The sequence below is a fragment of the Macrotis lagotis genome, chromosome 1 (genome assembly GCF_037893015.1).
Source record: "Macrotis lagotis isolate mMagLag1 chromosome 1, bilby.v1.9.chrom.fasta, whole genome shotgun sequence".
In the NCBI taxonomy this organism is placed as follows: domain Eukaryota; kingdom Metazoa; phylum Chordata; class Mammalia; order Peramelemorphia; family Peramelidae; genus Macrotis; species Macrotis lagotis.
This window is the reverse complement of record NC_133658.1, coordinates 336,930,566-337,002,654: the sequence shown is the minus strand read 5'-3', so window position 1 is coordinate 337,002,654 and position 72,089 is coordinate 336,930,566.

Below are 72,089 nucleotides of genomic sequence, written 5' to 3'. Positions count from 1 at the left end.
CTGGACACTAAACAAGAAAATGAATTGGGATATTTTCAAGAAAAATTAACAAGTTTCAAAATAATTTTAATTACTATACATAAAAAAAGAAAATCCAATTAAATAATTACCCAAGCTTTCCAGGTAAATGAAATCTTACTATTTTTGAATAACTAAACTCAAGATAATAAATAAGATAGAAGAAATGATTTCTAAGCAATTCCCAACTTAAAATACAATTATCTCATTTTGTATAACATTTATATCATGGACAAGTCGAAGCAATTGGGGCATTATGATCAAGCACCAAGTTAAGAAGTTTTTTAAAAAACTGTCCAGAGCTTTCTATGATTTATTTATTAATAGCCCTAGTATATAAATAGCACATGTTTTCCCTGTGTATTTTCTTTGCTTGTTGACTATTGATCCCCATTAACTTTTTGAGGACATGCCCATATTAGAGCTTATGACTATATGTAAAAGAAGAAAAATAACTTTCCTGAATTTTTCCTGCTGGGGAATCCCAAACACACTGGTGACATCTGATGGGAAAGTTATAGGTAGGTTATTCCAATTCATGTAATCACCATTATCAGAACTCAAGTGAATAAATGTGCAGTTCAGAAAATTGATGTGGCATTTCTAAAAGTTTGCCAACTTCTGGTATGGAACTTAATCACCATTAATAAAAGTTTCATGAAAATAGGTCCTGCATCCTACCAATACTTGTGCCCCCAACTTCAATTGCAGTATTTTCTTTGATAGTTTGATACTTAAAAATATGTTGAATTGTATCTATTGAATTGATATTGAATTGAAGATTTCATTCATTCATTCATTTGTTTATTCATTCATAGATTACTCCCTTTAAAGCTCTGGTATCTTTCTCTGCAATATGTAATGAAAAATTAGAACAAATACAGTTCAGTCAACAGAATGTCTTTGAAATTAATGAGCCCTTTCACCTTCAACACCTGGTAATTATATCCTTCAATTAAACAAACTCTCTAGATGTCTGAGGATCTTATAAATTAACCAGCAGTCATGAAATCTTGCAGGCTGCCAGATATTTTTATATTCAAACCTGAGAGGTCAATAATGTCTTATGAGTTCAGGAATGACCAAAAAAAAAGCAAAATCACATACTTCTGTACAGAAAAATTTAATTATTTTCCTCTTTGAGTATGGATAAGTGGGTATGGGGGAAGGTATGGTGAAATGTTGAGTGGGTCAGGTGATGAAAACACACTCTGGGCTGTGGACAGGCCTTTTCTCAACTTTGGTCTCTTTTCTCCTTCTTTCCCACTCAAGCACAGGGATATATACATATATATATATATATATATATATATATATATATATATATATATATGTATATGTATATATATATATTATATATATATGAAATACGATGAATAATCATTGCATGATTGAAAAAAATAAATGTGTTAATGAATATCACCCTGGAACTTCAAATGAGAAGAGGAATGTGGTTTCATGAGTGTCATATTTGTTTCATATAAGGTCTAAGTACATTCATGTTGGAATAAAGAAAAAGAAACTCATAGGATGATAGACCTTCAAAGAAGGTTTGATATTGAGGTTATTTGAGTAGGAAAACTAAAATCATCCTTTCCTTGGTACATTACATTAAACATAAAATATACATTACACATAAAAAATTAGAAGAGATTTCAAGAGAATATACCTTCATTATTCTTCTTTCATGAAAGAAGAGCTACCTAGAAACAAAAGTTCATCTTACATTCTTCAATCAGCAAATTAACAGGAATTCATCAAATATTACTTGTGGGCCCCAGAACCATTCAGGGAAATATAGAAAATGAAAATCAAAGAGAACCAATAGCATGGAAACATCAGCAGCCATTTAAGAAGATTGACATAGTTCACTCCATTTCCTTCTGAGATGTTTTCAAATACATTTTGCAGTATTGTCTAATGTCTAACACTCATTAATTTTCCCCAATGGATGAGTACCTTAAACTGGTTGACATTCCTGAGATATGGTAATTGCTTAATAGATATTCATTGATGTTTTTTCTATAAAAATGGGGCAGTATACATGAAATACCATTCTACAGTAATATTTTGATGAGGATAAAGATGTTTGTCCTTCAATATCAAAGAAGAACATGACACCAAGACCATGACAAGCATGTGAATTGGATTTCAGTGAGGGGGTACTGCAATAAGTCAGCAGCCTCATTTTCTCCTCTGAAGCTATCAGTGTCTAGTGGTCAGATATGAATCAGTATGACTGAAGATATCCCTGGATGGAAGGCAATCAGGATTATGTGACTTGCCCAAGGTCATACAGTTAGTAAGTGTCAAGTATCTGAAACCAGTTTTGACCTTAGGCCCTACTGACTGCAGGGCTAGTGTTCCAAGCACTGAACCACCTAAATGCCTACAATATTATTGCACAAATGAAATCAAATAATATATCTAAAAGGTCTTACTAACTTTATTGTATAATATAAATGTCAGGTTTGTTTTGTTTTTGTTTTTATTTTAAATGGAGTAAGAGGGTAGTATCCTCTAGAGATAAAGAATACCAAGTGGACATAGGAGAATGTTGGCTATAGTATTTTCTAACTATATTTCTAACTATAGAAAGTTACCTAATTTCACTAAGCTTAAGTTTCCTTATATATAACATAGAGAATGTTGTTACTTGGATTGGCAGAAGTTAAAGCTGTTAAAACAAATGTATTTTCTAATCTTAAAAAATCATTAATAATGTAAAGTATTATTGCTTCCATCATTAATAGTTGGATTACAGATGCAGAATCAAGATGACAAAGTAAAGGCAGAGACTCACTTGAGTTCTCCCCCAAACCCCAAAAAAATAGCTTTAAGTAATGACTTTAAACAAATTCTAGAGTGGCAGAACCCACAACACAACTGAATGAAACAAACTTTCAGCCCAAGAGAATGGAAGATTCATAGGAAGGGTCTGTTGACATGGGGTTATAAAGGACCCACAAATGTAGACCAGGCCAGGTTGGAATTAACCAGTCCCGTCCCAACCATCAAGAAACACTGCAATGCACTCTCTCAGCATAGGGATTATCCAAGACAACTTGTAAAAATGTTACTACAGCAATAAAACTCTACTGCACTGGGGTGCCAGTGAAACACAGTCTAGTGCAGGTCTCAGCAATGCAGTCCTGGTCCCAGCAGCCCAGGAGCAGGCCTTGGGAGACCCTTTTGGAGCTCTCAGTCCACAACTGGTAGGTGAAGTCAAGGGTGATTGAATGAACTTCCTTGCCATCACTGGGTCAGGATCTGTTGCTTAGTCCATACTCAGAGCTGAATTGCAGTATGGGGCTCCAGTGCAAAGAAGAGGAGCAGAAGCACAACAGAGCTTGCTGCTTTAGCTGAGCAGGGAATCTCCTTACAGTTCCAGAGTAAAGGGGTATGCTTCTGGTCACCTACAGTCCAGAGCACAGGCCAATGAGAGTAATCATTTATTCTCAGAAGACATTGGAGGAACTGAAAACTTGCAGATCCCTTGTAGGATCTTTGGAAACATTTGCAAAATCATCAAAAATTTGTACCTTTTGTCCTCCACCCTGGAAGCAGAGCCCCATCTTAACAAATAGTTAAAATCAAGTCATAGGATGGGGGAAAATGAACAAACTGCAGAAGAAAAACATGACCACAGAAAATTATCTTGGCCATAAGAAAGATCAAAATACATATCCAGAAGAAGATAACAAAGTCAAAGATTCTACATCTAAATCCTCCAAGAATAAAAATGTGAATTTGTCTCACAGCATGGAGGAGCTCAGAAAAAAATTTGAAATTCAAGTAGGGGAGATGGAGAAATTGGGAATAAAAATAAGAGCAATGTGAGAAAATCATGAAAACTGAGTTGGAAGCTTGGTGAATGAGATACTAAAAAATAAAATCGAAGGAAATAACTTTTTAAAAACTGGAAAAATGGAAAAGTAGTCCAAAAGGCCAATGTGGAAAAGAAAGCATTAAAAAAGCAAAATTAGTCAAATGGAAAAGGAGATAGATACAAAACTCACTGATCAAAATCCTTAAAATACAGAATAGAGTGAAGGGAAACTGATAACTATGAGAAGTCAAGAAACAATGAAATCAAACCAAAAAAATGAAAAACTGGAAGAAAATGTGAAATGTCTCACTGGAGAAACTACTGGCCTGAAAATAGATTTAGGATTGATAGTTTAAAAGTTATTGGATTAAGCAGTTTTTGACCAAGGAACAGATGGAGAACATCATTAAAAACAAACTAGATAATTATGATTGCATTAAATTAAAAAAAATTTCACAGATGAAAACACTGTAAATAAGATTAAAAGGAATGTAGTAAATTGGGGAAAAAATTTACAATTAGTGTTTCTGACAAAGGACTCATTTCTAAAATATACAGAGAAATGAGTCAAATTTTCAAAAAAACAAGCCATTCCCCAATTGACAAATGGTCAAAGGATATGCAAAGGCAATTTACAGCTGAGGGAATGCAAGTGATCCATACTCATATGAAAAATTGCTCTAAATCACTACTTGTTAGAGAATTGCAAATTAAAGCACCTCACGCCTTTTAGATTGGCCAATATGACTGGAAAGTACAATGATCAATGTTGGAAGGGGTTGTAGGAAATCTGGGATACTAATATATTGTTGGTGGAGCTGTGAACTCATCCAACCTTTCTGGAGAGGAATTTGGAATTATGCCCAAAGGACAACAAAAATGTTCATATTCTTTGATCCAGCAATACTACTACTGGGTCTGTACCCTGAAGAGATTATAAAAGAGGTTAAAAACATCATTTGAACAAAAATATTCATGCAGCCCTGTTTGTGCTGGCAAAGAATTGAAAATTAATTGAAAGTCCTTCAATTGGGGAATGGCTTAACAAAATGTGGTATATGTATATCATGGAACACTATTGTTCTATTAGAAACCAGGAGGGATGGGAATTCAGGGAAGCCTCAAAGGATTTGCATGAAATGATGCTGAGCAAGATGAGCTGATGCTAAGTGAGATGAGCTGAACCAGAGAAATATTTTATACCCTAACAGCAACATTGGGATGATGATCAAACTTGATGGACTTGCTCATTCCATCAGTGCAGCAATCAGGGACAATTTTAGTCTATCTGTAATGGAAAATGCCATCTGTATCCAGAGAGAGAATTGTAGAGTGAATGAAGACCAAAGACTATTACCTCCGATTTAGGGGAAAAAAAACACGCTTATCTTACTATGTAATTTTGCTATCTCTTATACTTTATTTTTCCTCTTTCAGGATCTGATTTCTCTCTCTTCACATTCAACTTAGATCACTGTATACCATGGAAACAATACAAAGACTAACAGACTGCATTCTGTGGGGGGTGGATGGAGGAAAGCAAGATTAGGGGAAAATGTAAGACTTAAAACAATAAAATCTTTCTTTAAACAAAACCTGTTGGGGGCAGAGCCAAGATGGCGACAAGAGAAGATTGTGTCTTAGGCGCTCTCTCATAAATCTCTGAAACTAAGAACTTGAACTAAATTTTCAAGAAACAGAACCCACAAAGGGACTCAGTGAGGCAGTTCTCCTACTCAAGGTAACCTGGAAAAGAGCAGAAAGGCTCTGCTTCCCGAGGTTGGAGGGGCAGCTTGCCAAAGGGGTGGCCCACCAGAGTAAAAGAACTTCAGCCTCGCAGAAGCAGCCCCAAGATGTTGGGAGCCATGGACCTCAGCAGCCTGGGAGTTTCCTGACTAACGCCTTGGAGAGCAACAGGCACAAATTGGGGGAAACAGCGGGGGACCTCTGCCAGAGGGAGCATGTGAAGTCCGGCCCTCAGTGCACACAGAAAGCATCATGGGCACTGCATTCCAGATACAGGAAATATAAGCAGGTGGAGCCAGCAAGGAGGAGCCCCAAGGGCATGAGCCCATTGAGCTGAGAGAGTGGAGTGAAGAGAGACTGCTGAGCTCTGTCCTCTTCCCCTGGAAAAGGACTCTGGGGCTGTGAGCACATTCAGGTCCTGATCACAGTCTAGGCCCCCCGACAGAACAGCAGGCGCCCCCTCCACCTCAGCTCAGTAGTAGAGGGGGGCACATATGGTCATTCACAGAACAGGATGGAGGACAGACCCTCACACACTGAGACCCTTGTGGGAGTGTCCCAAAAGCTCAGGAAGCACCTCCAAAACAGGCTTAGGCTGGGAAAATGAGCAAGCAGAGGAACAAGAGGAACATCATTGAGAAATACATTATCTATGATCCCAAGAAGGATCAATATACTCAGTCTGAAGATGAGGAAACACAAGCTCATTCATCTAAAGACTCCTAGAAAAAAGAAATTGGGATCAGGCTATGCCAGAGCTCAAAAAAGTCTTTGAAAATCAAATGAGGGAGTTAGAAGAAAAACTGGGAAAATAAATGAGAAGGTGCAGGAAAAACACGAAAATGATGTCAGCAGCCTAGTCAAGGAAATCCAAAAAAATGCTGAAGAAAATAGCATGCTAAAAACCAGCTTAAGTCAAATGGATAAAACGGTTCAAAAAGTTATTGAGGAGAAGAATGCTTTAGAAAGCAAAATTGTCCAAATGGAAAACGAGATTAAAAAAAAAAAAACTCTGAGGAAAACAAATCCTTAAGACAAAGAATAGAACTCAGGGAGTTTGATGAATTAACGAGAATCAGGACTCATTATTTCAAAACAAAACAAAATGAAAAATTAGAAGAAAACATGAAACATTTCATTGAAAATACAAGAAAATGTATTACATCTGATGACTCTTCCCCCATGGTCCATCCTCTCCTCCATCACTCACATCCCCCCTTTCCCCTGTCCCCCCTTCTTACTCCAGATGCCTATACCCCATTGAGTATATTATGCTGTTTCCTCTCCTAGCCACCTCTGATGAGAGCAAAGATTCCCTTCTTCCCCCTTGTCTTTCCCCTTCCATATCATTGCAATAGCTCATTGTAATAAAGAAAAATCCTATTATATGAAATATCTTGGCCTAGTCCCCCTCTCCTTTTTCTTTCTCCCATTACATTTCCCTTTTTTCTACTGACTCCATTTTTACACCATATTTTATCTTAAAATTCAGCTTTCTCCTTTGCTTCAACTATAAAATCCTTTCTTTCAGAAAGGATAATTTAAAAATTGTTGGGATACCTCAATGTCATGATCAGGAAAAGAGCCTTGACATCATTTTCAAAGAATTACTACAGGAAAATTACCCTGATATCCTAGAAGCAGAGGGCAAAATAGAAATGGAGGGAATCCACTGATCCCTCTGATAAAGAGATCACAAAAAACCAAATCCTAGGAATATTATAGCCAAGTTCCAGAACTCCCAAGTCAAAGAGAAAATATTACAAGCAGCCAGAAGGACACAGTTCAAATATCATGGAGCTGCAGTCAGGATCACACAGGACTAAGCAGCAACTACATTGGAAGCTCGTAGGGCTTGGAATATAATATACCGGAAGGCAAAAGAGCTTAGAATGCAGCCAAGAATGCAAGGCTGAATGTCCTCTTCCAGGGAAAAAGATGGATTTTCAATGAACCAGGGGAATTTCAAATGTTCCTTTTGGAATGGCCAGAGCTGAACAGAAGGTTTGATCTTCAAATAAAGGACTCAGGTGAAGCCTAGAGATTGGAGGAGAAGGGGAAAATATGAGGGACTTAATGATGATGAAGTGCATGTATTCCTGCAAAGAAAAATGAAACTGATAATACTCATATCAACCTTCTCAGTTAATAGAGTAGGTAGAAGGAGCTTTTATAGTTGAAGCAAAGGAGAAAGCTGAATTTTAAGATAAAATATGGTGTAAAAATGGAGTCAGTAGAAAAAAGGGAAATGAAATCGGAGAAAGAAAAAGGAGAGGGGGACTAGGCCAAGATATTTCATATAATAGGATTTTTCTTTATTACAATGAGCTATTGCAATGATATGGAAGGTGAAAGACAAGGGGGAAGAAGGGAATCTTTGCTCTCATCAGAGGTGGCTAGGAGAGGAAACAGCATAATATACTCAATGGGGTATAGGCATCTGGAGTAAGAAGGGGGGACAGGGGGAAGGGGGGGATGTGAGTGATGGAGGAGAGGATGGACCATGGGGGAAGAGTCGTCAGATGTAATACATTTTCTTTTTTACTTTTTGCCTGGGACCATAGGGCCAGGTGGATGCTGGGCCTAATGGCTGGTCAGGGAGCTCAGGGCCTCTTGGCCCCAGGGACAGGGATCTGTCTGCTGAGCCACTCACCTACCCTACAGCAGAGTCAGAGTGAAAGGAGAGAGAAAATATAGTACATGGTAGTGGAGAAATAGAAAAGGAGTGAGTTGCAATCTGAAATGGCAAGGCTGGAAAAATATGGAAGTAACTTTTGCAATGGACTTATCATAAAGAATGTGATCCATCGTGACAGAGTTGTTGGTGTTGGAACAAAGACTCAAGCACATTTTTTAATTGTTATTATTTTCTGGGGGGTGCAGAGCAAATGGGGCTCTGTGGCCTGCCTGGGGCCACAAAGCAGGTTGATTGTTGGGTGTCTGAGGCCGGATTTGTATCTGGGTGCTCCTGGTTCAAGGGCCAGTGCTCTGTCCACCATCCAGCCACTCCTACTATTATTACTATTTCATTTTATTTTGGGTGTTTTTTCTTTTTTTTTTTTTTTTTCAGTTTTTGCAGAGCAGTGGGGTTGGGGTGGATTGCATGTCACATAGCTGGGTGATTGTTGCGTGTATGGGGCCAGATATGGGCTCAGGTACTCCTGGCTCCAGGGCTGGTGCTCCGTCCATTGTGCCACTTGGCCATACCTACAATCATTAGTATTATTTTTTTAATTTAATTTTTTTCTCTCCCCTTTATTGCTCAGGAGTCTATATTTTTAGGGGGAGGGGTATTTTGTTTATACTTAAACAAGAATATTTTATTAATGTATAAAAACATTATTTGTACAAAATGAGAATATATAAATATTAAATATAAAAAAATAAAGAAAGGCTACTAAGGCAAAGAATCTCAGTAAATCAACCAGAGAACTGGTTAAGGAGAAAACTGGGATTCTTTAGTTCGGAAATAAAGCCTAGGGCAGTGCCGGGTTTTTATTTACAACGCCGGCTTCTTAATGCTAGTCCGTCCTCTTACTCACCAGTCCAACGCGTGGTGAGTCTTCGGGGTACCTCCGGCCCCCACTCTTTGATGGGGGAAGAACCAGACAGAGCGCCTGAGGTGGGTAATGAGTCTTTATTCTTCTGTGATCACATTCCCGCTTCTTCCCCCCAACCTCTCAGCAGACCCTTTTATCCCCTCTGTCCTCCCTCCCATGAACTCTTACTCAATGAGGGGCCGAGTTCTGTAACATTCCCTTATAAGGTGATTATGTTTCCCCCTCTAAGCGACCGCCAAGCCTCTTCCCCCCGCCCCCAACATCTCCCCCTTTCTGTTTTACAAGGTTATCACTTGGTGTGACCTTAAGCGGTGCTGAGGTTAGCCTTAAGCGGTGTCATTTCTACTGGCCTCTGATAGCCGGGGGCGAGGAACCCTGTCTTAGGTCATCTCCTTCAACCCAGGACCTTGCCCGTCCTAGGCGCCCGACACCCTCAGGGCCTGTCTTAGGTGGCTGGGTCAGGAGAAGTTGCCCGTCTTGGGGTTTACCTCGTCTTACCCCTAGGTGTCACATGTCATGCATGGCGGCTAGCCAGACTTGGGGATCCGCCGGGGGCGAGGAACCCTGTCTTAGGTCATCTCCTTCAACCCAGGACCTTGCCCGTCTTAGGTGGCTGGGTCAGGAGAAGTTGCCCGTCTTGGGGTTTACCTCGTCTTACCCCTAGGTGTCACATGTCATGCATGGCGGCTAGCCAGACTTGGGGATCCGCCGGGGGCGAGGAACCCTGTCTTAGGTCATCTCCTTCAACCCAGGACCTTGCCCGTCTTAGGTGGCTGGGTCAGGAGAAGTTGCCCGTCTTGGGGTTTACCTCGTCTTACCCCTAGGTGTCACATGTCATGCATGGCGGCTAGCCAGACTTGGGGATCCTCCCCCGTCTCCATGGCCATGAAGGCTTTCTGAGTAAGAAGCATATAGCCCCTCTGTCGCCTAGCTAGGCGGCAGAAACAGACAACAAGTAGGGTGATTCCCAGAATCAGCGTCCTTGTTCACCCTCAAGGGGGTATCCTCCCGCCATCTGGCAATCCCTCCATGGTATGGGATCCTCGATGTCTTCCCCTGTGGCCACACATGAGGGGCCCCACCGAGGCAGAAGGGAGCCCCATCGATGTATTGGTCACTAGCAGGCGAGGGTAGATCGGGGAGTTCCGTGCTACCGGAAGGGGAGAGGGAATAACTCGGAGTATTCCCCATGTCAGATTTCCTTCAGATGGAGCACCTCCAAGGATCCCTACGATGATCAGAAAGCCTGAAAAAGAAAGAAATTCCTCTCACCCCGTAGGGTTGGGCATTAATCAAGGTCTCTTATCTTGTAAACAGGGAGCCATCTTTCTGGCTCTTCTATCTTATCCTCGGGATGAAATGACAGGTGGCCCTGTCTTCTGTTCTTTACCGTTACAGGGCCATGCCAACCTCCCTCTTCATCTCTCCACATGACTTTAGAGCCTGGTAGGGCCTTGGTGGGAGAGGGCAGGAGCGTTGGTTCTTTCTTAGCATGTCCTTTTGGGGAGAAAAATCTCTGGGCGGCTGTAGTGCCGTCATCCCTGACTTGTAGGAAATTCATGGTAAATAGTACCTGGGACAGGTCTGAATGGGTCAGTGACCTGCCAACTCCCCCTTTCTGTTTAAAAAGATAGGATGTAGCAGAGTATCCATGTAGGATGGTGAACTGATAACGTTTACTGGGGGCTTGGAAATTGATCGCGGGGAGGGAAAAGGCAAATTTTTCTTTGTCCTCCGGGTGGAGGGGAATGCTATAGAAGCAGTCTTTAACATCAATCACTATAATAGTCCACCCTTGCGGGACTGCAGTGGGCATAGGGAGACCAGGTTGGAGGGTCCCCATGGGTACCATGTTGGCATTTACTGCCCGAAGATCAATCAACATTCTCCAACTCCCCCCTTTCTTTTTTATGACAAAGACGGGGGAGTTATACGGGCTAAGGGACGGTTCCACTTTGTTCTCGTGCAGGAGGGTCATTACTATGTCTGTGAGGGCGATGAGCTTTTCTTTTGTCAGGGGCCACTGCTCAACCCAAATAGGTTTCTTATTAATCCATGTTATTCTGGGGGAAAAGCTCATCTCTAGAGTGGCCCCAATTAATTTCCCCGCAGGCTATCAGGGGTGGCAAGTGTCAGGTTAAGCTGGCTCAAGATATCTCTACCCCATAATGCATAAGGGAGGTCGGGTAGGCACAGTGGGGTGAAGAGTCCAGATTCTTCCAAAGCTGACCACCGTAGGGTGTGTGCTGCTTTCATGGCAGATCTATTGCCCCCCACCCCCGTCACTGCTTGAGGGCTCTGTAGGAGTGGCCACTCGCGCCTCCACTGTCCCCTATTTATGACAGAGCAATCGGCTCCAGTGTCAATTATCCCTTCGAGCTTCTGATTTTCCACCGTGACGGTTAACAGTGGTCGCCCAGAGCTGACCGGGTGGACCCAGTTCACATGAGCGGGAGGGGTCCGCAAGGGCAGTGCCTTTCCTACCTCTTGGCCCTGTTTTACCAAGGTGGGAAAGGGGTGGGGGTTTGTGACCCTTACGGATGTGGGACTTCCGGGACCAAAAATGACCTGGGTATGGGTGACTAAGTCCACACATCTCTCAGCCCCTGTGATGAGCGCTGGGAAAATATTTAGCTCAATGGGAATCATCGAGGTTTCCCAAGGCCCGATCTCTCTCTGCTGTGTCCCTTCTCTATAGTCAACCCTCACGGGGATAGTCACAGTAATGGGGCCGCTGTCTTTGAGCACGGGGGGGGCCCCGCGGCCGGGCCCCTCCCTTTCCCTTTTCCCGACTTCCCTTTGGATCGGCAGAACCTGGCTATGTGACCTGGTTTTCCACAGGAATAACAGGTCGGAACTGAAGTGGAGGGGGGCTGCTGCCTGCACTGTGCTTTGAGGTGCCCTGGCTTTCCGCACCCAAAACAGGTGGGTCTCACCTGCATACCATGAAGGGCGGTCAGGAGGCTATCCTCCCGGTTCTCCATGGAAGTCACTAAGGCTTGAATTGAATCCTCGCTGGGCATGTCCAGCAATTTGTCAACAATTTCTTCTAATGAAGCGTCGGGGGGAAGGCTGCTAATGGCTGCGATCCCTTTGGGGCGAAGACCCTCTTTAATCAATTGTCTCATAAGTAGATCAGATCCCGGGGTGTCTCCCATTATACGAGTCACTGTCTCTTTAACCTCGTTCACAAATGAGAGGGGTGTCTGATCTGCTCTCTGCTTCAGCCCAACCAACTTCTGTGTGGCTCTCCCCCCTTTCATGGCTCCAATCTTATCCCAAGCTGCAACATGTGTTTCTTTAACAGTCTCTAGCTCAAACTGGCCATACTGGGCCTGAACAGCAGGGTCAGTATAGGCTCCAGTTCCACACAGGAGGTCAATGGCTAAATCCAGGGGAGTATAACCCCGGGATTTTGCCAGCTTAGAGGCCTCTCTGCGGGCCTGAGCCTTAAAAGCTAAATATAAGGAGGCATCTAGGCACGCGGCTGCAATTTCGTCAAAGTCAGCAGGGGTCCAAGGGTGCGTAGCAAAGAGGTTTTGCATCAGTCTTTTTACATAAGGGGAGCTTGGGCCGTATTTAGTCACGGCCTCCTTAAGTTCCTTAAGCATCTTAAAAGGGACAGGGCGGTAGTCTCGGGCTCCGGTAAGGGGGTCCGTAAATACCGGGTAGAGGCCCCAGTCATCCCAGTCCACCTCCTCCCCTTTCTCTATTGCTATGGAGGCACTGGTGGCAAGTAGGCCGGATGGGCGGAGCCCTTGAGGGGATCTCTGAAGGGCGGACAAGGAACACGGGGGATTTTTTGCCTCTGTTTCCTGGCTGGGCCGCCAAGCCTGGGGCGCGGCAGCTGTCCAATCAGCGCGGACTTCTCCCTCCTCGTCAGCAGCCTCCCAGTCCCACCTACTCACGCTCCTCTTCCTGCCACCCCTGAGGGCTGTTTGCACCCCTCCCTTCCCGCGCTCGGAAACTTCCGGCCCTGAATCTTCTCCCTGGGGGCCCCTTGTTCCCCCATTGTTTCTTCTAAGTTCCTCCCACGGATACAGGGGAGGGAGTGGCCTTCCCTCTTCCTCTGAGCCCTCTGAATCCGATCCCGCCAACGAGCTACCCACCTGAGTGCTGATTGTTCCTGCCAAAGTCACCTTCTGGGGATGCAGGGCTGCATCCACTATCTTATACACTGTAAAATCCTTGGGGGTCAGTTTTCCCGGGCAGGTGTCATTATAGGAGGCCATCTGCTGCCCTACCACCTTCCATTTATCTGGTTGGATCCCACTATGTTGCACCCAAGGGCAGATGTTCCAGATATTCTCAACAAAAGCACGGCACGTCTTGATAGGTAATTTACGACCATGCTTAGCGCAGAGTTTATAAAGCTGCCCTGCAACGGCCTCTTTTTCCTCCGGCTCAAAGGCGGGAATACTATTCCGGCCCCCCATGCTGTCTACTAGCCGAGGCTGCAATCCTAACAGGTGGCAGAACTGGAAAGTTCCCGTTCGGCAAAAGAGAAGGAGGAAGCAGGGCACAATCAGACAGGCCAGCACGGCAAGGAGCGTGATTAGAGTAGAAGGAGAAAGGGGAGAGAAAGAAAGCATAGTCAACACAATAGGGATATGTCCCTCAGGCAATATCTGAGAGTAAACGCCCTCTCCTTCCTCCCGGTCAGAAACGACCGAGGCTGTCTGGAGAATCCGACCAGCGGATTCAGACGTTCCCTAGCAAAATCAGGTCCCGGGTTTCGGCACCACTTGCCGGGTTTTTATTTACAACGCCGGCTTCTTAATGCTAGTCCGTCCTCTTACTCACCAGTCCAACGCGTGGTGAGTCTTCGGGGTACCTCCGGCCCCCACTCTTTGATGGGGGAAGAACCAGACAGAGCGCCTGAGGTGGGTAATGAGTCTTTATTCTTCTGTGATCACATTCCCGCTTCTTCCCCCCAACCTCTCAGCAGACCCTTTTATCCCCTCTGTCCTCCCTCCCATGAACTCTTACTCAATGAGGGGCCGAGTTCTGTAACATTCCCTTATAAGGTGATTATGTTTCCCCCTCTAAGCGACCGCCAAGCCTCTTCCCCCCGCCCCCAACAGGGCAGGGACTTTTACAGGTCAAATGCAACAAGACTCTGGAAAACTTAAAGTCTGTTAGGCTCTTAGCCTTGATCTGTAAATCTTTTCTGTTTTTAAGTTGTTGTTTTTCTTGTGATTACTAAGATTTTCATTCACTAATAAATAGACCAGTAAAGAGAAAAAAAATTATTGGATTAACTTAAATCCATGACCAAAAGAAGGACTTAGATGTCACTTTTCAAAAAATTATTAACGGAAACTACTTTGATATTCTAGAAGCAGTGTGTAAACTAGAAATTGACAGAATTATCAATCACTTCCTGAAAGTCATCCCCAAATAGAAACTTTTAAGAATATTATAGCCAAATTTCAGTACTCTTAAGTCAAGGAGAAAATATTGAAACTGACCAAAAAGAAACAATTATGGTGAAGTAAGTCAGGATAAAACAAGATATAGAATTTTCTACATTCATAGCTTGGAATATGATTTTCCAGAAGACAAAAGAACTTGGAATACAATCAAGAATCAACTACCCAGAAAAGCTTAGCATATTGTTTCAGGAGAAAAGATGACTATTCAATGAAATAGGGGACTTTCAAACTTTCTTGAGGAAATGATCAGAGTTGAACAGAAAATTTGATATGAGAATCAAGTGAACCATAAGAAAATAAACAGGAAAGGTAAATAAAAGAGACTTAATGATGGCAAACTGCTTATATCCCTGCATGGGAAGATGATACTGATAACTTAGTCTTTTATCAGGGATTTAGGAGTATCATATGTTGAAAAGATACAGGTGGGAGTTGAATCTGAAGGTATGGCAAAGACAATTAATGAGTGAGAAGAATGTAGGAGAAAGGAACAGGAGAAGTAGAATGGGAAAATTTACTTCACATAAAAGAGGTAAGGAAAAACATTTTCAGTGTAGTGGAAGACAGGGAAGGTGAGGAGAAATGAATGATCCTTATTCTCATCAGAATTGAGTCAGAGAGGGAATAGTATAGAAACTCATTTGGGTATAGAAATCTATCTTTCCCTAGAAGAAAGTAAGAAAAGAAGGGAATGGGACAAAGGAAGGGTTCATTGATAGATGAGATAGAAGTTTGTTCATGGGGAGTAGTTAGATACAAAACAGTTTTGAAGAGGAGTGGGGTGAAAGGATAGGGATAACAGAATAATAGTGTTGGGGAGAAAAGGATGGAGAAAAATACAGTTTAGTAATAATAATTGTGGCGGAAAATATTGAAGCAAGTTTCTCTGATAAGGACCTCATTTCTCAAACAATGAGAACAGAGTGCTATTTATGAAAAATAAGGGCCATTCTTCAATTGGTAAATGATCAAGAAATCTGGATGGTTTTCAGATGAGTTTATTAAAACAATCTATTTAAAATAATTGTTTTAAATATCTTGACAATTGATAGGAGAAATGTTGGTTGGAAAGATTCTGTGGTAATATCTTATACTTTTTTGATTGACTAAAAGTACAAAGGAGAAAGTAACAAATTTTTGAAGAGATGTAGAGAAACTGAGACATTTGATGTTCTATTGGAGGAGTTATGAAATGATTCAACAATTTTCTCAAGCAATTTTGAAGTATGCTCAAAGGTTTATAAAACCATGCATAGTATTTAACCTAGTGGTGCCTCTTCTAGGTCTATATTTCATAAGAGATGAAATTTGGGAAGAAGAAGATGCATGCATAGAGGGATATTTACAACTCTTTTCTGGTGGTAGTAGACTGGATATTAAGGGTTTGCCCTTTAGTTGGGTAATGACTGAACAAATTGTAGTAGGTGGTTGGGATGAAATACTGTTCTGTTAGGGGAAATGATGAACTGGGTTATCTCAGTAAAAATTTTACACGAACAGATGCAATGGGAAAGGTACTTACACAAAGCAACAGTCCTATTGCAGGATGATCAGCTATGAATGATCTACCTTTTCTCAGCAATCCTGTGACCAAAGAGAATTCTGAAAGGCTTATGATGAAGAATACCACCCATCTCAAAGACAGTGCTGATGGTGTCTGTATTCAAATCAAAGCATACTATTTTTTTCACTATATTTTTCTTGAGGTTTCTCTTTTACTTTTACTTTTACAACATGAGTATTGTGGTAATGCTTTACATGGGTTCACATTTTTAACCTCTATCAAGTAACTTGCTTTCTCAATGTGGGGAAGTGGGGTTGGGAGTGGGGAGAGAATTTAGAATTCAAGGTTTTGGAAATGAATGTTGAAACTTGTTTCTGCATGTAACAGGGAGGGAAAAATAAAATAAAATAATAAAAAATAGTTGGGTTAAATAGTGTCAATTTATGTTTCTATGCAAACAAAATGTTTAAGTGGTCTATGTAACTGAAACACTCAAATAATGTCATTATATCTTCTGAACAATTGATTACACCCACTTTGTCGTCAATGCCATTTATGGCGATGCATTTAAAGAACTGGCAAAAATAATTTGATTTTCTTATTCATTTAAAATTATTCCTATTTTACTGTTATTTTAAAGTAAATTTTATTATTTTCTTTTCATATAGTAGGCTCTTCCTAAAGACTCTGCACTTCACCATCCCCATGATAAAACCTTTCCTCATAACAAAACAGGGCAAAAAAAAATAAGGCATCACATTGCTCATATCAGAATACATTTTGTGCTTCTATTTTGCACCTAGAATTCAATATGACCAACCTGGATGAAGGAGTTAATGAAAGAATAATTTCATAGCCCATTGTAGAATCAAATTAGCACACTGAAGTAATTAGAATTTTGATATTTTTCAATCCTGATTTATTTTATATTTTGGGGGTCATTGTGAAAATTATCATTTTGATATGCTAACTTCAGTTTGAATTGGTACATATGAATTTTACCCAAGTTGCTCTGATATCTTCATATTAGATATTTTATATGATGAATAGCATTGCTATAAACTATTTTATGTAAATATTTACATACATTTAAATATGTATATATGTATACTTACATGTGTATTATACATATATACACATAAGTATAGCTACACCTCATTATAAATTACTATGACAATAATCTATAACTACTGTATTTCCAAGTTTTTGTCTTCACAAAATGTACCCCTAAAAATATATTTATTCTACATATAATTTTGCTATGTCTATAATAATCTTGTGGTGCACAAAAAACAGTTGGGAATCTTAATTCAAATCTAGCATCAGAAAATTGCAAATTGCATGACCTTAGACATGCCACTTAACCTTGTTTACTTCAGTTTCCTTATCTATAACATGAATGGAGAAAGAAATGGGAAACTTCCAGTATCTTTGCCAAAAATATTCTTAATGGAGTAAGGGTGAGTTGGACATGATTGAAATGACTAAAAACAAACCTATAGCGGTATTGCTATATCAAAGGGTTTTTGCAATGTCGCTCCTTAAATTTAATAAAATTTCAAATAATTTCCCAGAATAATTGAGGTAATTTATATCATGACACTGGATTCATATACCTTTAATATTAATTAGGAGAACTTCAAAGTTCTTTTCATTTTAACATCTCACTGCTAAAGATTTGGAAGATCCTTACAAAAAAGTTTTTTAATATTTTTCCTTTTTTCTTTTGAAAACTGTTGCTACAATATCTTTTTTGGCATGGAATGATTTCTTCATATATATATATATATATGCATATGGGGAATGTATGTATTTTTATGTATATACATATATATTTAATGTATATACATAGATATGTGAGTATATGTTCTGGCTATTACACATATAAATATATATGTAAGATAGAGATATTTTCTATTTAGATCCCTTCCCATTTTACTTCTTTTTTGATTATATTTGAATATTTTAATTCAAAAGCTTTTAAATTATTTTTATTCAAAAATAACTGTTTCAACTTGTTCAGTCTTTATTCTTTAAGAATTATTCCTTTAGCCACAATTAGTCAATTAATTCTCTATCTCTGTTTCTGTCTCTTTGCTTCTCTGCTTCACACACACACACACACACACAAAGGCACACACACAAACAGACACAAACAAATACAAACACAGAGTGATAAGTTAAATTTTGGTATCATATTTGGAATTCCTAAGCTTCCAGAGTCCAATCATTATCTCTCTCTCTCTATATATATATTAATCTGTATATATATATATATATATATATGTTAATATGTACATATATATTTATAAAATTTACATATATACCCACACAAACCTAAATATCCAGCCCTGTATTCCTCTTGAATTTCATACCCCCATCACTAACTCCCTATTAGACATTTTTAGTCCTGTTCCCACTAAAATCCCCACAGATAAAAATGACTGCAATTTTTTTCCCCTCCAAAATAGATCCCCTTTCCAACTTTCTTTATATTGGGATCATGATGTTGATAATCTCAGAATCATCTTTGAATTTTCATTCTTAGTCACTCTATGTATCCAGTCATCTACTGTCTTACCGATTTACCTCCATATTGCATCAGTCACATCTGTTCCCTTTCCACTTAAAGAGCTGCAAACCTACTTCAGGATCACATTACTTTTCTCTTCTAGAATATTGCAATAGTCAATTAATTAGCATTCTTGTCTGACATCTCTCTTCTCTTCAGCCATTCTCCAAATAGTTGGCAAAGTAAAGCCTAAAGCACAGTATAACAAGGCACTCTTTTTCAACAAACTCCACAGGCTTCCAATTGTCTTTAGGATAAAAGGCAACATCTTCTGTTTGACATTTAACGTCTTTTACAACCCACTTCCAAACTACTTTTGCAAACTTACTGCATAGTCTAATAAAACTTGTAAATTTCTTCTCACATGCAAATTTCCATCACTTCTCTCCATTGCTTTGAGAATTTAATAATTCAATTCCCTGCAATTCTTAAAATCCATTACTTCCTACAATAGCCAGTTAAGTGTCTTCTTTCATATGAGGCATTTTTTGTATTATATTTTATTTATTCTGATCTATTCTATATATGTGTTTATATTTTCCTTTACGTTTTATAATTTAATTTTTCAATTATTTATAAAGATAGTTGGTAACATTCTTTTTAAAAAAATTCTATCCTTCCCACACTTTCTGTCCTCTGCTCTAAGAAAGCAGGTATTTCATTAAAGATTAGACATCTACAATAATGCTGCACATATTTTCATATTAGATAGGTTGTGAAAGAAGAATCAGACCAAAAAAATCACAAAAATAGAAAAACAAGAAAACAAATGAAAAAAATGTGGAAATAGTATGCTTTGATTGGAGATCAGTGTCCCTAGTTTTCTCACTTGATGTGGATGACATTTTTTCCCACAAGACCTTTTCAAATTGTCTTTGATCATTGTTGAGAAGAGTTGACTTTATCATGGTTGATCATGACAAAATATTTTTGCTAAAGTGTACAATGTTCTGATTCTGCTCACTTCAGTCAGCATCAGTTTGTGTAAGTATTTCTAGATTTCTATGAAATCTGCAATTTCATTATTTCTTATATACTAATAATATCCTCTCATATATGACAATTTGTTTGGCTATTCCACAATTTATGGGAATCCTCTTAATTTCCAATTCTTTCCCACCAAAAACAGCTGCTATTAATATTTTTAATGTGTGGGTTCCCCCCTTTTTATAATCTCTTTGGTATATAGACCTAATAGTGGTATTACTGTATAAAAACTGCATGCATAGTTTTATGGGCCTTTGAGCATAATTCCAAATTTCTTAAAAGAATGATTGGATCCATTTTTAACTCTAGCAATAGTGCATTATTGTCCCAGTTTTCCCACATCCCCTCAACACTGCTCCTTTCACTTTTCTATCATTTTAGCCAATCTGAAAGGTGTGAGGTTGTACCACAAGAGTTCCTTTTTGATATATATATAAAATCCATGTAAAAAGGACATATACATATATATATACATATATATATGTGTATATATATATATATATATATATATATATATATATATATATATATATATATGGGTACTTTTCTCCCCCTAAGATAAAAGGAAGGAAATAAACGTTTATTTAGTATCTGCTAACTGCAAGGCATTGTTCTAAGCAAAACAAATATTAGCTTATGATTCTCACATTGACTCTGAATGTTAGGTACTTATTATTTTTATCCTCCTTTGACATATGAAGAAATTGAGGTAACCGAGATTAAATGACTTGTCTAGGGATTTGCATTCAGGTTTTCCTGAATTCATGTCTAGCTCTCTATCATTGAATCACCTAACTGCCTGATTTTTTCAGACTTCCATAGTTATTGTCAAATTGGAGGATTTTACACTAGTACTTTATATTTTCAATTGTATCAAGTATAAGGATGTGGTTTTGCTTTTAGATATTGGATTGTATATTTATTGAAAAGACTTCCTATTTTTAACCAGTACTAAATGATTTTAATGATTATTGCTTTATAAGATAATGTGTAGTAAGGACACCTTCCTTTCCATTTTATTTCCTATAATCATTTAATTCTGTACACTATTTAATGAGGAAACCAAGAAAATGTTCAGAAGTCAGCACACCAGTGAGAAGTTGAAGAGAATCTAAGGGCCTAAATAATTGAAAACTTGATAATCCCCTCCTGATATTCAAGAGTTTATTGTATGAGAAATGGAACTTGTGGTTGAGCAAGTCATTTACTGAAAGCTTTGGAATTCACTCAATCAATTTTGAGTTCCATAGCTGTCAAAAGGAGGACCTTACCCAGGGAGCTCTTTTGAAATAGATCTGGAGGATTTAGTGTACTGCAAATTTAATATGAGTTAACTATGTAACCTATCTACCAAGAAATGCAATGTAATTTTAAACTGAATTTCATAGAATGACAGGTCCTCATACTGGAAGAGACTTCTGGAGGCATGAAGGTGAGAGGAAATTTCCATGTAAAAGAATCTTCATACAATTTCCAAATATTATATCTAAGTGCTTTAATATTCCAGAAGTTTACCTTGTTCTGAATTAATCTTCTTGAGAAAACATATCCCTAAAATGATTTTCTAATGTTCATCTGAAAAAAATACTTTTCAGCAGGTATGATTCTTTATTTAAAATCTCTAATTTTTACCCTTTATCCTCAATTCATGATGGTATTCCATTGAAGTCCATTTGTATTGTACTCTACTCTTTCCCTAGTCATGATATTTCTCACATGAGCTCTTGTCCACTAACCACTATCTCTCATCATAGTTTTGAAATTTATATCTTAAGATGCAGAAAAAGTCTTAGGTGCCATTCAATTATATCTTAAGGCACAGATTTTATCTTCATAAAAATTTTCCTTGTTAAAAACTATAGTGATATTTGCCAAATATTCACATCTATTTGTCATATAAGGTCCCAAGAGATTTTTAAAAGTGACCTTTGTTAACTTCAAGTATGGTATACATATGCAAGATAACTAACTGAATTTCTTTTAAAATATACTGTAGGGGTGGCTAGGTGATGCAGTGGACAGAGCACTGGCCCTGGAATCAGGAGTACCTGAGTTCAAATCTGGCCTCAGACACTTAATAATTACCTAGCTGTGTGGCCTTGGGCAAGCCACTTAACCCTATTGCCTTGCAAAAAAATCTAAAAAAAAATCCTGTAACTGAGAAATATCACCAGTTTAAATAGCCGTGCTCACCTAGTTCTTATTAAAATATTTTGCTGTGATTTCCAAATGAGACTTTGGTATGTTGTACATATAAAATCAAGAGAAGGCCTTAATAAGATTATTGCAATGTTGTGTTTACAATTCTGTTTGATTCTGGAGAGGAGTAAACCATTAACTACTTTTTTCGTGTCTAAGTTTGGCAAAGGAAGATTGCACTGGTTTTTCCCAAACTTACTCAATGTCAAAGTGAGAAACTGACAACCTAGTATCTGTTTTTTTCCATTATATTCAACCATTGAAATTCCTCTATTGAAATTCCACTTTTCCTTTCAGAATCAACTCATATGCTTCCTCTAAATAAAGGAAAACTTGTGATAATTTCTCCAAGTGAAAGGGATTCTAATGTTTTATGAACTATCAAAGCAAAACCCTCATGTAAATGAGTGTAACGTTGAGAGAAATGATTATTTCTTTCATATTACTAACCAATTAAACTGGAAAATAGTACAGAAAAAACTAGACATAGATCCACATCTCATACCCTATACTAAAATAAAGTCAAAATGGGTACAGGATTTAGAGTGACACCATAGATGATTATTTTTAGTATTTTTTGCAAGTCAATGGGGTTAAGGTCAGACAGCTAGGTATTTATTAAATGTCTGAGGCAGGATTTGAACTCAGGTACTCCTGACTCCAGGGCCAGTGCTCTATCTACTGTGCCACCTAGCTGCCCTGATAATTAAATTCATAGACTAAGAAATATTCTTTATATCAGACTATAGAAAAGGGATAAATTTATTACCAAACAAGAATTAGAGTACATTATAAACTACAAAATGAATGATTTTAACTATATTAAATTAAAAAGTCTTTGCATTAATAAAGTCAATACTGCCAAAATTAAAAGGAAAAAAAAGATAGCTGGGAAGCAATCTTTAAAACTAGGAGTTCTGAAAAAGTTTTGGTTTCCAAAATATAGGAAGAATTGTATCAAATTTATAAGGTCACACATCATTCCCCAATTGATAAATTGTCAAAAGATATGAACAGACAGTTTTCAAATTTAGAAATGAAATTTACATATAATCATATAAAAATGCTTCAAATCAGTATTGATTGGAGAAATGCAAATTAAAGCAACATGATGTATCATCTCACACATATCAGAGTGGCCAAGATGAGAAAAAAGGGAAAATGATCAATGTTTTTAAGACTGTGGGAGGAATGGGATATTAATGCATTCCTGTGAATAGATCCAACCTTTTTGGCAAGCAACATGGAACTATGCTCAAAGAGCAATAAAACTGTTCATACTTTTTGACCTAGCAATTACAATTCTAGGTCTATATGTAGAAGAAATTATAAAAAAGAGGACAGTCCTACATATTCCAAAATATTCATAGCAGCTCTTTTTGTAATGGCAAAGAATTGGGAATTGAGGGGATGACCAACAATTGGGGAATGGTTAAACTAGTTATGATACATGCATACTATGAAATACTATTGATCGATAAGAAATCCTAAATGGTCACACCCTAGACAAGCATGGAATGACTTACGGAATCTGATGTTGAGTGAAGGGAGTAGTATGAAGAGAACAATGTACACATCAACAACATTATGAGATGAACAACCTTGATGGAAGCAGCTCCTCTCAGCAGTTCATAGAGCTAGGACAACTGTATTCAATCAGCTATGGACTAGGTTATCCCCATCCAGAAGAAGAAAAACAAAAGAAAACACCCACAAAAAAACCCCAACACTTCAGAATTTGATGAAAACTTTATAAAAATTATCTCTTATTTATCTCTTTCCCTTAATCCCAATTCCTCATACCAAAAAATAGCTACTCTGTAAAGATGTTTATCAAAATATGTACGTACAATGCTAACCCAATTATTTGGCATGGGAGGGTAGAAGGAAATTTTGTACTTTAAAAATATACATGTGCATATGGATGAAAATAAATAACGAAGAAAAAGTTCCTCTCTTATTATTATATTCACTCATTAATGGTTAAACAATTAGAATTAATAGCTACCTGTTAGGACCCTCACTCTTTCAAGTGCAGGTAAGCATCAACAAGGCTATCATGATCAATGTTTGGTTTAAAGGAGATGATCAAATGAATATCCACTTTTTAATTACTAAATCACTAAAATAATTGAAATTGTTAATTACCCAGAATTTATATTTTTTTGAACTTTTCATATGTCACAATATTTTGTGCTGACAAAGGTGATTTGGGCACAGAAGATACTTTATAGAATTTTCATATGATTTTGCCATGATATTGGAGTCAGGAATATATGCAGCCACTTAAGTGTATATATATATATATATATATATATATATATATATATATATATATATATATATATATATATATATACATACATACATATATATATGTATATACATATGCATCTGCAATATATGTATCATAAATACATATATAAACACATATGTGAGTATGTCACTACAGTGCTTATAATTCCCTGATAATCTGAGAGATTTGGATCATAGATTCAGGAAACATGCAAATTACAGAGATATGGAATTCTGTTACCCCCCCTTTATCTTGTGGGTAGTAAGGGGTTATATATTGCCCCATTTTTCTTTTGATGTCTCATAATGGAGAAGACATTGCCCTAGTTTCCTGAAAGTTATATAAGAGGAGTATAAATATATATTATATCAACATAAAATATTTTAGAGTATGAGCTGTGTCCAGATTTTCTTTTACCATCATAATTCAATATGGAGATCAATTGCCAGAAGACTAGTCTTTTGTCATTGACTTTTTTTAAGCAGTAAATTCTTGAATCCAATTAAAAAGACAAAATGTCTTTCAGGGCTATGTTGCTCATATTTGCTTCCACAGTGGCAGTTGTAGTAAAATGATAAGAAATGAGGGAAAGAATACTCAGGATCACACATCTTTTAAACCATCAATAAATCTAAATCATATTTACATTGATATTTCCACTCCAAACAAATACAGTAGGCATATTGAATTTGCAGAAAAAGTAAGGATATTTAATAGGTTCTCCTCCAAGAGGTAAAAAAGAGATATTGGTGAATGAAGTTGATTTCATTATAAGTACAAAGTCAACAAATGCATAATTTCAAGTGATACCTCTTAAAATTATTTTATAGGCATATGTTGAATATAAGTAAATAAACCAAAATAATGGTTATAGTTCATGGATGATACATATTGAGCTTAAAGGGAATTTTAAAGATCATTTAGGCAATTTAACTTTACTTAAGGAAATTGTAGTTATTCAGAGTATCTTTTTTTGTTTTGTTTGCAAGGGTTAAGTGACTTGCCTAGGTCACACAGTTAGGTAAGTAATTATTAAGTAATTATTAAGTGTCTGAGGTCAGATATGAACTCAGGGTCTCTTGACTCCAGGGCCAGTGCTCTACCCACTGAGGCACCTAGCTGCCCCCTATTCAGAGTATCTTAACCTGGGCCAAAAAATATTAGATTAGATTGGATTAGATTAGATTAGATAAAACAGACAGATAGATAAATAGATAGATAGATAGAGACAGACAGACAGACAGACAGATAGATAGATAGATGATAGATAGAAAAACTACATTTCATTATAACTGCTTTTCCTTCAAATTCTTTATAGTTCATTTTATGAAATTTAAAACCATCATTCTGAGGAGTCCCAAGGCTTCATCAGACTGCCTAATGGTCCAGGAAATACTGAGAATCAATGTTTAGAAGATAGAAATATTTCATTTTTGAAATGTGATCAGTTCCTTCAAACTAAGTCAACATGTCCTTTATTCTCTGTATCTTCAATTTATAGTAAGAGTAGTTACAAATTCATTTAAAATATATAGATTAGGATCAAGAATGAAAGACATCTTGGTGGCCCAATAGATAGCTCACCAAACCTAGAGTCAAGCAATCCTTCATTCAAATATTACCTTAGACACTTATTAGTTGTATGATCCTGGGCAAGTTGACCTTCGTGTACCTCAGTTTTCTCATCTAAACATGAGGATGAAAATAGTCTTCCTCCAAGGACTGTTTTGAGGATAAAATGAGATGAGATTTGTAAAGAATTTTGCAAGTCTTCAAGTGCTATATAAATTTTAGCTATTATTATTAAGAATGAAATGAGATAAAATCTTATAGACTATTTAGAAGTCTCATGCTTGGACATCATTAATATTTTCTTTAAGGAGAATGTCAGAACACACTAGACAATGAAACGATAGTTGGCATTTGTATAGTGCTTCAAGGTTTGCAAAGTATTTAGCATATATCATTTCATTTAATGAGGTTAGTGATCCTTATTTATCTTTAGGGGGTCATTATTTGCCTTATAATCTGATGAGTCAAATTTTTAAAGACTCTAAAATCTTAGTAACTCTTCCCTAGGGAAATATAGTTATGAAACTTAGGAATGACTTGTAATGATGCTTCTTGTTAGAGAATGGAAATTCTTTAAATAGGGGCTAGAGGGGCAGCCAGGTGGCACAGTGGATAGAGCACCTGCCCTGGGATCAGGAGTACCTAAGTTCAAATCCAGCCTCAGACATGTAATAATTATCTAGCTATGTGGTATTGGCTAAGCCATTTAATCCCATTGCCCTGCAAAAACCTAATAAATAAAAAATAAACAAACAAATAATTAAATAAATAGGGGCTAGATTTTGGATATTCCAACTGAATTAGAAATAGTCTTGCTCTCATGTGGCTCTCAAAGGTGTACCAAGTCCTCATGCTAACAAAAGAACAAAAGAAAATGAAATGGACAGGGTCAGTCACAGTTGTTTTGGGTAGATGAGATTAGAATAGTCAGATGCAGTTTTTTAAAAAAAAGCACATGATGAGGAATGGTTATCAATTGCATCCCCTCTAAAATGGATAGGAAGGAGAACCTCCACATTCACCATTTATCTTCTTGAACCAACCTCCAGAAAGACATTTTATAAAAACAATAACAATAATATTCTTATACTTTACCGCTTGTCTTTTTAACTTTCCCCTATAGGAAAGAGATGATGTTTGTCTTTCTTTCTTGAAGGAGATCATGACTTCAGAAATGGTAATGCCATGACAAGTACATGACTTGAATGTCAGTGAGGGGGTTCTGTGAAAAATCACCAGTTTCACTTTCTCCTCCAGTGTCATCTGGGTCCAGTGGCCTGGTATGAATCAAGAAGCCTATAGATAACCCTGGATGCAAGGCTGTCATGATTAAATAACTTGCCCAAGGTCACATAACTAGAAAGCAACAAGTTTCTAAGGCTAGATTCAAACTCCCATCCTCCTGACTCCAAGGCTAGTTCTCTATCCACTGTGCCACCTAGAGAATATAAGATGACTATGATCCCTATGAGAGAAAAACAATGTGTTTGAACACATGTGAAAGAGATTCTGGGTCACCTCTTTCCTCTCTTCATGTCCTTTTTCTTTTTCCACAAGATAGCTTTCAAATCGCTGCTATGGAAAAAAAGCCCCTTAGTACAATCCTTATCTTGTGTTATCTTGCTCTCTTCCCATTATGGAAAGAAATACAATATCCAGTGTCTCCTAAGGATTTAGGTCCTTCAATTCAAACTTTGGCAGCAGGATTACCATACTTAAAACATTTTATTGAAATAGATACTATTATTATGACAAATGTTGCAAATTGAGGATGTTCACCAATAGTAGCACCAGTTTATAGTACAAATATATTTATAAATCATTAAAGGGAAAATTTCTCGCTAATCCATACCATCCTCTTAAGTATTCCTTCTCAAATCTCTAGTTTATCCTCTATTCAGCTGTCAAATTGATCTTACTAAAGTGTAGGTATGTCACTCTCCATTCAGAAAACTCCAGTGCAACTTAATAGCTTCAGAATCAAATAAAAAATCTCATGTTTGACTTTGAAAGCACTTTGTTTACCTAAATCACTTATATTTTGCTATGTCTTCTTATTTATTGCTTCTCTACACATGCTCTGTGATCCAGTAACACAGGCTCTTTTGTGTTTCTTGAACAAGGCACTCCATCTCTTGAGTATACATATTTTTTGTTGCTTGACTCCTTAAACCTGGAACTCCCTCCTTCCTCATTTCAATCTTTTGGTCTCCTAATTTCATTCACATCCCCCCCTAAAATCCTAGTTTCTGAAAGGAGTCACTCCCCTTAAAGCTACTACCTTCCCTCTAATTGATCTTGAATTCATGACAAATATATCTCATTTATAAATAGCTGTTTCATATTCTTTTTCTCATTTGAACATGAGCAACTTGAGAGCAGGAATTTTTACTTTCTGGCAATTAGCATGGTGAATGGCCCATAGAAGTTTTTAGAATACTTGTGGACGAAATCACTGACAGAATTCGAAAGATTATGAATGAACAATATGAACTAACAGAGCAGTCTAATTATACTGAAGAGAAATTAGAGTGAGATATAGTTAAATCTAAGAAGTCATTTTTTCCCTGAAAACAATAGAGGATAATAAATACATATTAAATAGAATAGATATTTTGATATAGTAAAGATAGCTTCTGATTTGTTCTCCTATATTATTGGTGGACCCATTCTATTTAGATTCTCTCACAATAGTTGAAATTTTTGGATTTAGTACATACAGAAGTAATCTATGCTAATTTCAAAGGTATTTAGGCTTCTATTTACAAGAAATGTCAAAAATTAGATAAAAACAAGAAGCCATGTGAATTTACTAACTTGTGTCCTTATAAAGAGAATTCCAAAAATGAGTTTATAAGAATTCTTTTCACTCACTTAAAGTAAAACTTGTGAATATATGCCATACAAGGAATACAAGGAAAAAATGGCATATATAGCAGATGAGGAAGAACAAGAGGAATCAGAACTGTTTCCCAGGAAAAGTTAAAGAGAATAAATAATCAAAAAATACATAATTATATGCCAGGCCCTGTGAAAGGTGACAAGAGTTGTAGAGACACCAGAGAAGTAGTGAAATTTTCTTTAAAAAATTTACAGCATTGACTTCTGGTGGGGAGCCAGGATGTTGTTGTGAAGGTAGCATGACCCCAGAGATTTTTCCTACACATTGTTAAAAAAAAGCCTCTACAAAGCCATTAAAACTACAGAACAACCCCACCACCACCACCACCACCCAGAAAAAAATTCTAAATAAGTTTCAACTATAGACATCCCGGAGAATCTTCAGTGAAAGTCTTTCTCTTTAGAGGAAAGGCTGAAGTACAATTTCATTAGGAAAGAGACAGGAAAAGTCATCAAGAAGCTTCTAACCACAATGAAGCCCATGTCCCAAAAACTAGACTGAGTCCGAGGTCCAGGCAGCTAGATGGCAGGTCAGCAGAGAAGATTTGTTCCCCAGACAAAGGCAGAACTCTGGAAACAGGGGCAAGAGACAGGCCTGGGTTGAGACCAAACCACTGCAAAGGCATAGCCTCTTCACAAAGAAGAAAGAAACTCCTCTGCTTAGGCAATACTTTGGCTCCATAGGCAACATTTTGACAAGCTAGAAGCCAGGGATCAGAGCCCAACCTCAGCAAAAAAGCTTGAAATTATACTCCCTAAACCCCAGGAGTGAATTGAACAATCAAAATAAGCAAAAAACCAAAACAAGGATAACCATAGTACGCTACTATTCAGATAGAGATGATAATAATGCCAACTCAGAAGAAGGAAGCAGTGACAAACTACCTACATGTGAAATCTCAAAGGAGTTTCTGAATATTCTAAAAACCAAGGAAAAGAGGAAGAAAAGAATGGAAAGAAGAAATGAGAGCCATGTAGGAAAATTATGAATAACTGATCAAAGAAATCACCCCCTTTAAAAGTAAAAATAACCTACTGGAAAAAGAATGTAATTTATCAAAAAATAAAATAAATCAAATGGAAAAGGAATGCAACTCAGCAAAATAATAAATTAACTAAAGGTAAAAATAAAACAACTCACTAAAAAGTGAATTTAACCAAATGGAAAAGGAAACAAAAAGATGATAATCTAAAAATTAGAATTACACAAATAAAGACTTATGAATCCATGAGACCCCAAGTTTCTATCAACCAAAATCAAATGACTGAAAAAAAATTTGGAAAAAAATGTTAAGTAGTAGGGGTGGCTAGGTGGTGTAGTGGATAAAGCACGGACCCTGGAGTCAGGAATACCTGGGTTCAAATCTGGTCTCAGACACTTAATGATTACTTAGCTGTGTGGCCTTGGGCAGGCCACTTAACCCCATTTGCATTTTAAAAACCTAAAAAAAATGTTAAGTAGCTTTTAGGAAAAACAAATGACCTTCAAAAAAGATATAGGAAAATAATTTACGAATTATTCACCTAGATCATAAAAATCATTTGGAAAATATCTTTCAGGAAATTATCATGGATAATTATCCAAATATACTAGATGATGAAGGGAAAATAGTCCTTGAAACACCGAAAGAGATCACTCTATCCACTGTGCCACGTAGATGCCCCTATGACTAATGTTCTGTCAAAAGAATCATTTCTAAAATATACAAAGAACTGAGTCAAATTCTTAAAAAAAATAGACAATCCATTTCCCAACTGGCAGATGGTCAAAGGATATGCAAAGGCAATTCACAGATGAGGAAATCAAAGTAATCCATAGTCATATAAAAATGCTCTAAATCACTACTTATTAGAGAAATGAAAATTAAGGCATCTCTGAGGTAGCACTTCATACCTCTCAGAATAGCCAATATGACCATAAAGGACAATGATCAATGTTGGAAGGGATGTGAGAAATCTGGGACAATAATACATTGTTGGTGGAGCTGTGAACTCATCCAACCTTTCTGGAGAATAATTTGGAATTATGCCCAAATGGCAACAAAAATATTCATACCCTTTGATCCAGCAATACCACTACTGGGTCAATACCTGGAAGAGATTATGAAAAAGGGGAAAATATCTCCTGTACAAAAATTTTCATAGCATCTCTGTGGTGGCAAAGAATTGGAAATTGACTGAATGTCCATCAACTGGGGAATGATTTAATAAGCTGTGTTGTATGAATGTTATGGCACACTATTATTCTATTAGAAACCAGGAGGGATGGGAATTCAGGGAAACCTGGAAGGATTTGCATGAACTGATGCTGAATGAGATGAGCAGAACCAGAAGGACACTGAACACCCTGACATCCACATGGGAGTCATGATCATCCTTAATAGACTTGCTCATTCCAACAGGGCAACAATCAGAAACAATTTTGGAGTATCTGCATTGGAGAATGCCAACTCTTTCCTGAGAAATAATTGTGGATTTTGAACAAAGACTAAAAACTATTTCCTTTAATTTAAAAAAAATGTTATCTTATTATGTAATTTTGCTATATCTCATACTTTGTGTTTCTTCTTTAAGGATATGACTTCTCTCTCATTACATTCAATTTAAATCTATACAAAGCATGGAAAGATTAACAAGACTGCCTTCCGTAGGGGAAGTGGGGAAACAAGTAAGATTAGGGGAAACATTGTAAAATTCAAAATAAATAAAATCTTTCCAAAGAAAAAAAGAAAGAGAACATAGAACAAATCTCCAAAATTTTCTGATTAAAAAAAACAGAACTGAACAGAAAATTCAATCTTCAAATACAAGATTCAAGGAATGCATAAAAAGGTAAATGGAAAGGGAAAAATACTATTCAAGAACATTATATTTTTATACATCCCTACAAGGGAAGATAATACTTGTAACTCTTGAGAATTTTATTTCATTTAGGGTAATTATAAGGTCGAATATATTTGAAGAGATTCTATTAAGAGGATAAGTATATTCTTATCCTGTATAAAAGACGAACAAAATGACATCACTAGGTTTGAGACAAATTACAGTGTGTCTTACTGTGACTGATCAGACCAATATGATATCAAAATGCTCTACAACTGCTCAGGTACAAATAGTCCACTTGGCGTGTTTACTCTAAATTTATATCTCTCATGTTTCCTATGAACTACTTCAATTCTGCCTTGCTCATAGAGTTGATCATTTTCTCTGATGATGCACCCTATACTAGGCCATTCTATGCCAGTGTCTCTCATTTCTTACAATCAATTCTAAAGTTCTAAACAGAGACTTCAGGGTATCACATTACTTAGAGTACCTAGAGGCTCTCTATCTATTTATATCACAATTGACCTTACTTTACAGGATACCTGAGTTTAGGAGAGATGTTGTACAATAGTGCAGAGGGTGGGAGCATATTTAATAGGATGGGACATGAAAAGATTAGGAAGTGTTCTTGCCATAATCCATATTTTTACTAATGACAGTTTTAGGACCACAATTGGGGTGCTAAAGGGACAAAGGAAGAGTGTGTATTCAATTCTTTGTTTGGAGAGGATTGTTGACTACTGATTGAATAGTATAGAATAGGAGTGAGAAAATGGATTTAGAAGGACTAAACATGAAAACACTGTGAAGAGATTTTCCTTTACTGTATGCTTTGGCTGTGATTGGAGGGAGTGGGCTTAGAAGTGGGGTGGATATTAATAGTTCATGAATTGATTTGACTTTGAATAATTCTTTGACTTATGCATATTTTGTGGCCAGGGAGGGTAATTTAAAAGTGGGTAAGATATAATGTGAATAATTTTTTTTGTGATTTATGACTATTGAAAAATGTACTTCTAATGAGACAGAAGAGGGAATGGTAATAGTGACTATGAGACATTGCTGCTTAACAAGTAATCAATCAATCAACCTTTGAAAATAGTACTTCTTTCAGGACAAAGGGTTTGTAAATACAATGAAGTGCTAAAAATGATCAAACATAAAAAGATGGGCTATATTAGGAGAAGGCGAGGCTTTGAATGATAAAAAACAACAGGTGAAGAGGCACAAAGAACTACTGTAAGAGAGGGAAAGACGGAAGATATGAACACTGAGCAAATCAGCTCATTAAATTATGCCCAGAAAGGAAATAATAAACATTCTCAATTAGGTTAAAAATCTATCCTGCCCTACAGGGAAGTAGTTTAAGAAAAGGAAAAAAAGGAAGAAGGGAAAGGGAAAGCAAAGGTAAAAGTGAAGGTAAGGTTAAAGGGGAAAGGAAGTAAAGCATTGATAAGGAGGAAGAACAGCAAAGGAAAGGAAAGGAAAAAAGGATAAACAGGGAAAGACATAAGGTAGGAAAATACAAAATTAGGAATCTTCTTTGTAAATGTGAATGGAATGAACTCTCCCATAAAATAGAAACGGATAGCAGAATAGATGACAAAGCAAAATTCTACAATAAGTTGCTTATAAGAAACATATTTCAATCAGAGATATATACAGGGTAAAGGTAAAGGGCTGAAGCAAAATATGTTATGCTTCAGCAGAAATAACAAATCTGTTGTAGTGGTACTGATCTCAGTCAAAACTAAAGCAAAAATAGTTCTCATTAAAAGAGATAAGGAAGGAAGCTATAACTTCTTAAGAGGCACAATAGGCAGTGAAATTATATCATTATTAAACATATATACTAAGTGTTATAGCATGCAAATTCTTAGAGAGGAAGCTGAAAGAATTATAAAGAGACATAGAAAACAAAACTTTAATAATGGGTAATCTTAAACTTCCTCTCTCAGAATAATATAAATCTTATGAAAAATAAATGAAAAGGAAGATAAGAAGTTGAAAAAATATGAGAAAACTTAGATATCTAGAGAAAACTGAATGGACATAGAAAAGAATTTACCTTTTTGTTTGCAATACATGGCACCTATATCAAATTTGACCACATACTTGGATGAAGAAAACCTTACAATCAAATATATACATGTAGAAATAATAAATTCATGCTTTTCAGTTCATGATGCAATAAAATCAACAATAAAAATAAGGGGCCACAGAATGGTAAAACAAAAAGTAATTGGAAATTAAATAACTTAATTTTAAAAATGAGTGGATCAAACAACAAATTATAGATAAATAATCAACCATTTCATCCTAGAAAATGATAACAATGGGACATCATACCAAAATGTAGGGGGGATCCAGCCAAAGCAGTTTTTAGAGGAAATTTAATATATCTAAATGTTTATATGAATAAAATAGGAAAATAGGAGATCACTGAATTGGGTATGAAACTAAAATACTGAGAAAAAATTAAATATCCCCAATTAAATACCAAATTAGAAATGCTGACAAACAAAGGAAAGATTAATAAGATTCATAGCAAGAAAAACATTGATCTAATAAATAAAACTAAGGGTTGGATTCATGAAAAACGTTAAAATAGATAAACCTTTGTTGAATCTGATTAAAAGAAAGAAAAATACAAATTACCAGTATCAAAAATGAAAAGGGTCAATTCACCACCAATGAGGAGGAAATTAAAGAGATAATTCAGCACTGATTTGCCCAATTGTGTGCCAATAAATTTGATAACCTGAGTGAAATAGATGAATATTTACAAAAATACCAGCTCTGCAGAAGAAAAAATAAAATACTTTAATCCCATTTCAGAAAAAGAAGTCAAAGAAACTATTAATAAACTCTCTAAGAAATAGCCCCCAGGTCCAGATGAATTTATATAGTTGAATTCTACCAAACATTTAAGAAACAATTAATAACAGGTACATGTGAAATATTTTAAAGTTGGAGGAGCTCTGCCAAATTTCTTTTATGACACCAATATTTTAATGAAACCTGAATCAGAGGGATGAAACAAAGAAAATTATAGACCAATTTCAATCATAAACATTGATGGACAATTATTAAATAAAATTTTCACAAAGAGTTTACAAGTCATCACTAGGATAACACAAGATAATAAAATAGAATTTATTCAGGTAGCCAGGGATGATACAAAATTAGGAAAGCACTCAACATAATTAAAAACACCAAAATCAAAACCAACAAAAATCTTATGAATATATCAATAGATGCTTTAAAAGCCTTTGATAAAATACTGGATCCATTTCTATTAAAAAAGACAAGAGGATATAGGAATTAATGGAGTTTTCCTTAAAATAATGAGCAGTATCTAACTAAAACCATCAACAAATATCATAATGTGGATATGTAATGCAGTAAAACCAGGATATCGGGGGTGAAGCAAAGATGTCCACTATGACCATCATTATTCAATGTAGCATTAGAATTCTTAGCTTTGATATAATACATCTCTGGAGAAAAACAAATGGGCATAGAAAAGAATTTATTGCTTTCTCTGCAATACAGGGCACCTTTACCAAATTTAACCATGTACTTAGACCAAGAATATCTTACAATCAAACACACTTCCTACCTCTCAGATTTGTCAATATCTATAAGAAGGAAAATGATCAATTTTGGAGCGGATATGAGAAAACTGGGACACTACTGCATTGTTCATAGCATTGTGAACTGATCCAACCTTTCTGGAAAGCACTTGGAATTGGCCAAAAAAACACGTATACCTTTTGATTCTGCAATACCACTACATAATCTGTATTCTGAAGAGATAATGAAAAAGGGTAAAAATCCTACTGTACAAAAATATTCATAGCAGTTCTTTTTGTAATAGCAAAGAATTAGAAATTGAGTGGATGCCCATCAATTGGGAAATGGCTGAATAAATTCTGGTATATGTATGTGAGGAACACTATTGTTCTTTAAGAAATCATGAGGGATGGGGTGGCTAGGTGTCATAGTGGATAAAGCACCAGCCCTGGAGTCAGGATTACCTGGGTTCAAATCTGTTCTCAGACACTTAATAATAACCTAGCTGTGTGGCCTTGGGCAAGCCACTTAATCCCGTTTGCCTTGCAAAAACCTAAAGAAAAAGAAATCATGAGGGATGGAACTCAAAAAGACTTGCATGTATTGATGCTGACTGAAATGAGTAATATTATACATATATATATATATATACATATATATATATGTGTGTGTGTGTGTGTGTGTGTGTGTGTGTGTGTGTGTGTGTGTGTATTAGAAACAGCAAGGAGTGAAGGTCAACCATGCCAGACTTGTCCATTTCAGCAGTACAAAATTAAAGACAATTTTAAGGAACTTGCAAGGGAAAATACCATCCCTAACTAGAGAAGGAACCAAAATAGTTAAAATAAAGACCAAAGCCTATTATTTTCAATTTTTAAAGTTGTCTTATGTATTGTGTCATTTATGTTCTTTCTGATGTTTTATTTCTGCCTTTTGGATCTAATTATTCTCTCATAAAAATTCAGTATTGATCTATATTTAGCATGGTTAAAATTGTAAAATATATCAGATTGCTTTCTTTCCGGGGGAGAGGAAAGGGAAGGGAAAGAGAACAGCTGTAAAACTCAAAAACTTGGAAAAATTTTTGTCAAAAACTTTCATTGTATGTAGTTGGACAAAAAAATATTTATAAAAATAATATAACTCACTTGGTCAGAATGCAATTAAAAGTGAGCTTTAGGAATAAGTAAAGAAAAAGAAATCGAGCCAATTAGAATTCTCAATGAGGAAGCAAAACTTTCAGTCTTTGCCGATGATATGATTGTATACCTAGATAACCCTAGAAAATCATCTTTAAAACTTCTTGTGACTTCAGCAAAGTAGCAGGATATAAAATGAACCCACACAAATCATCAGCATTTCTGTATATGAACAAGAAAATTCAATGGCAAGATATATCAAGAAGAATTCCTTTTAAAGTACCTGAAGACAACATAAAATACTTGGGAATCTACCTCCCATGACAAACCAAGAAAACTGTTTGAACACAATAACAAAACACTTTTCACACAAATATAGTTATATCTTAACATTAGAAAAATGTCAATTGTTCATGGTTAGGCTGAGCTAATATAATAAAGATGAAAATTCTACCCAAATTAGATACTTATTCAGTGCCATTCCAATCTAACTACCAAATAACTATTTTACAGGCCTAGAAAAAATGGTAATAAAATTCATCTGGAGCAACAAAAAGTCAAAAATATCAAAGGGAATGATGGCAAAAATGTAAATGAAGGTGACCCAGCTGGACCAGATCTAAAACTATCCTATAAAGCAGCATCAAAACTGACTGGGACAAGTTAAGAAATAGAATAATGCACAAATGGATTAGGATGGGTACAAAAGAAATAATAGTAAATGCAGATAGTAATCTATTATTTGACAAATCCAAAGACTAACTTCTGGGATAAGATATCACCATATAACAAATATTGTTGGGAAAACTGGACAATTATATGGCAAAAACTAGATTGATACCCACATCTTATGTGTATAGGATTTAGACATAAAAGGCTATGTCATAGAGTAATTAACTATCAGGAAATATTCTTTCTGTCAGTTCTATAGAAATGGAGAAATTCATGACCAAATAAGAATCAGATACATTATAAATAAATGGATGATTTTGATTGTATTAAATAAAAATAGCTTTTGCACCAATAAAAGCAATGATGCCAAGGTTAGGAAGAAAACAGAAAATTGGGAAAAAAAATTTAATAGCTTGGATATCTGATAAAAGTCCTATTTCTAAACTATATAGAGAAATGAATCAAATTTGTAGGGTTTAAAACATGTCCCAATCAATAAATGGTCAAAGAACATGAAAAGGCAGTTTTCAAATTAACAAAATAAAGTTACAGATAATTCCTATGAAAAATGCTCCAAATAATAAGAGATTGGAAAAATGCAAATTAATACAAATATGAGTTACCACTTCATGCTTATCAAATTGGTTACAATGACAAAAAGGAAAAATGATCAATGTTGGAGAAGTCATGGGAGGATTGGGACATTGATGCACTGTTGGTGGAGTTGTAAACTAATCCAACCAATCAGGAGAGTAATATGGAACTATGTCCAAAGAGCAATAAAACTGATACCATTACTAGGATTACATAGAAGAAATTATAAAAATTGGAAGAGTATCACAAATAATGCTTCAGCAGCTCTTTTTGCAGTGGCAAATACCTGAAAACTGAGGGAATGCCCATCAATTAGGGAATGACTAATAAAGTTATAGTATATGAATGTTATGGAGTTCTTTTGTTATATAAGAAACACTGAGATAGACTCTAGAATGGTGGGCAAAGAATTATACTAACTGATTCTAAATGAAGGAAGCAGAATAAAAGAACATTCATTAATAGCAACATTGTGAGTTCAACATCCTTGATGGATGCAGCTTCTCTCAGCAATTCTGAGAGCTAGGGCAATTCTGGGAGAACCTTTATAGAGAATGCCATGCATATCCAGACCAAAAAACAAACAAACCCACAAAATATGAATGAAAACTATATTCAATTTAAAAAAAATTCTGTCATGGTTTTCTTTCTTTTAACTTAGTCCTAATTCTTCATACACAAAATGACTAATATATAAATATGTTAAACAAAAATGTACATTAGCAATGTTCACTAGATGATTGACTGCTGAGGGGAGTGGTGCTAAGGAGAATGAAAGAAAATTATATAACATACTAATATGCAAGTTGAAGAATTTTGAATAACTTTCATTAGCTATAATTGGAAAAATAAAAAGCAATTGAAAATAAACATTAATAATAATAATAATAATAAATTCCACATCCATACATTTTGCTTTTTCAAAGTGTTTTCTTTTCTATAATGAAAGGACTCCTGCTGCAATAGATGACCTCTGATCCTAAACCTGCAAATAAATCATGGTGTGACACTGAGTGACTCACTGTGGAGGTTTAAACCTCAAATCAAGAAAATGAGCAGGTTGGATAAAATGATACTTAATGTGCTAACTTAAAACCTCTGATATAATATACTATATACTATTAATACTATACTATATACTATATAATATACTATTTTAATAAGCATTTTATCTATAGCATTATATGTTTTTCATTTCCCTTCTACTCTAATATTCAATAATCTATGCAGGATGAGCACGTGTTTGGTGTATGTGTATACATAGATATATTTACATATGCATGCAAATTATATACACATGTATATACATATAAGATATATATATATATATATATATATACAGAGAGAGAGAGATAAACTTTTGTTGTTCATCCTTCGTTTCAAAGAGGATCTGTGACATGATGGTGTAATTTTCATTTTAGTGAAGTGGACTTCCAGGGTGGAGTCAACATGACTATGTGAAACAAATATGCTCTCAGAGCTTTTACCTACAAAAGATAAATAAAGCCTCTACCTTGACATTCAAACTACTTATTCCACTAAGAAAAAGAGAAGATTCAAAGAAGTTTTCAACTGTAGACATTGTGGAGGATCTTCACTGATAGTTTGTGTCTTTGGGGGAGGAAAGAGGAAGTAAGGTATGGATGTGGGAGAGTGGGAAAGCCAGCATGAGACATTCTAATCACAGTGCAATCCAAGTCCTGTTGCTTAAGAGCAGCAAAGGTCCTGGCAGCTAAATATCAAGCCAACAGGGAGGACTCCAACCCCAAACAAAATTTGAACCTTGAGAACAATGGGATAAAAGACAGGACTGGGTAAGGAATAAACCCCTGTTAAGTCAGAAACTGGAACTAAAGGAGTAATTTACCCTCTGCAAAGCCAAGGCCTGGAAATCATAGGCAACATTTTGGCCAGTGACAAGCCAAGGATCAGACCCCAACCCCAGCAAAATCAAAACAAACAAAAACCTTTGGATCTATACTCCCTATACCCCAGGAGCAGAGCTGAAACAACAAAGATGAGTAAAAAAAGTTAAAAGAACACTCACTGTAGAAAACTACTTTATAGACAAAGACAATAATAATGCCTTTTCTGAAGAAGAAAGGAGTGAAAAATGCCTCACAGGGGAAGTATCAAAAGAGTTTATAAAATTGGTCTCAAAACCTCATTGAAGAGCTTAAAAAAGAATTTAAAAACCAATGAAGAGAGGAAGAAGAAAAATGGAAAAAAGAAATGAAAGTCAACCAAGGAAATTATGAAAAATAGATGAAAGAAATCAACTCTGTTAAAAGTAAAAATAACTAACTGGAAAAGGAAACACAGAATCTAATTGAAGAAAATAAAACCCCAAAATTAAAACTGAACAAATAGAAATTAATGAATCTACAAAACTACAAAATTCCATCAAGCAAAATTAAAAGGCTGAAAAAAGTTGAAGAAAATGTAAAGTATCCTTTATGGGAAATGAATGATCTGGAAAATAGATCCAGAAGAGACAAGCTACATATCATTAGACAACTAGAAATCCTAGATGGAAAAAACCCTGCAAAACATCATGCAGATAATTATAAGGGAAAACTATCCAAATCTACTAGAACAAGATAAAAATATAACCATTGAAAAAATACACAAAAACTCTCCAGAATGAGACCACAGGATAAAAACTCCAAGGGCTGTAATAGCCAGATTCTAGAACTCTCAAATAAAGAAGACAATATTGCTAGCAGCAAAAAGAAAACAATTCAAATACAAAGGAAACACAAACACACAGGATCTATTAGACTCAACACTAAAGGATCAGAACACATGGAATATCATATTTTGGAGAGCAAAGGAACTGGGATTACAACCCCGAATGTACTACCCTGCAAGATTCAGCATACAGTTTGGATCTATACTCCCTATAACACAGGGAAAAAGATGGATGTTCAATGAACAGAATTTCCTGACACAAAGACCAGAACGGAATAGAGAATTCAATCACCAAATACATGACTCAAGAGTTACATAAAAACCTAAATGAAAAGGGGGAGGAAAACAAAGCAAAACAAATGTTGGTCAAGACCATCAAATTTTATACAACATGAGAAGGAATGATATAACACTTCTAATTATTTAGAACTTTATTTCTCTTAGGATAATTAAAGGGTAGAATATAATTGAAGAGAATGAACCTAAAGGATATGGGTACAGTGGGGTTTTAGTTCTCAATTGAAGAGGTCCAATATGATATCACTATGTTTGAGACAAAAAACCCTGAAGAAAAGCAGAGGTGTTAACTTTAAATTTAAGTGTCTCATTATCCTTTGACCCTCTATAATTCTACTATGTTTAGCAACCTTGTCTAGTGAGGGCATCATAACCTGGGTGGTCCTGATTCAGTGCTTCTGTAATTTTCAATCATTTGTAAAGTTCCAACATGAGACCTCCAGTGACTCCCTGTACTTAGAGTCCTTTAAACATCATAACCTGTGAGGATCAGAGACATTGTATCTTTAACTTAAAATCATTTGTAACAATCTCAGAAGAGCTCTCCAGAGCCTCCCAGTACTTAGATATCTTTAAGATTCTTGCAGTTAATTAGATCAGGGTTTGACCTAACCCTTGCTTCACTTAGCAAGGGGTTAAATACCCTGACCCTGGGTATGGGAGAGGAGAAGTGGTAAAGTGTGAGAGAAAATAGGCCTGGGAGGGCACAATTGGCTCAGGAAATGATATGGCTTTGCACGATACTTTGGCTCATGAGGAAGAATGTGTGTACATGAAAGAATGAATGCACTTAAAGGATATGGGTACAATTGGGTTTTATCTCTCAATTGAAGAGGGGGTAAAGTAAAAAATGATTATAATTATAATTTGTTGTAATTTGGGTCCATGCTGCTTATCAAGAAATCAAGTAAATAATCTGTGATATCTTTATAGCAATATGAGTTTATCAAGTAATCAAATAACCAACTGTGATTGATGAAACCTGATTAATATTATAAGAGAGATGAATAACACCAAGGGAAGAGGCACAAAGATTTACAATTTTAGAAGGAAAGAAGGGAGAATGTGAATGCTGATTAAATTTTATTCAATAGATTTAGCCCAGGGAGGGAAGAGATATATTCCCACTTGGGTTTACAAATCTAACTTAATCTACATGGAAAGGGGGACCTGGGAAAGGGAAAGATAAGGGAAGAAGGAAGTGATAAAAAAGAAGGAAAAGTATGAGTGAAAATAAACTTGAAAGTTAAATTTATGAAGGAAAAGTCAAAGGGGAAAGGTTTTAAAATTTTGGTGAGGAGGAATAAGAGAAAGAAAAGAAAAATATAAATAGACAAAGATAGCTTAGAGGGAAATACAAAATTAGTAATCTTAACTGTAAGTGTGAAAGGGATGAACTATCCCAGAAAATGGAAATGGATAGCAGAATGGACTAAAAGCAAGAATCCTACAAGATAATGCTTTCAAGAAACACATTTGAAACAGAGACACACACAGGGTAAAAGGTAAAAGGTTGGAGCAAAATATATTATGCCTCAGCTGATGTAAAACACCTGGGGTAGCTATCCTAATCTCAGAAAAAGTAAAAGCAAAAATTAATATCATTAAAAGGGATAAGGAGGGAAATTACATCTTCTTAAAAGGCACCATTGGTAATAAAGTTATATCATAACTTAATATGTATGCACCCAGTGGTATAGCATCCAATTTCTAGAGGAAATGCTGAGTGAATTACAAGAAAACATAGAGAGAAAAACTTTAATAATGGGAGACTTCAATCTCCCTCTCTCAGAACTACATAAATCTAATAATAAAATAAACAAGATATAATAGACCTCTGGAGAAAGCTTAATGGGGATAGAAGAATATACCTTTTTCTTGGCAGTATATGGTATCTATAACAAACTTGATGAAATGCTAGGGCACAAAAACCTTAGAACCAAATGCATAAAGGCAGAAATAATAAATACACACTTCTCAGATCACGATGCAATAAATATTACATACAATAAAGGGTCATGGTAAAATAAATCAAAAACTAATTGTAAATTAAATAACTTTATTTTAAATAATGGGTGGATCAAACAGCAAATAATAGGAATAACCAATAACCCATATCCAAGAAACTGATACTAATAAGCCATCCTATTAAAATTTTTGGGACACAGTTATGTTGGTTTTGAGTGGAAAGTTTATATCTCTAAATGATTATATAAATAAAATAGTGAAAGAGGAGATTAATGAATTGGATATATGACAAAAATAACTAGTAAAAGAACAAATTAAAGATGTCCATTTAAATACCAAATTAGAAATTCTGAAAATGAAGGGGAATATTAATAAAATTGAAGCAAGAAATCCATTCATCTCATAAGTAAAGCTAAGAAATGGTTTATGAAAATGTCATTAAAATAGACAAATCTTTGGTTAATCTGATTAAAAGAAAGAGAAATAGATAACCAAATTACCAGCATCAAAAAATGAAAAGGGTAAACTAATCACCAATTATGTAGAAATTAAAGATGAAATTCAGAGCTACTTTGCTGAATTTTATGCCACCAAATAAAAATACAAAAGGCCCAGATAATAGAAAAGGAAATAAATTACTTAAATAACCCCTTTAAGTAAAATAAATTGAAGAAACCATCAATGAACTCCCTAAGAAAAAGTCTCCAGGTCCAGATGGATTTACAAGTGAATTCTACCAAACATTTAAGAAACAATTAATCCCTATTCCACATAAAATATTTTTAAAAAATAAGAGTGGAAAAGTTTTGGCAAACTCCTTTTATGACACCAACATGGTGCTGATACCTAAACCAGAAAGAACCAGGACAAAGAAAGTTATAAATCAATCTCCCTAATGAATACTGATGAAAAATTCTGAAATGAAATTTTTGCAATGAGATTACAGGGAGTTATTACTAGGATAATATACCATGATAAGGTAGGTTTTATACCAGGTAGACAGGGATGGTTCAAAATTAGGAAAACATCAACATACTTAAATATAACAATAGCAAAATAACAGAAATAATATGATTATCTCAACAGAGGCTGAAAAGCCTTTCATAAAATACAACATCCATTCCTATTAAAACATGAGAAATTATAAAAATAAATGGAATTTTTCCATAAAAATAATAAATACTGTCTATTTAAAACCATCAACAAATATTATATGCAATAGGAATACATTCAGAACATTTCCAATACAATCAGGTGTGAAACAAGGATACCCACTACCACCTTTACTATTCAATATAGTATTAGTAATGCTAGTTATAGAAATAAGAGAAAAAAGAAATTGAAGGAATCAGAATTGTCAATGAAAAAGCAAAACTTTCACTCTGAGTGAAGTACAAGGAGAGAACCCAAGAAAATAATCTAAAAAACTTCGTGAAACAAATAACAACTTCAGCAAAGTAGCAGAATATAAAATAAACCTACATAAATCATCAACATCTCTATATATGAGCAACAAAGCCCAAGAGTAAAAGATAGAAAGAGAAATTCCATTTAAAGTAACTACAGAAAGCATTAAATCCTCAGGAATCTACCTCCCAAGACAAACCCAGAAACTGTATGAACACAATTAAAAAGTGCTTCTCACCCAAATAAAGTCAGGTCTAAATAACTGAAAAAATGTCAAATGCTCATGGTTAGGTCAAGCTAATATAATAAAAATGAAAACACAAATTTAAATTACTTATTCAATGCCATTCCAATTAAACTACCAAATAACTACTTTACTGAGGTAGAAACAATGGTAATAAAATTCTTCTGGAGCAACAAAAGGGCAAGAATAGCTAGGAAATTAATGAAAAGCTATCAAGAAAGGTGGCCTGGGGCAGCTAGGTGACACAGTGGATAGAGCACCAGCCCTGGAATCAGGAGTACCTGTATTCAAATCCAGCCTCAAATGCTTAATAATTACCTAGCTGTGTGGTCTTGGGCAAGCCACTTAACCCCATTTGCTTTGCAAAAATTCTAAAAAAAAAAAGTAAAGCAGTAAAGCGTCCTCTACTGTGAGACTGAGGTGGCCTAGGTCTCCCAGATTTAATATTATACTAAAAAAGGAGCATTCATCAAAAATGCCTTGTACTGATTAAGAAAGAGTAATGGATCATTGGATTAGGTTAAATTCAAAAGAAGTCACAGTAAATGACTACAGCAATCTACTATTTGACAAACCAAAAGACATTAGCCTCTGGGATAAGAACTCACTTTTTGATGAAAATTGTTGGGAAAACTGGAAAATATATGATAAAAAACTAGGCATAGATCCACATGTCATACCCTATACCAAAATAAGTTCAAAATGTGTACAGGATTTAGACACCATAGATAAATTAATGGACTAAAAAATACTCTTTCTATCAGATCTATGGAAAGGAGATAAATTTATGACCAAACAAGAATTAGAGCACATTATAAATTGCAAAATGTATGATTTTAACTATATTAAATTAAAAAGTATTTTCACTAATAAAAGCAATGCTGCTAAAATTAGAAGGAAAGCAGAAAACTGGGAAACAATCTTCAAAATTAGAAGTTCTGATAAAAATCTCATTTCTAAAATATAGAGAATTACATCAAATCTATAGAGATCTTAAGTCATTCCCCAACTGATAAATGGTCAAAGGATATGAACAGACAGTTTTCAAATGAAAAAATTAAGATATATATATATATATATATATATATATATAATATGAAAAAATGCTCCAAATAATGATTGATTGGTGAAATGAGATTTAAAATAATGAGGTATCATCTCACACCTATCAGAATGGCCAAGATGAGTAAAAGGGAAAATAATCAATGTTAGAGAAATTGTGTGAGGATTGGGACATTGAGGCATTGGTGGTGGAATTGTGAATGAATCCATCCTTTCTGCAGAGCAATATGGAACCATGCCCAAAGAGGAATAAAGCTTTTAATACCCCAAGAAATTTTATAAAAAGGGCAAAGTTATACATGTTCCAAAACATTTATAGTAGCTCTTTTTGTAGTGTTAAAGAATTGGTACATGAATACTATGTTATACTATTGTTCTATAAGAAACCATAAGTGGTCAGATTCTAGAAAAGCATTCAATGATTTATGGGATAGGATACCAAGTGAAGGGAGTAGAACCAAGAGAACAATGTATACATCAACAACATTGTGAGATGAAAAAACTTGATGGAAGCAGCTCCTCTCAGCAGTTCAGAAAATTAGGACAACTGAATTAGCCTGGCTAAGGATTATGTTATTCCCATCTAGAGGGAGAAAAACAAAACAAAACAAAAGGTACATACACACACACACACACACACACACACACACACACACAAAACCCTTCAGAATATGATTAATACTTATAAAAATTGTCTCTTATGTATCTCTTCCCCTTAATCCTAATTCCTCATACCAAAAATAACTAATAGCAATCTGTAAACATGTTTATCAAAATATGTATGTACAATGCTAACTTGGCTGTTTACCACTGATGGGAGAGGGGTGGGAAGGGAGTATGGAAGGAAATTTTATAACTAAAAAATATGTATGTTTATATGTCTGAAAATAAGTAAATAAATGAATAAAGAAATAAGTAAATGAACAAATGAATATATAACTAAATAAATACATGAAGATTTTAGTGCAGTAGAGTTGCACAAAGTCATCACTCTTACTTTTTCTTCCAGAATCATTGACATTCAATGGCAAGACAAGAGTCAGGATAAATGGCAATGAAATGAGCTGCAATGAAAGTCCTTGTCATCTCTGATGTCTGACCAAATTCTATTTCTTCATAATGCATGTTTCAGATGTCTTATTGGCCACTGGAACAAATTGTTCTCATTCACACACTACACCAAGAATTGTCTTTACAAGTTTCTGTAGACATTCCTCTAAAACACAGGAGATGTAGGGCTGTCATTTACCTTCCATCTGGTTGTTGTTCCACTAGGCTGTGGTTGCTATGCATACTATAGCTTCTTTGAATCACAGATGAGAATAGACACCAAAGATAGATGAGCAGTCCTGAAAAGGCCTCAACCAGCCCTCACATGAAAGGTCATAGACCTGAAAGGTCCTAGTCCTTCTTGAACATCCCATAAAACCCACATATGGCAGTTAAATGGCATAGAGAACAACTCATCAGGCTTGGAATCAGAAAGACACTTAGTAGCAGTATGACTCTGGACCAGTTATTTAGCCTTGTTTTCCTAAATTCTTTATCTGTAAAATGAGATGGAGAAGGACATGGGAAACTATTCCATTATCTTTGTCAAAAATAAAAAAAAATGGGATCACAAAGAATCGGACAACTGAACCACCTGAAAAATAATAAAAATAAACCTTGAAAAAGCCACTTCTATAAAAAAGAAGATATGGATAGGCATGACAGTTTTGAAACTAAATTTTGAGTATATTTTAAATATACACAAATTTTAAAGGGAATAGTTAGAGAAGAATCAGGATGATTAGGTTAAATACAATCTTCATATGTTTCCAGGAAGGAAAGGTGTTGGGAACCATTGTGTATGGGAGTATTGTGAATTATTTCACCTGTTGTCCTTGAACACCAGAATCTTATCTTACTAAGTTCCAGTGGGAGTCAATTAGAGACTGGAAAGGTATTTATTCACTTGTTTTTTGGTAATTAAATGTAGCACTTAGAGTACTTGGGGATCTTGATGGAGTACTTGTCTACTTTGCCCTACTTTTTTCCCGCCCCTCCAATGCTCATCTGGGGAGATTGAGGGAGTTCAGAAGTGGTACTCAACATAGGAGTCCAGGAGAAGGGACTCTACATACTGGTGCCCCAAAAGGGGATCAAAATATTGATGGATGAACAGGGACAAAAAAGTCAGTGTTATCTGAGTAAGGTCCAGAACAAGCACATAGCAGATACAAGCAAGAAAACCAGGTGACATCCCAAAAGGAAGATCTCTGGAGAAGGTAACAAGTTTATCATAGGGCTGATGATAAAGATTTTGGAAGAAGGAAGTATGGAGGAAAGTGAAAGTGCATTTGGTTCCATGGCCTGAGGTAGAAGAAATAAAGAAATATTATCAGGAAAATCCCCACAGCACCTAAGTAATAGATTTCAAAAGTACAAAAGGCCATCTCAAAAGCAAAAGATCAGGGAGAAAGTTTAATGGATCTAGGAACAATTAAGTGGCACAAGTAAATTTCTCAACAATGCAGACCAACTGCATTATGGGTTAGAGACATATGAGAGAATTTCTACCTGTGTAAAGAATGCTTGGGGATATATTCCAACACAAAATGATAAGAAAGAACCATTTGCACTTATTAGACAAAGAAATGATGAAGCTTTTGTAGATTTCTTTTCCTGGTTACAGGAGGCAGTAGGAAGAACTTTAGGAGATGTAGCAGGAATAGATGTATTAATAAAACAATTAGCATAGGCTAATGCAAATGTTGATTGTCAGAAAGCAATGATTGGTTAAGAAGGGATACCACCATTGAGGAAATGTTTCAAAGATGTGACAGAGTAGGTTCTCCGCTGTATCATACAGAATTAATGACAGAGGCATTTGCTAATATGCACAATGGAAATAAAGAGAAATGGATTTTCTCTGTTTGTGGAAAACATGGACATTTAAAGAAAGATTGTTGGAGTGCCTTAGGAGCTAAACTCAGAAAGCCCAGGCCACATCATCCTAAAACTCTAAGCCCAAAGTGTGAAAAGGCAAGACATTGGACATTAGAATGTAGACAAGGGAATTTAAATGGAGAAAGGGGCCCTTTCCCAGGGACCCATCAAAAGCAATCATTGTTGAAAAATTTAACTGTGCCACTTAATTGTATGGCATTTCAGGAGCAGCAGGAGGAAAAACTAGTATGCAGTTTCGAAAGCAAGCCGACCCATATCAAACTATTGATGGTGAAAAGTGCTGAGAAACATAGGATGCCTTTCCATGCTTCTACTAAAGTACCTATTCACCCTTTACAATTAATGAATGGAGAGTTTGCAATCATTTTAGCTCCACCTAATCCAGAGTATACTCACATTATAACTTTAATAAAGTGAATGGGGAAATTTTCTCTATTGCAATAATGAATGCTAAAGATGATGATAACTACATAAGTAAGAACCATGCATAGTTCAGTTGTATTTTTTCAATATCTGGTATAAATAGGAAGGAAAGTGAGTTGAAAAAGGTTTTAAAAACAGAGAACCACAATGAAATTGATTACAACTTCAATTGCTTGGTGTTATCCAAGTAGAAGGAATTGCTTTCCTAGGCTTGATTGACACTGGAACAGATCGTACTGTGTTCCCCACGCAAAACTGGCCACATGCTTGGTCTAAGCAGGTTGCTGATACTAATCTAGTAGGCATTGGAGGTAGACAGGAAACAGCAATTTCTTGTCAACCCTTGAAATGGAGAAAAAAGAAGATAAAGCAGGGACTGTCACTACTTTCATAGCTGAAGAACTCCCTAAAATATTATGGGGAAGGGATATATTTATATCAATTAAGGTTAGAATTAGCACAGATTCTCAGACTGGGGCTGCTGTTTAGTTGGGAAGTGGAATCTTCGAGCAGCACCACAGGGGGTCTGAGTGTCAGTCCCATAGCCAGGGAAAGTGATAAGAAGTGAAGATTGAGGAATCAATGGAAGTAGAATCTCCGAAGCATGCAGCAGGGGATGAAGTTTCTTGCTCAGCAGGAGTATATACCAGCACAATGAACTGGATGCAGAGGATCTACTTGTTGCTCTTTTAGACCAGGGCTGCCAGACTGATTGCACTATGCAGTTAAGCAAGATCCAAACCCCTAAACCTACTGGCAATTTTAGAGACTGAGTAGTTGCTGAAGACCCTGACGCAGAGCTTGAAGTTTGACACAGCTAGTTTCACTTTTCAGCCTACAGCCCCAGGCTTCGAGATTGAGATCCTTACTTCAGCAGCAGAGCACTGAATGGAACACCAGCTGTGCTTCCTGTGTTGAGAATCAAAATGTTACATGCTGTTGGACAGTTTGTTATGGTGATGGCTACTCTTCACAATGTGCAGCAACTCCCAGTTGTACTGGTGTTAACCCCTTAGGTGATTTCAAATGCTCTCTCTCATTCTCTGATGTTCCCACCCTCTGCAGAGGGAGGAGAGAGAGAGAGAAGGGAAATCTTCCTTTTTCAAACTTCAAACCTCAAGCTTATGCCTCAATGTAGGTTTGCTACAAGGAGACCCCCATTCCTTCTTCCTGGTGTGGGGAGGAAGGGGGGTGTTGGTCAATGACTATGTTTTTCAGTAGGCTATTGATTGGGAAGCTTTGTGCTAAATTAGTTAAGAGAAAAAGTGAAGAAGATATTTTTTGGGCAATGACAATGTTTTTCTTTAGGTTATTGATTGGAAAGCTTTGTGGTTCAATTCATTAAGAAAAAAGGGGAAGAAAATTCTTTTTCTGGGACTGGGAAATTTGGATTTTGTCTTTGAAATGAAGTCTGTGCCTATGGCTTATGTTTCTGATGACTGGTCTTAATTGGTTATGTGTGTATATGTGTATTTAATCATCAACAGGGCATTTTTACATCTCTCCACTGGTCTGCAGAGGTGGGAAAATGTTTCTATTTTGAGATTTTGGTGCTGAATAGAGTGTCCAATAATCTCACTTTGATAAGTTAGAAATACAAAAGTATTGCTATTTTTGTTGAGAGTGTGTTAGTGTCTAAACTCTGAAATAGTTAAAGTTATATGTTACTTCTTTCACTGTGAATTTTGAATTTGATTGCTTTGAAAGTTTTTTGTTTGAAAAAGAAAAAAATTTGTAATCTTTATAAATTGGGAATAAAATGTATTTCAAAGGATATGGGAATATTGGCTTTGTTAAATTGACATTTGAGTATACTATTTTTGAACTTTTGTTTACAACTTATGAGGAATTCATTATGTAATAATTTTGTTTCATAAAACAAGAAGGGGTATATGCTGGGAACCATTGTGTAGGGGGGTATTGTGAATTATCTTCACCTGGTGTCCTTGAACACCAGAATATTATCAAGTGCCAAGGGAGTGGGAGTGGATTAGAGACTGGAAAGATATTTATTCACTGGTGTTTTGGTGAATAAATGGAGCACTTAGAGCACTTGGGGATCTTGATGGAGTACTTGTCTCTTTTGTCATCCTTGTGTCTCCACCCCTCCAATGCTTGCCTGGGGAGATTGAGGGAGTCCAGAAGTGGGACTCCACAAAGGAGTCCAGGAAAAGGGACTCTACATCCTGGTGCCTGAACAGGGACTCAAAAGAAAGGGTGAGCCAAAGACCTTGGTTATTATGTTCATTACCTGACCTCTATATCAGGTATGAGGAAAAAGCCAAACAAGTTAATTACAACATAATATAGCATAATATACTTAAGATCAATCATATACTGTTTTTTAGGGTTTTTTCGTAAGGCAAACAGGGTTAAGTGGCTTGGCCAAGGCTATACAGCTAGTTACTTAATCATTAAGTGTCTGAGACCTGATTTGAAACCAGGTACTCCTGACTCCAGGGCCAGTGCTTTATCCACTGCCACCTAGCTGCCTGATCATAGACTCTTAAAGTAAATTAAGCACAACCTGAGGGTCATATTGGTTCCAGAAACAGAAAGGTAAGAACTAAGATAAAAAGAAACAAACAAACAAAACCTCTTCAAACCTAGAATGTTAGAAAATAGAACCTTGGGCCTGAAAGAAACCTAACAACGTAGTATGAATGCTAGTGCTGGAGAGAATGTTCAGATTTTAAGATGCTAGAACTGGAAAGAACATCAGGGTATAGAATGTTAAAAAATAGAATTCAATTTATCAAATTTGAAACATACTTTTTAGAGATTCTAGGTAAATCTATGATTTTCAAAAATCATATTAATATCTTTTCATGACAATTACTTCCCTTAAATATTACACCCCACCTCATCAAAATCTCCTTTGTAACAACAAAAAATCCAAACCAATCTTGTCTGGAATCACGTATAGCACATTTCACATTGTGAAGGATTATGAATGTGAAATGTGCTATATGTGAGAGGAAGAAGTCATGTTTCATAAACATTTTTCTGGGACCGAGGTTGTCATTACAATTAATCTGAGTTTGGCTGTCTTTTTGTGTTGTTTCCACTTCTTTCATTGAAGTCTTTGTGTATATTATTCCCTTCATTCTGCTTATCTTGACTCTTTATCAAATCACATAAGTCTTCTACCATGTTTCTGTGAATTTTTCATATTCATCATTTTTATGACACACTAAAACCATTTATATGCCATCAGAATGTCTCAGTTGCTTTGCAAACTTAGGCACATTCCTTCTTTTCAGAATGATGTAAAAAGATAAAACTCACCTCAGAATCAGGAAAATATGTACTAAAGTATAGTCTCTGGGACATAAAAGCTATGTGCCCCTCACAGTACAGTACACTCCCTAATACAATGAGTTTCACAGAAGACAGATATTTCCATTGGTACATAGTTTCCCTGTTTGAGGATTTCTTTTATCAATAAAATCACAATTCTAGTCCATATTTTTTTCTTTATTGTCTTTTATTTCTTTTTCTTTTTTCCCTCCCCTCCCCTTCCCTTCCCTTCATTGGGAAAATATATTCTGAGTATTCAAATAATTGGATCAAATGACTTGAATTATTTAGTGACTTTTCTGTCATAATTCTATTTTCCCCCAGAATCCTTGAACCTACTCACAGTCCACAGTATAATATTAGATAAATCTGGTCAACCAACATGAAGGTCTATGGGGGGGGGGGTGTGTGATGAGATTCTCAAAAAGTAAGAGCTTCTTTAAAAATCATTAAAGGAATTGTCTGGCTGCAACCTCAGTATTCTTTAATGAATTAAATAAATCTTTTGGTTTGATACTAAAGATCAAACCAATAAGCCAAAAGTATAATTGTAGATTATGCCTAGAACTTGGCCCTTTGTGAAAAATTCCCTTCTCTGCAGGGAAAGGGCCAGTCTCGATGTTTGTTTCCAGGTATGCTGTCATACCTGAGCCTCCCTCTCTGTATGTCCGCTTGTGAGTGCCCATGGAGCACTGACAAGTTTAGCTATCCTTTCCTACTCACGCTCCTCTCTCACATTCTCCTTCCCTTACAAACAGCCACATTCTGACCCGGAGCCAAAGTCACCTCTGTGGAGAGTCTGTGAAGTCTTCTGTAGTTAGTTTAATGGCTGTGGAAAACATACCACAAGTTATGAATGTGAAGTATTTGTCAGGCACTAAAAGCCTATGAATTAATGTTTCCTGCTCCTGTCTATCAGGTTGCAGACTTTTATGGAGAAATAACTTATAACTTGCCTGACCTGTCACTAATCCTCTCCTCTCCTCCCTTTTCGGCCAACTCCCTCAGAGGGAGGGGATGCCCTTTATTGCTAGCCTGCTCTCTTCACTCTTTGTTGGTTCACCTTGGCAGGGCAGTGTTTATAACATAGAATCCTGGGTGAAATGAAAACTAGAGTACACCAGAAAATTAGTGATAATTTAGTCCTGAAAAATCAGATAAGTCTTAGGAATTCTTGGGTTCTGCCCAGTTTACTAAAATGAAGAATACCATATGACCTATATGTATTAATAAGTGGGTAAGATACAAACTTCAGTTTGAAAAGGATAATTTCTTTCAAAAGAACATATGAACTGTTAGTGGTAGTAAGATACCAAGAAATGTATCTATAATGAAAAACTAAAAAAATGTATTTTTTCTCTAAGCCCATAATTTCTTCAGTTTAAAGAGCTTCCAGTAATGGAAAACAGAGAGCTGCCTGTGGTATGGAGAAGCTTAATGACCTTTCTATGGTCATTCAGCTTATATGTCAGAAGCATGGGTTGAACTGAAGGTTTCTTTAATCCTGCTTCCTTTCCAACACTTCCTACTCCCTCTATATGAAAAATTTATCAGATAATAGTTCTGTGTGGTCTGAGGGTTCTGGACATTTCTTATTGTTGGGACACTCAAAGCTTCCTGGAAGAGGGAGCATAGGAGATGTTCTTTAAAGAGTATATAGGGACTTCCAGAGCAGAGGCAAGTTCAAAGCCAGGAAGCTTCAGGAACTTTTCCCAAAACAGCTTTGAATGAAGTCTCTAACCTGATCCTAAAGCAGCAGAACACATTAAAATATGCAATATAACAACTTTTATGTGGGATATCTTGGAGGAACTTCAGGGAAACTGTCACATGAGTAAAAGGGGAGTATAGCCCAGTGTAGACAGGAAATCTGAGAAGTCAGCAAGAAGCATTAGCCAAAGAATATTTAGGGTCACTGCACAGTGATGTCTTCAGTGAGAGACCCAACCCCAGTTCAGAGAACAAGGTTTGCAGCCCTTGGAAGATGGTGCAGTATTGAGTTACCCTAGCACAGTTAGAAAACCAAGTGCACAGGGACCAGAACAAGGTCCCAGTAAAAAAAACAATCAAACAAAAAAAGGGATTATACACCCTATTCCACAGGAACAAAATGATAAAAAAAAAAACTCAAAAAATGTGCCAACCATTGACAAGTACTATTTTGATGGAGGAGATTAAAACCCCATCTCAGAAAAGGAAAACTGTGACAAAAATATCTACATCTGAAGCCTCTAACAGATTGATGAATTGGTCTCAAATCCAAAAGGACATCTTGGAAATGCTTCAAAAGCATTTTAAAAAACATAGAAAAAAGGAAAAAGAAAAATGGAGCAAAGAAATGAGTCATGCAGGAAAATTATGAAAAATAGACTGAAAAAACATTAATTTTAAAAGTAAAATTGACGAGCTGGAAAATAAAATTAACCAACTAGAAAAGGAAACACAACAGTCAACTGAAGTAAATCAAATGTTACAAACTAGAATTGGACAAATGGAAAAAAAGAAATGACTGTGAGACATCAAGATTCCATCAAACAAAAGCCTGAAAAATAGAAGAAAATGTCAAATACTTCTTGGGAAAAATGACTGATTTGGAAAATAGAGCCAGAATGATTATAAGTTATTCATCTAACCAAAAGCCACAAACAGAAAATGACACTGGTATCATGCAGGAAGTTATCTTGGAAAACTACTTTGATATACTAGAACAAGAAGATAATAGTCCCTGAAAAAATTCATTGATTATCCCCAGAAAGAGATCCCAAAACAAAAGTTCTCAGGAAAATTTCAAATTTGTCAGTTAATGGAGAAAATACTGTAAGAAGTCACAAAGTTGCATTTTAAATACCAGGAAGGCACAGTCAGGACATAGGACTTATCAGTTTCAACATTAAAGGATCGAATGGCTTGGAATTTGATATTCTAGAGGGTAAAGAATCTTAGATTACAACCAAGTATCAACTGCCCTGAAAAATAGATGAGCTCTCAATGAAAGTGAGAATTTTCAAGCTTATCTGACAAAAAAAGCAGAACTAAACAGAAAAGTTGATCTTCAAGAACAAGACTGAAGATATGTAAAATGGTAAATGCAAGGGTGGGGGAGATGTTAGTTAATAAGGCAAAACTGTTTATATCCCTAGATTGGAAATTGATATTTGTAACTCTTACAAAATGATTTTCTCTTAGGACAGTTGAAAGGAACATATTCAGACAGAGGGTAGGGTTATACATGGACTGTAGTGTGATCAGACTCTTAGCTCTTGGAAGTTTTATTTATATTGGGATTATGATGTGAAGAAGCTTTTAAATCAATCAATCAAGTAACCTTGAGAATTTTATTTCTATCTGGATAGATAAAAGGAATATTCTGTATTCTTTGACAGAGGTTGTTGGAATGAGACAGGTATAAAACAATTAAAAATGAGGAAAGGATTATGCTAGGAGAAGAAGGCAGAGGATACACAATATCACATGATAAGACACAAAGGAGAGATTACAGAAAAAAGGAAAGAGTGTGAGTACTATGTAAATATTACTCTTAATGGATTTGACTCAAAGAGGGGATATAAGACATTCTCAAATGGGTTTAGAAATTAATCTTAACCTAGAGGGAAGAAAGTGGGAAGGGGAAAGAAAGGAGAATGTGTGGCTGATAAAACTGAAGGGCAAATAAAGGTAAAAGTAAAGGTAAAATTAAAGTAAAAGTAAAAAAAAGTAAAGAGGGAAAGGAATAAGCAAAGGGAAGGAGGCTGGTTGATGGGATTATACACCCTATTCCACAGGAACAAAATGAAGATGAAACATTTAGTAACTAAACTAAATTTAGTAACTAAACATTATTGAGGAGGGTTAAGGGGAAAGGAGAGAGAGTAAAGCACAAAGAGGGGGAAGATGGGATAGAAGTGAATACATAATAATCTTAACTATGAACATAAATGAGCTGGGCTCTCACAAAAAAAAAACAGAAGTTGAGAGGAGAGTACATAAAACAGAATCCTACAATATATTGTTTACAAGAAATATATTTGGAAAAAAGAGATACAAACAGGATAAAGCTTTAAAAGGTTGGAGCAGAATATATTAAGTATCAGTTGAAGTAAAAATAATCTAGAAGGGGTAGCAATTCTGATCTCAGACAAAGCACAAGCAAAAGTAGATCTAATTAAAAGGGATAAGAAAAGAAAAAGCTGAGGCTAATAGATGCATTTGTGAAATTTTGAGAAATATTCCTTATAGTGCCTGTCAGTTGGGGAGTGAGTAAACAAGCAATGATTTATGAATGTTATGCAATACCATTATTCTCTAGGAAGTCATGAGCTGCCTGATTTCAGAAAAGCCTGGAAAGACTTGCACGAACTGATGGTGAGAGAAGGGAGCAGAACTGGGAGAATAACACACACAATAACAGCAATACTGTGCTATAATCAACTCCATTGGAAGCAACTTTTCTCATCATTTCTATGATCAAGGATAATTCTGAGAGTGCCATCGGCATCCAGAGAGGAAACTATGGACTCTGAATGCAGAGCATTCAGAATAAATTTTTTAAAACCTCTTTTATATTTTTTCTTTCCTTCCCAGGATTCCTTCCCCTTAGGTATAATTCTTTTTTTCACAACATGACTAACATAGAAATTTTTAAACTATTGTACATATATAACATATATATAATTGCTGCCTTGAGGAGGGGGAAGGAAAGAGAGGGTGGTGGAAAAATGTAGAACTTAAAACTTGCAAGAAGATGAATATTGAAAACTATCTTTGCATGTAACTGGAAAATAAATAAATTAATTAAAATATCAACAACAATAAAATAATAGATAGGAAGTCAATATAAGAAGAAGAAGAAGAGGAAAGCATTATGATGAATGGTTATACCACTCACTGCTTCATTCTTTCAGGAAACTGTGTTTTTCCTCTTTTCATTTTTCCAATTCCCCATCAGATTTGTTTTCTGTCATTCATAACTGATGTCACTTACCATGCTTTAAGTCTAATATTTCACTGTTGAATAAAAAAGATTTTGTTACAGTGATTGTCATTTTTGACTTAACTGAGGGGTAAATTTCCAGCTGTTTGGGTCAAAGCACATATATTTCCTAGACCCTTGAAACCATACCATATATGCATCCAACTTCATTAAAGTTTGCAAAGTGCTTTACATTTTCTAAAGGACTTTTCACACACTGTTTCATTTTGTTCATCAGAATAATTATATTTCTATTTTATAGAGAGACAAATTAAAACTCAGAAAGATGGTGATATACAGCAGATAACACTGTGAGTAAGATGAAAGTAAGACTAAAAGATGTGGGGTGAACCTAGGAAATCAGTAACCTCTTCCTCTGGTACCTAAGACTTAATATTTAAAAGTGTTCTCACATATATAAAAATGTTATTATAATCTTTTTACTTAAGAAGAAATGAGACTTAAAAGGATTAAGTGATTTACCCAGAGATGAATAAGTGTTAATATCAGACAGAGCTGAATGGGGGAGGAGAGAGAGACAGAGAGAGAGACAGAAAGACAGAGAGACAAAGATGAGAGACAGAGAGAATGACTGAGGGGAAAATTTAAATATTTGGGGAAAAATGAGTTGACAGGACAATAATAAAGACCATTGAAGTCTAGCTTTAACAAGTTAATGGGTCTTCTCCTCATCAGAGACTGAGGAACAGGAAAGAGATGAGAATAGACAATATTAATTAGGAAAGGAAAAGGAGATCATGGTGTATAGCCTATTTTTTCTAAGTCTAGTTATATGTGTGTGTCTTTTGTATTATACTTTCATATAGTAATTCTTCATCTAAAGTATGGGACACCCATTCATTCTGTAAGTTGGCTCACTCACCCTTTTCCTTGCACTGGCAGTATGATTTTCTGAAAGACTGCAGCAATGGTACTATTTTAAAACTCTTGTAGAGTCCTAGGGATAATCATCTTGCAGGTGTGAAACAACCCTTTTCACTACTTTTGAATCTTCATCTATGCACTTCCATTTATACAAAACTAGCAACTTCTAATATTAGATTTAAAAAATAAACATTATTTGACAATAAGATAAAAACAACAGTAATAAATACATGATAGACAAATAAACCCTAATCACATTAATCAACTAGTACACAGAGTGCTGGTGAGGAGAATGGGCTCACATTTACAAAATCCTGGAATAGAGGTAGAGGAATGAGGAAAACTTGCAATTCTGCACTGTAGGTCTTGAAGGTACTGGTCTATTTAACAATATCTGTCCCATAGCAACCTGTTTCCTTGTTAACTAATCACTTTCCTTTTAGTACTCTCTTCCTTCTTGTTGGGAAAATTCTCTTCTCTACTCTGAAACTAATGAGTCAACAAAAAGCTTTTATTTCACAATCATCCTTTAAACGGCAGTGAGAATATGTTGCAAGATTTCCTTTCACCTTTCAGCATTTCCCTACTTGAAAGGGAGCAGAGAGCAGCAAACCTCTGTGCAGCTTCACCTCTTTTAAATTGCAGAAGATGATAGAGTATAATTCCTGTTTGCAATGGAACTTCAGTTTTTGCCCAGACAATAACAGCTGAGTCCTTCATAGCCAATTTACCTGTTCCTGGTATCATCGACAGCTCTGATAAAACTGACTTTTCTAACCCCATTTGAGTTATTCTCTTACTCAGGTCTTTATTATTCAGGCCAGAGTGCCCTTTATTTTAAAATGACTCAAATCAGAGTCTCCTGGTACTCATTTATTTACTTTTCCCTTATGAGGTTAGAAACACATGAACTTTCCTTTTGGGTTATTTATCAACTAACAGCCTTTGTATAAATCAACCCATATTCTCCAAAACTTATTTGATTTATCACTTTGTCAATCTGAATATTTTAAGCCTTAAAAAGTTACATGCAAATGAACTAAAGGACTACAATATTCTGTAGCCTCAGGCATTAAACCTTCAGATCTGTCCCCAACATTCTGTTTCTTTTTTCAGTCTGATATTTTATAAGTTTTTAGTATATAAACATGTCTTTTGTTGCCTCTATTAAGAACTCAGTTTGCAAACAAAAGGGGAGTCTCTCTTACACCCTTGAAAAGTAAGAATTTTTGATTTCTCAGAAAAATTCATTTTCTTTTTTTGGCAACCAAACTGCTCACAACTTATCTGAAAACTGTTACTTTGCACATTGATTTTTCACATTTTTTTCCTAAATAAAAGTTATTTTTTATGATTCTGTCAACCACCAAACCTTTAACCTATAAAAGAGGAATATGCTATACATTCTTCTCAAATTGATTTATTTCCTTTTATTTTCACAAAACTGCCTTGTCTGTCCTTTAAGAAGTCAAAATAATACATCCTTAAAGGAGAGCAGGACCTTATTTTAGTAAGGAAAGAAGTGACGTCCTCTGCTAAGGGGAGGAAAAAGTGTGCTGAAGACTTTAGGAGAGAAAGAAGATTAAAATAACATTTATTGGCAATTTATTAAAAGAACTAGGACATGTGTTAGTACTTCCATAATGAGGGTGTTTTCTAAGGGTATGCACAGAGAGGAAATACAACTGATTTTTCCTTATTTAATCTTCATTTCTAGATTTACTTGGGAATATTTGCTAGGAAGAGAACCCTTCAGTTTGGGGAATGAGATTCATAAGATCAGAGAGATACAGACTAGCACCAAAATGAGTTGCAGGTATTTGGTGACTGGACCAATGTCTCTCTTGACTCTATGAGCACCATTCTGTGTCCTTTTCATGTTCTTTATTATCTAAATCATACCTGAAGTATGTTTTATGGTCTTGTGATCCCTAGGAGTTATAGAGGAACTGATCACCCCTATTTGGAGAAGTGCTAGTTAATGCTATACACAATTTCCATCTGAAAGAAGAAAGTATCAAAATAATCTATTAACATGTTCTCAGTGATTCTAGTATTTACCTACTAAATACTGCAGTAGAGGCAAAGAAATGTTAAAAATGACAATGAAATTTTTATCAATTCAAATCAAAAGTTACCTAAATAATTTCTCATATTTTTGGTTACTCATTTAACCTTCTCAACAATTGTGAGATATGTCATATACATGATTTGCACAATTTAAATCCATTTGATTCAATCCAAGGATTTATTTGATCCCTGCTATGTGCTGTGGAACTGAATTTGGTTTATTTAATGCCATTGTGGTAGTTCCTTCTTTTCCATAATTTTTTTTTATTTTATTCTAAATTTAAGAAATAAAAAATATTTTCATAACACTATGGAATAGAAAAACTATGATGGCACATGAAACTACAAAATTATTATGTACAGCTTGTATATCTATACATATGTATATATGAATGCATATGCACACATGCACACACATGTGGAAAACTATTCTATATACATTTCTATTTGTCAGTTCTTTCTCTGGTTACAAAGAGTGTCTTCATATGTCCTTATGCAGTTCACTCAACACTAAAAATAACATTACGTAACTTAGACCCTCCCTACTTCCCTGAAATGCAAACATTTTTGGTCGGGGAGAGGGGAAGGGGCTTCTGAAAAGTAATAACCCTCCTATGGACCTAGACTTCTAGTAACCCCATGGATTTTCTTTCTTATATAGTAGTAAAAACTGATCTCAAGCATTTACTAGCAATGTGACCCTTGGAAAAATCACTTAACCCTGTTTTATCCCAGTTTCTTCATCTGTAAAATGAACGACAGAGAGAAATGGAAAATTATTCAAGTCTCTTTGCCAAGAAAATTCCAAGTGGGACCACAAACAGTTAGATGTAATTGACATAACTGAATCTGAAAAATGACAACAACAACAGTAACAACAGTAAAATTCTGCACCAGAATTATGTGTATGCTTCTATTTTTTCCCCCAAGAGGATGCTGCATCAGGAAATCTCTTTCTCAAAGGTTTTAACCCCAAATGCCCATATTTTCAAACTCTTATACTTGAGTCTCTGAGAACTTTCCAAATTGAGGATGCCTAGACTATCCCTTTTCTTTGTCCAGAAGTCAACTTTTTAACTCACAATACACAGAAAATTTAAAATCAGTTGTTTATAGCAGGAATTCACAAACATAATCTATGAATCCCTTTCAAGCATTCTATAAATATATGTCTACTTCCTTCTGAATTCAGATACAGAAACATTAGAAATACATAGAAACTGAAGTCAGAAACATAAAGTGTCATGTTTATAGACATAGGGGTAGAATTAGTCTGTGAAAACATTTATCCTAATTTCAAATGCTATAATATGTCTTACAATGGAATCTTCTAGATTTTGCTCAAACAACTTCAATATGCACACATAACAGAAGAAGAAAAACAAAACAAAACAAAACAAAACACCCTTCAGAATCAGATGAGCACTACATTCACTTTTTAAAACTTTTTCTTATGTACTTCTTTCTGCTAATCCTAATTCCTCATACTAAAAAATGACTAATCTGTGGACATGTTTAACACAAATGTATATGTTCAATATTAAGCTGACTACTTGTCTCTGTGGGGAGAGGGAGGGGAAGTGAGAGTGGAAGGAAATTTTGCTACTTTAAAGTAAACATATTCATAAGGATGAATGTTGAAAACTTTCATAACATGTAAAAATATAAATAAAATAAAGTATCAATTACATTCAAACAAAAATATTTCCTGACACAAAACAGCAAAAATAAATTGTCAATTAAAAAAAAGGACACATCACTACTGCCTTCTCCAATCAATCCATTCTTCTACTGGTCTAATGTTATGATGTTTTATCAACTCTTCCAGCTACTTTAATGTTGCCTTTTGTCAATTTCCACTTATTGCTTACTGTTTTGTCTTTTGGGACTAAAATAAAGGACAGAATAAGTCCTCCTTCATATGATAATTATTCAAATATTTGAAAAGAGTTAGTAAATCAGTCAGTCAACAAATATTTATCTATTATATACAAATTCTTTATTGAGAACTAAGGATACAAATAAAAGCAAAAATAGTACCTGTTCTCTAGGAGCTCTTATTCCAACAAGAACATCTTGAAAATAACTATAAACAAATAAACTACATAAAACATAAATAAGCTTGGTGCTAACATTAATGGAAGTTAGGAAAGGCTTTCACTGAAAGATAAGTTTCTGGGTGAGATTTGCAAAAAATCAGGAAAGCATGGGAATCAGGGAACTTTGTGCTATTTGGAGCACATAACCAAAGTTCTCTCAAAAGATCTTCATACTTTTGGAAACAAACACTTTCCCCATGTTTGTTCCACTTACCTACATAGTTTTGGACAAATAATGATGAAAATAACAATGTTATTAATAATTTATATTAATATAGCAATTTAAGGTTTATAAAGCATTTTGTGGGTGTATTTTGTCATTGGAATGTATCAGCATTCTTCCTAAATTATGCCACTCAGATATAAAGAACAGAATATAATTTCCTTATTTCTGGATGCTGCCTTTCTTGAAATAGTTTTCTAGACTGGTAGATCACAAAGTTGATTCATGTTGAACTTTCAATACACTGATATTTTAAGTTACTTGTCAGTTGTATTGATGTCCCATCTTCTCTGTTAATTTTGTTGAACCAAAGTGTGAAAGATTAAATTTATCCATAACAAAATTTCATCTTATTACAATTGGTCCAATGCACTAGCATGTCAAGATGATTTTGAATTTTGGTTCTGTAATTCAGTGAGTTAAATAGAATATATTTTCTAGCTTTTTGTTATCTGCTAATGTATAAGCATTCATTCTATGCATTTATCTAAGACTTTGAATAATTGAACATTTAAATAGCACATGTCTAGACACAAATCCATGAGGAACTCTTATTGCACAACTCATTCCAGGTTGGCATGGAAGAATCAATGACTGTTTTTAAGATCTAGTTATTCAACCATTTTTAAATTTACATAAATTGCTACCCAGTCCATGTTTCTCTAGCTTTTCAGAAGTAGAATTAGAAACATTTTTTAAAAGCCTTGCTAAAATACAGATAACTATTGCATTCATTTAACAGTTTAGTCAAAAGTTTAAGACTGGCATGACCTCCTCTAGATAAAGTCAAAGGTCCTTGCTGCCCCCAAACTTTTCCCTAATTCAGGTGATATGGCTCTTGAATTTATTTGATTAATGAAAATATAATGGCTTGTAAACCCCCTGTGGGGGACCCTGCCTGAATACTAAGTATCAAGTACTGATTAACTTTCACTGAAGAAATTTTGTTAGAGAGGAACCATGAAATCCTTCCAGCTTCAGTAGCTGCATTGACTTAGAGTTCCTCCCTTCAGAACTGACTCCTTAATTCAATTATATAAATGATTGTTAAATATCTATGACAATAAGTCTTAGCAAACCACTGCTATGTTCTGAGTTAGTCAGTCAATATATATTAATGCCTGTTCTACATCAGACACTGTGATAAGCACTGTGAATTCAGAGAAAAGTGGACAAAAGAATTTGCTTTCAAGGAGCCTTAATCAAAAGGGGGAGAACAATGTCAACAAATCACAACATTTGTTGTGCAAGCAAGTTATATACAAGATAAATTAGAAATTTTTAAATAAGGGGAGATACCAGAATTAAGATTCATCAGGAAAGACTTCCTGTAGAGGATGGATTTCAGTTAGGATTTGAAAGAAGTCAGAGATGTCAAGAGGCAGAGATGAGGAGGGAGAACATTCTAGGCAGGAAGAACAATCAGTGTAAAGTCCCAGAATTGTGTGATGGAATGTTTTATTTGAAGAACAGCATGGAAACCAGTGTCACTGGATTGGAGAGTCTGGAAGGAGTAAATATAAGATGTAAGAACCATGCAGGCACTAAGGAGTTATGCAAAGTTTGAAAATTCTGAATATTAAATGGAAGATTATATATTTTATCTTGGTGGCAATAGAGAGCAACAGGAATTTATTGAATAGGAAGGGTGACATGATCAGATCCACATTTTGGGAAGATTATTAATAGCTGAAAGTAAAATTGACTGGAATGATAAGAAATTTGAGCCAGGGAGACCAGTGAAAAAAATGGTTATTCAAATTTCATGGTTTGAAGTGTTGGGGCCTATGCCAGTGGCAATGACAAAATGCAATATGGTTTAGAAAGTTTAGATTACACTAAGTCTCTGCTCTAACAGAATTTGTGTCCTTTCAGAGATATAGGACATTTGTTTCTTGAATGTCAATCTTTAGAAGTTATATAAAAACTCATTCCCCTAATACCTAGTACAAGGTTAGGAATTGGGAGTTGGGGTGAAGAAGATTATGAGGCAAGTAATTAACTTACTGTGAATGAAGGGAAAATGAAATAAGAACTGAGAAATGAGACAACACCCTTTTGAATCTTGACTGGATTATATATTTGGAAGAAAAACAAAGACAGAGTTCAGGTTCCTTGCCCAAACTGAGAGAAAAAAACAAAAAAATCATCATTAACAACAAAAAGAACAACAAAAACCTTGGACTTCTTGGACCGAACCAAGATGGAAGCATGAAGCTAACATGATCCTGGAGCTATTCCCTACCAAAGGTAAATGAAGTCTCTGCATAGGCATTAAAACTACACATCCCACCAAGAAAAAGAGAAGGTCCAAAGAAGTTTTCAAAGTTAGACATCATTTAGGTTCCTCAGTGAAAGTCTGTCCCTTTGGGGGAAAAGGGGAAGCAAAGCCAAGCAAGGTGGAAGAGGAGGAAATCCAGTAGGAGTCTTTTAGCTACAGTACAATCCAGGTCCTGCCAGTTTGACAAGATCAAAGGTCCCAGTACCTCAATTGCCAGTAGGAAGAGTCCCAACCCTAAAAGTCTGAACCCTAAGAACACTGGGTCAAAAGCCTGGACTGAGTTGGGAACAAACCTGTGCAAAGTCAAAATGGAGACAAAAAGGAGGAAATAGACCTCTGGAAAGACAATCCCTGCATTGCATAGAAAATATCTTAGTAAATGGCAATCCAGGGATCAAACTCCAGGTCCAGCACAAAAAAACTTGGATCTTTACTCCCTATACACCAGGAGCAGAATTCAGACAATATAGATGAGCAAAAAAGCTAAAGGAGTGCTCATTATAGAAAGCTACTTCACAGAGAAAGATGAAAACAATGCTATGTTCGAAGAAAAAATAAGTGAAAAATTACTTTTAGGAGAAATCTCAGTGAAATGGACTCCAATTTAAAGCTTACAGAAGAGCTTTAAAAGAGAATTTAAAAATCAAAGAAGAGAGGAAGAAGAAAAATGAAAATAAGAAATGAGAATCATGCAGGAAAATTATGAAAAATTTAAAAAATGAAATGAATTCACTTAAAAGTAAATATAAGCAAAATACAACAAAAAAGTAAATATAACCTACTGGAAAAAGAATGTAACTTTTCAAAAATAAAACTGACCAACTGGAAAAGGAAATCTAAACGTTAAATGAAGAAAATAAATCCTTAACATTAGAATTGAACCAATGAATCTACAAAATTACAAGATTCCACCAAACACAATGAAAAAGGTTGATAAAATTGAAGAAAATGTAAAGTGCCTTTTAGGAAAAACAAACAACGTGGAAAACAGGTCCAACAGAGATAATTTACAAATAATTGGACTACTAGAAAGGTTAGCTCAAAAAAGAGCTTGTGGATAGCTTGAAAAAGAAAGCAAAGGGGAACACTTGTGCTTCATTCCTCTGATGTCATCACATGCAACTCCTTCATTTTCTTATGACCTTAGGATTCAGATGAAAAAATGGGGGGACTCTATGTAAAGAACATCAAAAGTGGAGCCAAGATGACAGCATGAAGGCAGCATTTCTCAAAAACTAATTCCTCAATAAACTCCAAAGGCTGTCAAATGATGATTCTATTCAAAATTTAGAGGGGCAGAAACCACAGAAAGTCTGAGTGATACATTTTACCAAACCAAGATAACTTGGAAGTCCCATGGAAAAGGTGTATTTCACAAGGACTGGGGCTTAGAAAAAAGCCCCAGCCACAGCTCAGCAAAGCCCAGCCCAGTCCAGTCTGGGGATAGCCAGGGACAGCCATGAGAGAAGGGGTGGTGAGAGAATTCTGCTGCACCAGACTGAATGTGGAATGAGAAGCACTGACCTCAGGGAAGCCCTGTGGTGAGAACCTACAGCAGGAATCTGGGTAAACCATCCTGTACCTCCAGAGCACAGCCCACAAAAGGTAATGATGTCAGGGAGAGTGCAGAAATCTCTTTTCTCTCCCTGGGGAAAGACTGTGCCATTTGCCCACATTCAGATCCAGCTTGCAGTTTGGCCTTCCATACTAAGATAGCAGGATTCCTCCTCACAACTCCAGGACAGAGGAGAGTGCCTGTGGTTATCTACATATCAAAGCACAGACAAAAGAACATAAGACCTTGGAGGAAGAAAGGTCCTAGTGGGTTATCCCCACCCAAAAGCTCCTAAAATGGGTGTCCCAATAATACCCCAAAACTCAGAAAGCACCCCAAAAAACAGGTACAGGTTGGAGAAATGAGTAAACAAGGAAAAAAGAGGAACGCCATTGAGAAATTCTTTGTCTATGATTCCAAGAAGTTTCAAAATACTCCATCTGAAGATGAGGAAGTATAAGCACCTGTATCTAAAGATGCCAAGAGAAATTGAAGTTGGGCTTAGGCTATGACAGAACTCAAAAAAGATTTTGAAAATCAAGTAAGCAAGATAGAAGAAAGATTGGGAAAAGAAATGAGAGAGATGCAGGAAAAAATATTAAAAAGAACTCAGAAGCTTAGTCAAGGAGATCCAATAAAATGCTGAAGAAAATAACACATTAAAAACCAGCACAGGTCAAATGGATAAAACAGTTTTAAAAGTTATTGAGGAGAAGAATGCTTTAAAAATGCAAAATTGGCCAGATGGAAAAGGAAATAAGAAACTCTGAAGAAAACAAATTCTTCAGATATAGAATGGAGCTAAAAGAAGCTGATGACTTTACAAGAAGTCAAGATACAATACTTCAACACCAAAAGAATGAAAAGTTTGCATAAAACATGAAACATCTCATTGATTGAAAAAAAACTGATCTGGAAAACAAATATTATTGTAAAACCTGAAAGCCATGATCAGGAAAATAGCATTGACCTCATTTTTAAAGAAATCCTAAAGGAAAAATTGGCCTATCCTAGAAGTATAGGGAAAAATAGAAGTTGAGAGAATCCATCGATCTCTCCATCCCCCTCAAAAAAAAACAACACCTAGGAATATTATAGCCACATTCCCAGAACTCCCAGGTCAAAGAGAAAATATTACGAGCAGGCAGAAGGACACAATTCAAATATTGTGGAGCTGGATCACATAGTCAAAATCACACAGGACTTAGCAGCAACTATATTAAGGGTTTGTAGAGCTTGGAATATAACATTCTGGAAGACAAAAGAGTTTGGAATGCAACCAAGAATCAACTAACCAGCAAAACTGAACATCCTCTTCCAGGGGAAAGAATGGACTTTCAATGAACCAGGGGAATTTCAAATGTTCCTATTGAAAGGACCAGAGCTTAACAGAAAGTTTGACCTTCAAATGCAGGACTCAGATGAAGCATAGAGAGCTGAGGAGAAGAGTAAAATATGAGGGACTTAATGATGTATTCCTGCATAGAAAAATGACACTGATAATACTCATATGAAACTTCTCACTAAATAGAGCAGGTAGAAGGAGCTATTATAGATGAAGCACAGGAGATAACTGAATTTGAAGATATAATATACTGTAAAAATGGAGTCAATGCCTAAAAGGGAAATGCACTGGGAGTAAGAGAAAGGAGAGGTGTAATAGCCTAAGATATTTCATATAAAAAACATATATATATATATATATATGCATATTTTTATATTTTTTCAATGAGTTTTTGTAATGATATGGAAGGGTAGAAGGCAAGGGGGAATGAGGGAACTTTCACTCTCATCAGAAATGACTCAGAGAGGAAATAGCATGCACACTCATAAAGTATGTATATCTAGAGTAAAAAGGAGAGAAGGGGGAAGGAGGGTATATCGGTGATAGAGGAGAGGGTAGATCATAGGAGATAATAGTCAGGTATAATACATTTTCTTTTTTTACTTTTTGCAAGGGGGCTTGTAGGGTGGTCTCTCTGGGACCATGAGGCCAGGTGGTTGCTATATCTCAGGGGTGGTATTTGGGTTTTGTGCCTCTTGGCCCCAAGGCCGTTGATCAGTCCACTGTGCCACTCAGCTACCCTAGAGCACATTTTAGAAGAGAACAGAGTGAAAGTAGAGGAAAAATATAATATATGGTAGTGGGGAGGAATGGATGAAGGGAAATACAATCAGCAACAGCAACAGTGGAAAAATATGTAACTAACTTTTATGATGGACTTATCATAGAATATGATCCACCCAAGACAGAGCTGATAGTATCATAACACAGACTGAAACACATTTTTTCATTTTACTTTACTTTATTTCTCATGAGGGTCTATATTTTTTGGCAGAGGGGGTTTTATATTTGCTCTTAAACAAGAGTATTTTAGTAATGTATAAAAAAATCACTTGTATAAAAATATTCATACCAGCTCTGTTCGTGGTGGCAAAGAATTGGAAATTAAGTAAATGTCCTCCAATTGGGGAATGGCTTAACAAAATATGGTATATGTGTGATGGAACACTCTTGTTTTATTAGAAGCCAGGAGGGATGGGGATTCAGGGAATCCTGGAAAGATTTGCATGGACTGATACTGAAGGAGATGAGAAGAACCAGAGGAACAATGTGCATCCTAGCAGCAACATGGAGTTGATTACCAACCTTGATGGACTTGCTCATTCCATTAGTGCAATGACCAGGAAAAACACTTTATTTTTCTTCCTTAAGGGTATGATTTCTCTTTCATCACATTCAACTTAGATCAATCTCTACCATGAAAACAATGTAAAGACCAACAGACTGCCTTCTGTGGGGGGTGGGGGTAGGGAAGCAAGATTAGGGGAACAATTGTAAAAAATTCAAAATAAAATAGGATATCAAAGTCATTTCCCCCATTACACAGTAGACATTCTGATTTTGAACTTCTCTGGAACTCTCCATAATGCTACCACAGGTAACTTCCCCCCCCCACCCCAGCTTTTCAGCTTTCTTTTGTGGATTATCTTCCCATCAACTATCTACCCTAGCCCCCATTAGGCTGTAGTGTCCTTGAGGGCAAAAATTGTTTTTCTTTCATTTGTATTTCGATCACAGACACTTACCATTGGGTGTCTGGAACTGAATAGATGCTGAATAAATGCATATTGACTACCAACAGAAAGATCATTTCATGTTAGACCTAGTGGTAACAACAGATATTTTTCACATACATTGGATTTGCTGATATCACCCAAAAATGTAATATTTTCTGCTCTTTTCCTAATAATTATGAATCTCCCTATTGTATCAATGATCACTATTTGGCACTGACATGCTGGAGAGGGAAGATTCCAATGATCTGTGAATTTTTTTTTTAGTATAACGGATAAGGTACTTCTATTAATGGAATGTCCAATATTGAGCTTCCCCTATCCCAGAGTTCAGTGCTGGGCCATTGATAGACAAGTCAAAAACAGCTTTTTTTCATATCTTCCTTCTGATAGTGAAATTGTATGAGTCCCTCTCCAAAATCCCATTATTAGTTCCACTTTTCTACCAGGATCACCAATACAGACCTGCATAATTAGCAAGTTTAGATAAATTTCAATAATCATATATGTTAACCTGAACAAAAAAGAACCTGAAAAACGTCTTGCAGGAAATTATCAGGGGAAAACTGTCCAAATCTGCTTGAAGAAGAATACTCAGAACCTCTCCAGAAATGGACCCCAGGGTAAAATCTCCAGGGGTTAGGAGAGCTAAATTCCAGAATTGTCAAATAAAGGAGAAAATATTGCAGACATCAAAAAGGAAATAATTTAAATATAAAGGAAACACAAGTATATTATTCAGGACTTACCAGCCTTAATACTGAAGGACTGGAGGACCTGGAATACCATATAGCAAAGACAAAGGACTTGTGATTATAACCAAGTATTTACTACCCAGCAAAATTTAACATGTACTGTTGGGGTAAAACTGGATTTTAAATGAAATAAAGGAATTCCAAAATTTCCTGACAAAAATACCAAAACTGAACAGGCAATTGAATCACCAAATACACAACTCAAGAGATGCATAAAAGGGTATTTGAAAAGGAGAAGGAAAGAACAAAACAAAACAAATGTTAGTCAAGACCATCAAATTGTATATAGTCCTATAAGGGAAGATATCACAGGGTTAAATATAATTGAAGAGACTGAACATGGAGATAGGGTATGGTTGGATCTTGTCTCACCACTGAAAAGGGCCAAGATGACATTGCTATGATTGATACAAAAGGCATTATGAAAAACAGCAGTGTTTATTCTAAACTTAAGTTTCTAAGTTTCCTTTGACCTATTTTAATAAGCTTTGCTCACAAAACTTAGCTATTTCTCTGAAGGGCATCATGACCTGGGTGATCCTGAGTCAGTGTATCCCATACATTACAATCAAATGTAAAGTTCTTTTTTTTTAGGTTTTTGTCAAGGAAGTGGGGTTAAGTGGCTTGCCCAAGGCCACACAGCTAGGTAATTATTAAGTGTCTGAGACTGGATTTGAACCCAGGTACTCCTGACTCCAAGGCCGGTGCTTTGTCCACTACGCCACCTAGCCACCCCAAATGTAAAGTTCTTTAGAGAGACTTTCAGTGTCCCAGGACTTAAAGAACTTTGAGACTCTATAGTTAATTAAATCAGGGTTGGACTTAATTCATACTTTGCTTAACAAGGTGTTAAGTACCCTGGGTAAGGAGCTAAATCGGGGAATATAGGAGAAACTATGCTTGGGGGGAAACATACAAATAATTTATGAAATGATTTGATCTTGGATGATACTTTAGCTCATGAGTATTGTTGTCCTTGGGGTTACTTGAAATGGGAGTTGGTAAAAAATCATTATTAATTTGATGTAATTAAAGACTCTTGAGAAGTACACTTTAATGACACAGAAGAAGGGAGGGCACTGAATGACTTTGAAGCAATGCTGCTTATCAAACAATCAATCAATCCGGGATTGTACTTTGTTAGTATATTGAACTTTTCAAGTAATCAATTAATCAAGATGTGATTGAATGTACCTGAGAGATAATTAACACCAGGTGAAGAGGTACAAAGATCTATAATTTTAGAGGGAAAGAAAGGAGGGTGTGAAAACCATAAATTCCATTCAAAATATTTGGCCTAGGGAGGGAATAAGATTTACTCCCACTTGGGTTTAAAACTCTATGCTCTATCTATCTGATACCATCAGCAAGCATTATATGTTATGGGGATAAGCTAGAGGCATTCTCAATAACATCAGGGATGAAACAAGGATGCAGGTTATAACCACTACTATTCAATATTGTATTAGAAATATGAGTTTCAGCAAAAACAAAGAAAAAAGAAATAGAAAGATTTAGAATTAGGAAGAAAGAAACAAAACTATCACTCTTTTCAGATGATAAGATAGTATAGCTAGGGAACCCTAAAACATTATCTAAAAACTAATGGAAACAATTAGCAACTTTAGAAAAGTTGCAGGATATAATATAAACCACACAAATCCTCAGCATTTCTATAGATTTCTAGCAAGATACAGCAGTAAGACCTAGAAAGAGAAATCACAATTAAAATAACTTCAGACAACATGAAATATTTGGGAGTCTACCTGCCAACACAGACTCAGAAAATCTATAAAAACAACTATAAAACACTTTTCAAACAAATAAAAGTAATTTAAATAACTGGGCAATTATCAACCACTCATGGATAGGCTGAGTTAATATAACAAAAATGACAATTCTACCTAAAATAACATGCTTATATAATGCCATATCAATCAAACTTCCAAAAAATTACTTTAAAGAACTAGAAAAAAATGTAATTAAATTCATATGGAGAAGCATAAAACCAAGACTATCAAGGGATTTAATGAAAAAAAGTGTGAAAGAAGGAAATTTAGCCTTACCACATCTAAAATTATATTATAAAGTATCAATCATTAAAACTGTTTGTTATTGGTTAAGAAATTGCAAGAGATTACAGGAAATGATTATAGTAATCTACTGTTTAGCAAAGCCAAAGAGTACACCTTCTGGGATAAGAACTCTCTGATAAAACCTGTTGGGAAAATTATAAGGAAGTATGACAGAAACTTGGATTAGACAAACATCTCACACCCTATGCTAAGATAAGATCCAAATGGGTACAGGAATTATACATAAAATAAAATATTATAAGCAACCTAGGAGAACAAGACATGGCTTACCTGTCAGAACTTTGGAAATCAGTCTATGACCAAAGAAG